Genomic DNA, 72089 nt, shown 5'->3' with positions numbered 1-72089 from the left:
AATCTACCAGAAACAAATTATTACTTGAATAGTAAGTTTGAAATTTTTCATAAATTTTGTAAAAATAATTAAGAAGTGATATATACGTCGTTGTAACCGTGAGTCAGTCTAGTTTCGTTTAGAACAAACGGAGATCGATTTCGATTTGTATTTTAAAAGATATGTATTTTTGAGTGTTGAAAGGTCATAAAAATCTGGCAGCAGAATTCTTATAAAACAGATTTAGCAGTGACTTTCAAAAATCACAAGAAAATTCACAGGATAAAATAGGAAGTGGGCCTTATATCTTATAACTGTACAAAAGTCTAGTTTCGTTTAAAATAGGAAGTGAGCCTTAGAGTTATATATTAAGAGTTATTAATTTTTGAATGAGAAAAGGTCAAAATGTTAAGGTAGCAGACTATCACATCTCATTAGTTAATATTTTAGCTGAAATGATAAGCAAGTTGAAATGAGTATGAGAACCAGATGTCATGGTTGTATTTTGTGATTATTTGTTTGATGCTTTGTTTGCGCTCAGACTTTGGGTTCTAACCTAACTAGCGGCCATGAGTGGCACTCAGGATAACCCAACGGACACTCAAGATTATTTGAATAGTGTCCATGAGTGGCGCGGGACTATCTGGATACCCGATTTTTTGAGCAGTATGTGCAATCTAACAAGTTTGACAAGTTTGATATGCAAGTGATTTGGTTATGTAGATTTAATGACTCATGATTTAATTATTCGATACTCATGTCATGTTTCTATGTATACATTTGATTTGCATGCTTATATTTATGAATTGCTTGAAGTATGGTAGATTTTTCATGTACCACTAGACCTGTTCATGGGTCAGGCCACCCGGCTTGGCCCGAAGTCCTGCCCGAAATGTGGGAGAGTTTGGGCAAAAATATAGGCCCGAAAAATAGGTTTGGACAAAAAATAAAACTCGTTTAAAAAATAGGTCCGGTCTCGAGTAAGGCATTTTTGTTTTTTAATATTATTTTCTTATTTTTTCTCCCTATTTTGCTATCATTTTACTATTATGTTGCTACTATTTTGTTGTTATTGTTTGGATATTGTATAAAACTTATTTTATTGTCAATTTTGTTATTTTTTAAAAACATTTGTTAATTTTGTTATTATTTTAGAAGCATTTGCTTGTTAAGTTGCATCTATCTTAGTGTTATTTAAGTATACATATTTTTAAAATTTATTTTCAATTTGTTTGGAAATATTTATTTTGATGTTTTAGTATTTTTGATGTATTATATATTTTTAAAATTATATAAAAATAATATAAAAATTAATATGGGCGGGCCAGGTTGGGCCCGGGTTTTAACATTTTTATCCGAGTCAGACTTGGGCAAAATTTTAGGCCAATTTTTAGGCTAGTCCCAGCCTTAGCAAACGAGCCTAAATTTTTAGTTGAGCCCGACCCGAACCTGGCCCGGCCCATGCACCCCTCTATGTACCACTGAGACTGTAAAGCTTAGCCTTTGAATTGTCTTCATGTTCAGATTTGTAGACTTTTGTTTGTATCCGAGGAACATCATCGACGAGAGACTTCTAGCATCACGTATTCAGAGTACAATACCTTATCTATTAGTGGGCATTGTATTCCTAAGGCCTTAATTGTATTTTTTTTTTGCATTTATCATTTTTGTTATTTTGACTATTTTGACATACGATGAAATTGGAGCTCCACATATTTTGTATAACTACTTTTATTACTATTTTCAGTATAACTATGTATGGCATTTTTTCTTATATAAAATGTATTTCAATGTTTTAAATTATTTAAAAATTTTATTGGGTTGCTCCGATGATTTAATGTAGCACCTTAATATTTGAGTACTCCGTACTCAGGATTACGGTGTTACAGTCCTCCCTATAAAAAGAAATAAATTGTTTTACCCATGTGTATATGATGTCTTAACAATCTCACTTATATTTTAGGAGTCTTATTTTTTCAAATTCGTCAAGTTAATAAACTAAATAAACATAAACAATTTACCTAACCGATAATTGATTTAACACGACTCTCCAAATTAGACTTTAACGTTACCCTGCAAAGAAGCGCGCCCACTGATGATGCATGAACATACGGCTAATTGGAGATACAATAATTATAACATTAAGAAGATGACGTATAATAAATTACTGTTTTAATATGAAAATTCACGTGTTTGGAGACCGATTAAAGGAAAGGTTTATTCAACATTCAAAATGCTTATTTTTATGTCAACCCCGCACGTGTACTTAGTTTAAGTGTTTACCACTTTTGATTTTATACTTAATTCAATCACAATCATGTTCAATTAAGGAAAATAATATTGTTTTTACATGCTATCTGTATAGAGATTAGAGCATAACATAAAATATATTACATGATAATATTTGTAATATATTTAAGCATAACATTAAATTATAATATGTAAGAGCTTTGGTGGATTATTGAATTGATTTTCATTATGAATCTCATGTGATAATCGGTGGTTAATATCAGTATTCATCATATTAGGTGTGACTTGAATTTGAATTGTGTTAATCCCATTTATTGTTCAAGTTCTATTTTATTATTGCAATTCAAAAAAAATCAATTTAATTTTACATTTTCATGATTGCCTTAACCCATCACTGGTCTATACCTAGACACTCAAAATATGATTTATTTTTACATCGTATATACCTAGACACTCAAAAGGAAAAAAATAAAATAAAAGATTAATTCAATATGTCTTCAGAAATCTCTTCCTCCCAACAATCATCACAATCATTAACAGCATGATCGTGTATTTGATCATCACCTTGATTGACTTGGACGAGTGTCTCATTTTCTTCGCCAAAGATGACTTCCTTCGGAGTAACCTCCGATGCTTGCATTCTCCACCAGCATCATCTTCCGAACGACGGGTTGGGGAGCTGGTGCCGATGATTCGGGTGCCTTGTTCCACAACCCTAGCCGGTTCCTCTTCATTCTCTTCGGCAAGTAAATGCGGAGGAGGGCATTGCGAATCATCATCGTCTTCCCACTTTTCGATATCCAAACCCCATTCATTACAATCAACACCTGCCATTGCTAAAGCTTCAATTGACACCGACATGATTAATTCATCAACTTCTGCTATGTCTATGAGTTTTTTTCCCTCTAATTTCACAACCGAAACTGCTATTTATATCCCAACAAAATTGAGTTCGACAAATAATTTTCTTGCTTGAATTTGAGTTCACGGATGCAGCATACAAATCAATGGAAGTGTTCTCTTCTGATGAACTTTGAAGGTTGAAAAATGAATAACTGAGAACATATAAGAAATGACATTACATTCCCGTGAATCATTTGATTGACCAAACTATGTGTTTCAATTCACAACTATCTTTGCTGACTGCAGATATGATTTAAGCTATGATGCAACCTTACATCTTTACTTCGCTGACTTGTATGACCCTGAAATCCAAAGTCAAGCAAACCAAATATTTTGGGCTCAACACTTTCCGTCCGGTGTACAGTAGCATCTACTTATTCAAATATTAGAGTCAAACTTTATCTATAATAATTTAATTTTCTCTTGAAATTTTAGATATTATGAAGATGCAGTGGATATACATCTATAATAACATCTAAATTACCTATAACAACATTATATTTGAATTTTGAATGCTTAAAATTTTTAATTAAAAACTATAATATATTAATAATATTATTAATTAATGAGATTTAAATAGAATGTTGAATAAAATTTATTAATATCTTAATTAAAATTTATTATTTTATTTAGGATAAATCTCAAATTTATACATGAATTTTGATTTAATGTGCAATTGTATACATGAACTTTAATTTGATGCAATTATACACGGAAACTCTAATTATGGTTCAAATTTATACTTAAACTTTAATTTTAATTTAATCATGCACATTTCAAAAATAAATACATCAATTTATTTTTATAATAGATAAATATAATTAATTATATGTGGAATGTATGAACATAAAATGATATTATATCAATAATTTTATTAATAATTTACAAAAAAAAATTAAATAAATCAAAAATTTATCCATAATCGTATTACAAAGAATTACTAAAGTTATGATGCTTCCAACAGATCTCGCATGAAAACAGTCATCTTCTTCCTCCTCCACTGCCACTGCCGGCATATGCCCTTCGAACAAAGACAAGTGTCTAAAGAGCTTGTCTTTCCTGCAAAAACTATTCCCACTACTACACTTCCATTTCTTACTCTCTTCCCCGCCGCTGCTGCCGGCACAGTGCTTCAAATGGCTCTTCAAATCAGCCAAGACCGAAATTTTCTTCTTATGGCACTTATTGCAGCCGTACCTTTTCGGACAATGGCTTCTCTTGAAATGGTTCCTCACACAAATAACCGATTTAAACGGCCTAAACTTGTCGTGTTTCTTGCTCCTATTACAGCCACCGTACGGGCACGAAAACCGAGTTTTTCGACCCGATTTCTTGACTTCCGATCCGTTTTCTGGTTTCTTTGCTAATGCCTCTGGAGTTTTGTATTGATTCCCGAGAGCCCTCATATGCATCCGTAAATTGGCGTCACGTTTGAACCCTTTCCCGCAAATTTCGCAGAAATGTAAATGTTCCGACTGCAACTCCACCGCGTTTAACTCGATTGTCTCCGACTATCCTTCATCGTCATCCTCGAGATCGGGTTTCCTTTTTGGAGTCGGGTCCAGTATCGGATTCGGGTATTGGGATTTTGGGGCGGAAGAGAGGAGGGCGGCGCCGTTGATGATAACTTGATGGACGGCGAAGGCGATTTCGGAGGACACAAGATCCATATGATCTTCGGAGATCCAAGTGTTGGCGTCGAGCGATTGAGATAAGAACTGATGCTAGGTATCCATTCTTTATTTCACCGTTGAGAGGTTTGAAAGTAGAAAACTTGGACCGGCATAACCAATCGGATATTGTCGCCGATTGCATATTTCAGCGGTATACGAAACGGTTCTCCGAAACTCGACATTTCTTTTACGGAAAAGTGAAGCTTGAAAAGAGATTTTAAGAAAAGGATTAAAGAGCAATTAATTGAATTGCTTTTTGTCCTTTTTGAAATATTTTCGACTCTTAGAAAAGATCAAATTGAAAACACTTGAATACGTGCTATGTTGACATGTGAGATGATGTTATGATATGGAAGAGATGATGTTATGATGTGGAGAAATTTTTACAAAAATATTAAAAAAAACCAAAATATTATATATTTTTTAATTACGAAAATAATATTAAAAAAATAAAAATCAGAAAAAAATACTACAGGTGATGTGACAATACCCTGGTGGAGGGTAGCCCATGGGCGGCACCAAATGTGCCTTTCCCATAGGCGGCACCGGTTGTGCCATTCCCATGGGCGGCACTGCCCATATAATGGGTCAGCCGGCTGGTGGGTGGGGGGAAGAGAAGGAGAGGGAAAGAAAGAAAAAGAAAGAAAAGGAAAGGAGAGGAAAGAAAAGGAAAGGAGAAGAAGAAAAAAAAAGAAGGAAAGGAAAGAAAAGAAAAGGAGAAGAGAAGAAGAAGAAGAGGGGAGGGAGGAAAAAGAAAGAAAAAAGGTAATTTTTTATTATTAATTTTAATTTTTTGTAATATTTGTGTGTAAAAAAGTTATGTTATGTACATTATACGTGTTTTCTTATTTTATTTAGCATATAAATTTTATGAAATTTATTTAGCATAAAAAATTCATGTTATGTACATTGTATATTAATTAGAATTTTTTATGAAATTTATTTAGAATGTTATAATTAGTTTTTTAGAAAAATAGCATTAAAAATAAAATGATAAAAAATATGTTTAAGAAAACATAAAATACGAAAAGAAAAAAAAGAAATTGTATATTCACCGAAAGTAATAAAATCCAAAAATGGTATATTTAATAAATTTCAAACATAAAGCACTGAAATAAAGTAAAATTATAAAATTAGAAATTATGATATTTTTAAAGTAATAAAATGAAGAGAAAAAATACGAAGAAATGGCGAAATAAGAGTGTTTTACTAAATTTTTAAAATTCAGAAATAATTAATACAAATATTTCAAACAAAATGTACTAAAATAATATAAAATAATAAAATACGAAAATAATATTTTTATTGAAAGTAATAAAATTCGGAAAATAATACGAGCAAAAGGCAGGAATAAGGGTTTTTTACACTAAAATAATTTAAAAACGGACCAAATTAATAAATTTATAAAATTAGAAATTATGATATTTTTAAAGTAATAAAATGCAGAGAAAAAATACGAAGAAATAGTCAAGTAAGAGTGTTTTACTAAATTTTTAAAATTCAGAAATAATTAATACAAATATTTCAAACAAAATGTACTGAAATAATATAAAACAATAAAATACGAAAATAATATTTTTATTGAAAATAATAAAATTCGGGAAAATAATACGAGCAAAGGACAGAAATAAGGGTTTTTTTCCACTAAATTAATTTAAAAAACACACTAAATTAATAAATTTCAAACATAATGCACTTAAATAATGTAAAATTATAAAATTAGAAATTATGATATTTTTTAAAATAATAAAATGCGAAGAAAAAAATACAAAGAAATGGCCGAAGTAAGAGTGTTTTACTAACTTTTTTTTCAACATGCAGGCATCGCAATGGCTCCATTGATTCGACCCGATAGACACATATCAGATGCGGCTAATCAGGCAGTATGATTTATTATTTGTTAATCACAGGTTCTATTTATTTAAAAAGGATATAAGTAATATATAGAAATAAATCATGTTATTGTAATTTTTTTTCTGTAATTTAGCACTATCAGGACTCATACCGAGTAATAAGGGGCCGTGTGAATGGTTTAAAAAAAGGTCCGGATGCACGATTGATGCCGTACTTGGAGCAAGCCGGATTTGGGTCAGCAGCATTGATTCGGACCTCCGACTTGCGCTATAATTTATTATCTGCGCTAGTGGAGCGGTGGCGCCCAGAGACCCACACTTTTCATTTTCCGTGTGGGGAGTGCACGGTGACTTTGGAGAATGTTGCAATGCAGCTTGGACTCCCAATTGACGGGAGTCCCGTAACAGGAGTATCTTCATTTACCGATCCGGCTGCACTTTGTTATCAGCTCTTAGGAGACTCGCCAGAGGACGATGAGTCAAATTTTACGGGCTTAAAATTTACATGGCTGAAAGCCAAATTTGGACAATTATCAGTGACTGCCACTGAAGGTAAGTTGATATGCGCTGCTCGAGTGTACATCATGCAAATCCTAGGGGGAGTACTCATGCCCGATGCAAACAACAACAATGTGCATTTGATGTACTTACCCCTGTTAGCTGATTTGTCCAGTGTTAGCTCGTATAGCTGGGGCTCTGCTGTTCTAGTAGTGTTGTGTCGGGAGCTTTGTCGGGTGACAAACCCGGATGTTGTAGACATGGGCGGATGCCTCACATTACTGCAGTCCTGGGCGCTCTATTGGATGTCATTTTTGGCATCGGTTAATCACTAACCGTATGTTTATCCACTGGTGAACAGGTGATAAAATATAAATTGTCATTATTTGTAGTCATAATATATTGACTAATGTTACCAACCCTAAACCCTATATTTGTTTTTTATAGGTAGAGTGTTCGTCCGGGTATCGAGAGGTCGCACACTGTCCCGATATACCGCCTCATGATCGAACAGTACACCCGGGAAGAGGTTAGCTGCTATTCTAATATTCATGACATCTTATTTTCTAGATCTTACTCACACGTTATGGCTAATTATAACCATGTTATTAATTATGCAGTTTATATGGATGCCATACCGTAGGCCGAAAATTACAGATGTGGTACCCTCGTCTGCATACGTTCATTCCCACATATGGTGCACTAACGCACCAATTATAAATTTCAATATGGTCGAGTGGTATCACGGAGATTGGGTGCTAAGACAGTTTGGTTGCATCCAACATATCCCGGATCCGCCGTGCGAGGTGGGGGAAGTTCACGGCATGAATAAGAGAGGAAAACCGACGTTGGATTGGGGCATTAAGCACCGAATATTTGTGGCGCTGTGGCACGATCGATTGCGTCGAAGACCTCAGATGGTTATGGCTTCCGAATTGCAACCATCATTGGAGTACATACCATGGTACTATAGTTGCGGGAAGCCATATATACTTGGAGGCCAGTCGGCTGTAATCTCCCTGCACATGCAGCAACCTGGGGGATCGTACCCAGCGGCCCCGATGGGGCCTCGATGGATCCGGATCCTGTGACATATTATTCTCTGGAACTAGAGCCCGAGCAGGAGCCCCAGCCAGATCCCGAACAATCACAGTCACATGTGGATTCACCTAGCTATCATCCGGATTTGGCGGGCGGTGACTATTTTTCGAGCTTCTCAGGTGGTGAATATGCATACGATTTTGAACTCTTTGGATCCTACCCGCCGCAGTACGGCATGTCCAGCCCGTCCGACTCGTATCTGCAACATCATAGAACTCTTTCCAGTTCAAGTTCGTCAATGCCAAACGAGCCACGGGATTTTTCCTCTATGTTTGCCAACCCTCACCTGCGTCGAATGATGATGTTGGTCGTCATGAACACCCACAATGTGACCGTCGATCTCCGAATAGGTATACCCCTAGGACCACACCATCGAACCATCAATTTTAGGGGTTTAATGCACTTTTTGTACATTACAAAGTTTGTACTTTTTGTATAAATTTAATTATTCTAATAGGATGTATGCTTACTACGAAACTTATTTGCATAAATTTAATTATTCTAATTTTTTATTATATTAAAGCTAATTTAAGGTTAAATGCCTCCATTTTCGATATAATTTTAATAATTCCAATTTCCAAATACTATTTAATAACTTAATTTGGATACAATTTAAGCATAAGCATAAGTTGAATAATTTTTATTATTTCTAATGAATTATACTTTTTATATTATTACACATATAAATTTTACAGTATTAGGTCAATTCCGACCCGATCCTGACGACTGTCCGACATGAAAGTTTTGCTGAGGGCATTTATTCCGACTATGACCACTTAACCTGTATAATCCATAACGCTTATCGTCAGATTTCTCCCTAATGTCCATTTCATTACTGATTCTGCTTGATTGCGGACGACCTCTTGGATTCCTCTTTAGCCCTCTGTCTGGGAGAAGCTCGAAAATCGTCGGAGGTACCTCCCACGTAGATAGGTCAGGCAGGACGGGAAACTCATTTTCCCAGACACGCAATGTGCGCTCGAGCGTGTACACATCATCGATATATTGTTCGACATTAACGTTCACTTTAGCACACGCGGCTACGACATGCGCACATGGATAATAAAGCGTTTCAAACCTCCTGCACTCGCACCGTCTGTTCCGAAGATCAACTCCATACGACCTAGCTGGTATACCAGGTCGACGACTGATCGTCTTAGTAACTCAAAACGTTTCTAGTCGTCGTGAATATATTTCTACATTCATTAACCTCGCCAACCGACAGTTTGCAACCATTGCATCCCTGAAATGTTCGACAAACACGTGTCCCGCCTCCATCTGGTCGACTTGTTGCTGACCCATTCTTGGTATCAAGGTAGCCAGCCTGTAGAATGTAGCAGAAAAGACAGATGCAATTGGAAGATGACGTATTTTCAACAAGACAACATTGATCCCCTCGACTAAGTTTGTGGTCATTTGGCCATAACGAAAGCCCTCGTTGAAACTTTGAGCCTATTGCCACTGCTCCATTGTGCCCAACCATTGTCGGAAAGATGTGTTTGTATGCCCCTCCATGTCACTCTCAAGTCGGATCATTCTTTGGCGGAAAATATGTGGCTCTAACTTCTACGTTGCATACGTATTAAGAAAAAATAAGTTCTACTAACTCGATAACATAAAACATTACAACTTATATTGAAAATATAAGGTTATCATTTACCCATTGCCACGACTTGTCTCTTCCAGTCTGCATTCTTATAATCTTTGTGGAAGTTAGCCGCAATGTACCGGATGTAGTAAACGGGCCTTCATGGCACACCGGAACGCCTAATTGCTGCAATTAAACATTTCCCTCTATCAGAGATGATGCAAATGTTATCGTTGCTAATAATATACCTCCGCAGGTTAGCGAGGAAGAATTCCCAAGACTCCAAGTTCTTTTTATCTACGATGGCAAATGCTATCAGGAGCACGTTTCTATTGCCGTCTTGAGCAACCGCAAGAAGTAGGATCTGTGTATATTTTCCATATGGCCGTGTCCCATCCACCTGCACAAATGGCTTGCAGTGGGGAAATGCCCGCACACATGGATGAAACATCCAAAACATCTGATGGAAAATCCTTTTTGTCGGCTGTAACTGGTCGTCTTGGCCGTAATAAGGGCATTGTCTGCAACTCAATCACAGTCCTCGGTACGTACTCTCGCATAGCAGCTATCCATCCTTGTGGCTCATTATACGATGAATCGTAATCCCCATACAGTTGCTCCATTGCCATCTGTTTAGCTATCCATGCCTTTCGATATGATACTCGATACTGGAATCGTGTTTCCATCTCGGCAATCAGTACAAAAACTTTAATGGTCGGCATGTCCTTCACCATTGGCATTGTACGACCCATTTTGACCCGGGCCCGATGCCTGCCACCGCCAGTCGGCCTTACACCAAAATGGCAAGTCACGCCTCTGCCTTCGCCAAGTACCTGCAAGCAACATGAAAGAAGAAACAAGCAGCACAAATGAGTAGAGACAGTAAAAATAAATGTTTTTTTCGGTTATATAAGGCGAAAATCAAACAATGTGAAGGGGAAATCACTGTAATCGGGGGAATTTCTTTTTTTCTCTCTTTTATTTTTCTTTTCTTTCAGTTAAAACTGAATCTACTGTAAGGAATAACTTCTTCTTCCTTTGCTTTTACGATTATTGAAATAAAAAAATAAAAAACAAAACAGATTTTTGAAGGTGACTTTCTTTTTTCAGATTTGCGTTTCTGCTTGTTTTCTTTTCTTTTCTTTTTTTATTTTATCTTTTGCATAAGAAATAAGAAATAAAAAAGGAGAAAAATTTACCTTTTTTGATTTTTTGGCCACGTGTGTACGGTGGTGGGCATGCATGTCGACGACGGCTCTCCTCGCCGGATTTTGGGGAGAAGAAAGGAGGGGAAGAGAGAGCATATCAATTTTTTTTTTGTGAGAGGAGGAATGAATGATTTTTTGAAAAAAATTGAGCTTTTATAGCCAAACAAAACGACGTCATTTTGGTCAGCGTCCTTAAGCCCCAAAACGACATCGTTTTGACTCGGCCCGGATCGACCGACCCGAACCGCCTAGGATCCGCGTGTTTTTGGACAAAGGGGTTATTTGCGCCCTCAGTCTTTCCGCTTTTGAGGCTGTTTGCAATTGGGTTTCTATCCTCTTTTATTATTTGTATTAATTTTGCCCCATATTTCTATTTTTCTTTCGATTTGGTCCGTGAACCCTGTGCTTGGACTTCGCTACAACGTCGTCGTTTAATCGACAGGGGATAATTTCCAGTTTAGCCCCTCTCTTTTCACGCACGTTTTGATTTACCCCTTTGCCTGTATTTCTTTTATTTTCTTTATTTTGGTTTTGGCCTTAGCATTTTGTTTAAGTTTTAATTTAATCCTCTATGTGGGATTTTAGTCATTTATTATTAAATTGGCTATTTTAATATTTATTATTATCATTATGATATATCATTACTGTTTTAAATGTTGTTATTATCATTATTAGTTTTATTTTCCTTTTATTTATTCGTTAATATATTGAATAGTTTTGCTTTTTTTAGGTTTATTTTTATTCTATATATATATATGTATATCTATATATATGCATTATGCTTGTACATATATTTTTATAATTTATTTATGCATACATACAAACACATTTTATTTTTAATACATGTCTATATATATCTATATACCTTTTATTATTTTCTTATATACATATACATACATACAAGTATCGTTTATATTTATAATTTCCAAAATATGTATATGTACACATATTTTTAAAATGCATACATGCTCGTACATACACACTTTTTATAATGAACATACTTATATTATATATATTTTGTATTTTATAACTTATTTATATATATATGTAAATACTTATATTTTTATATTTTATAATTCATATGTGTATCTTTTATTTATTTTCTTCATTAATTTATTTATTTACATGTCCATTATTATTATTTGTTATGCTTTATATTTGTTTATTATTGTACATACGTGATTGATTTTATTTATATGTGACTTCTTATTTACTTATATTTTACTTTGCTCGTGTTGTTTTTACTTATATCACCATCATTGTTATTCCATTACACCCATTTTATTTAGATTTCAAAAAGGATTTTTATAATATAAGTAATACTCGGTATTTTAGATTTTCGAGAGAATCGAGCCCTAACGTATTGGGTTCTGACTTTCTTCGTTGAATTTAAATAATCGAGATTACTCTTTTAAAAATGATAAAAAGCTTGTTATCGGGAATCCAATATGTTGTGTCCTAACGCATTGGATATGACACGTTGTTTTCTCGAGACGAGGATTTTTCGAAATAAATGCAATATTCAATGTTTAATATCTTGAGAAATTGTGCTCTAACGTATTGGATTGCGATTTCTTCATTTGATTTAAACAATTGAATATTCTTTATTACACGAATCTTTTCAAACTCAAGTTTAAACGATATCGGGAATTAAAAAAGGATCGTGTCCTAACTTACTGGTCGTGATCCTTTTTTTTATCCAAAATAGTTAAATATCTTTTAAATAAGCATTTTTCATTCGCGTATCGGGAATTCGAGACATTGTGTCCTAACTTACTGGATATGATTCTCTTTCTCGAATAACGTGAAATATGCCATTTTCTTGAAAATTCTCAACGTTTAATACAAGGATCGTATTTTTTTAAAATTCTTCAAAGTTCTCAATTTTCGACATTAAGACATTAACTAATCAACTAGGTACCAATTTTGGGCGTTACGAGGGTGCTAATCCTTCCTCGTACGTAACCGACTCCCGAACCCATTTTTTTAATTTCGTGGACCAAAATCGTTGTTTTAATAAAATTAAATCGTTTATTAAAAAAACCACTTCTCAGGGTGATCCGATCACACCTTATCAAAAAAGATTGGTGGCGACTCCCGTTTTTTGTTTTTATTTTCAAAATCCAAGTCGACCCCGTTTTTCATCCAAAAAATGGTGTCAACGGGCATGATACACGTACAGATAGTTTTCGAATCAAGTTTTCCATGATCTTTTGTCATACGTGTTGATGTACATGTATGAAGACCAACAAATTTTTGTATCTCCCACATCTGAGAATTTTTAATGAATGCAGCTCGTACCAGCCAATTATAGCCTTCCGCTGCCTTCCAACACTCTCCAATATATATTGTCGGAGTAGACACTGCAACTTTATAATCCACTGATATGTTCATGCTGTATCGTTTAATAGTAAATACGCACTCTTCTTTACAGCTGAATCTCTAGCCTATGAATAACTCCTCATGATCAGAATTTACTGTTAGAGTATGCCCAAAGATCAATCATGAGATGGTTGTAATAACATACTTGATTTATCATGTTTATTAATATAAGGCGTTACCATTATTATTTCAATTTCTTTTCTGTGTGTATAAATAAACTGTTTTATAATAATGTCCTGAGTATAATATGATTATTCTTAAAAGATGCTTAGTCAAGTATTATTGTTGGATAGGACAACGATAATGCATTAAGACTAACATACAGTTAATTGATGATAAAGAGTTGTCATTGATATGGAATGTCAGAATCGATGCATGAATATGTGTGTTAGAGAACAACATATTGGACTGACCCATTATGAGTATGTTTCTTGGATTATTATGTAATTGTCACGACATTACTCATAGTGATTAATATGTATATGATTTTCAGACTTGAGATCATCATAATCCCAACATCGTGAGTAGTATATCTTGGTACAGTCAAACGTATAATCAGAATCGTTGTTCTATAAAGGCTGATGTTGGATATACCACAATCGATGTAGAGGGATATGGTTGGTCGATATAGAATAAGTCCCTCCTACATAATGGGAGTAATATCTTAGGCCACTTGATTAAGTGAGACTAGAAATGCATGGACATGCTCAAATAAGTTGATATGAGATGTCATACTTATTTGAATATCGTAGTCTGCTTAAGATATCAAGGAACATGGAATGGACTATGCAAGTTTGACTATTCCATGACTTGTGTCCAATCCAAAGATAAAGGACTTTAGGATAATTGCATAAAAGGTTAATCATAAAAAGGTTATGTCGAATCATGATCTCTTGTGACTTAGGTAGCAATGATGCATTGCTAGATGCCACTCATTGTTTGTAACATTGGAATCGTTCTAGTATTACTGCTAACGTTACAGGAACCTACAGGGTCACACCCTATAGTTGAAATGAACGGAATAAGCCATAGTTGGTATTGTTTTTGTACAAGGTTGTTGTACGCATAATGAGGACATGAATTTGGTTAGCATATGAATTCAAATAAATATATGGTTTACCGAAATTATATTATAATTAATGTAATTATAATTTTCAGTTTAAAATATTATTATATTTATTTAATTCCTAAAAACCCTAAAAATAAAAGATTTATAAGGATCTCGTTTTTCCTTTGCTTGGGTCTAACAGCCGTCAAAGAAAAATCACTTTCAAAACTGTTTTCGGGATTTCTTCCATTCGTAGTCAACTGGGTGGATTACGTAGAGGCCGGGATCACGATAGATTGCGGCTTGGTTCGACAACAGATCAAACTACTCGTTGTTGAAGCGTTGCTGTCTACTCTGAATAAATATTAGGTAATTTCGCAACCTTTTTCATCCCAATTCGTTCCTCACACATGGAACCTTTTTCACCCCAATTCGTTCCTCACACATGGATTCCTTGTTGGGATCGCGGAATTATTATTTTTCCGCAGCGCCTTAGGGGTGTCGGTGATCCAACATTTACGGCCAGCCCGTGAAGATGAACTATTTTAGGGTACTTCGAGAACTCAGCTACATACGTTGCGTCAAGGTCTATAAGCGACATGTGTGGCCTAGGATTATTGTGTATCAAAATACGTCGCATCTGGTCCCCTACCGAAGAAGCGTCAATGTTTCCATCGTTGTTGACATCTTCAGCGTCAATATCATCAGGTACATCATCCACATCGGGATCACCGTCACTATCGACCTCTTCATCCCAATGATCGCTACCACCTTCTTTTTCACCACTAACCACATCAATATCGGGTGTAATATTCAGATCGATACCGATCCCACCCATAGTCGATTCACTATCAACGTATGATATTGGAGCCACCATCCACGGTTCTTGAGCTCCGTGTTCTTCATCAGATGCATTGGCATCTTCATTTTGCTCCATACAGGCTAACTCAGCAAATAAGTGAATCGGTGCATTCTTGTCACTCCCATTCCCACAGTAAATAGCGATCATTGTCTCCACGTCTTCGTCGTCAACAAGTTCCATTTCGGTGAATTTGATCGGATTTGTCGAAACTGGAAACTTTTAGAAAATTTTTGATATCCTTCTCCCACAACGTCTAAGAATTTTTTCATTAATCCTTGCCTTCATTTCATCCAACGAGACATTTCTATTAAATCTCATTGCTATTTGTTGCCGACATTCAAATACACATCCAACACTTGTTGTCGAGATGACTCCATCGAAATAAACGCATACAAAAAAGTTATTATCCATCTTCAATATTAAATCAGTCAAAAAATAAACAAAATCTCAAAAAAAATCTCCAACGATAAATAAATTACTTAAATAAAAAAATTAATGTTTCAATATGCAATTTTTCATCCTTAAGGTCATACTTTTTCAGTTATCATTTTGTACATGAACAACGTTTAACCACTAACCCTAATAACTAACACAATAGCAATAATAATAGTTTTATACTCAAAATAATACTAACAAACAATAATAATTAGGGTTTTACTAAAATAATAACTAACCATAATAATAATACTAGTTTTTTACTAACAATAATACTAAGTAACATCTAAACCTTAAAACTAATAATAATAATACTAACTAAAACTATCAATTTGAGTTTTTTATTAATCTTAATAATTAAACTAACAACAAAAAATAATAAAAATTATACAAAAAATAACAAGATAATCAATTATTTTAAAAAAAAATACCTTTTTTTCCTCTTCTCCTTCTCTCTTTTTCTCTCTTTTTCCGGCACCACCTCCTCTTTCTCTCCTTCTTCTTCTTATTTTTCTCTAAAGTAGCTGGACGTCTCGAGTATATGACACAAGTGGTGCCGCCTATGGGAAAGGCACCTTCGGTGTCGCCTATGGGAATGGCACCATCGGTGCCGCCTATGGGAAAGGCACCTTTGGTGCCGCCCATGGGATACCCTCCACCAGGGTATTGTCACATCACCTGCAGCCTTTTCTTTTTTTTCTGATTTTTATTTTTTTGTATTGTTTTCGTAATTAAAAAATATATAATATTTTGGTTATTTTTTTATTTTTTTTTGTAATATTTTTGTAAAAATCCCTAATGTGGATCTTAAATTTTCAAAATTTTATAATTTCATCTTATTTTGTATTTGGGATGAACAAGAGAATTTCATAAACTTAAATAAAACCTGAAAATGATGTATTAATGTAGTTTAATTATGATTGATTTTAAATACATACGAAAATAATTATTTTATTATGAATATGATTATAATTATTTTGGGAATAAATATAACAACTTGGGCAAAAAATGTAACATACATCAACAACCCAAAACCTGATGAACAGCCATGCATTTGAATATCTTCTTTCTCCCCTTTTTGTCAAAAAGTCAGATCTTCTCCCCCTACCACCAAGAAGAGTCTAACACTTGAGCTTTTTGCACAGCAACAACACTTTGCGAAACACCTGATCCTTCACATGTTGGGACAACAGGTGGAAGAAGAGCAACAAGAATAAGGTCGTTGACCCGACTAGCCTTAAAGGGGTTGCTTGAAATCTTTAAATGCTATTCAATTTATATGTGGTATTAATCTCATCATGTCTATATATCATATGTGGATTTCTTCCTATTTTTTTTAACTTCTTTTGCTTTGTTTTAACTTAATTTTACATTATAATTGTGATCTAACACATATTTGTACTTATAATTATATTGTATTTGTATTAATAAACTTAACGAAGTTTTCAATAAATTATATTCACATGTAAATAAAAATTTATAAAAGTCACAAATTACTCTAAACATCATTAAAAATAACTTTTTATAATTATAATAGTTACTTTTTACAATAAAGTGTGCGATTTTTAAAAAAATTCACGACTACCCTCATAATAATTTCTGTCATACCCATAATTGCGATAAATACAATGTGACCGAAAACGTTATCCAATAGAAGGCTGCTGGAACTCGAGGAAGGACTAACTCCTTGTAATAGTTTACCTAGAAAGCTTGCTCAAAGTATGAATATGGAAGAAGGGATGTGGCAGGTAGATGATATAGAAGGAGAGATTACAGATGAAGATGCTAAGGCAATAAATGTTTTCCAATTTAAGTTAAAACATTTCTCATAAATGTCATAACTTCTAGTGCTTATAAATTAATTTGACATTAATTGTCTTTCGTAACTGGTTTATGTTCAAACTTCATGAAATACTTAACCTTTGTCATAAAAATATTTACACAGTTTCTTTCCTTAAACCCCATAAAAGGGACAGAAATTAGACTCTTTATAAAACTCAACTCAAATTACAATGAAGTCCATGGCAGTAATTTTGATAATCCTCTCCATTGTTCTCGTCTCTTTCCATGGAGGTTTTCTTTTTGTTTCTCAAACATCATCTTTGTTTTATTATATCTCAAAACATTTGGTTGAATTAACCCTAATTGTTTTTATAGGTGAAAGTATAACAAAGGTATGCGAGGAAGACAATCCTTCACCACCATTGTCACGTTCTCTTTGCAATCAACCAGAATGTGAGCATCATTGTGCCTTAAGACATCCAAAAACAAAGGCTTGGGGCAAGTGCAAATTCAACGATGATCGCTTTGTTTGCGATTGTTGTTATCTTTGTGATCATCACAGTCTTGAGGCTCCATCTTATAATGCTCGCAAACTCTCCTATGCTCCTTCATATTAGGTTCTTTTGGATTTCCATTATCTCATGCTTTCTGGGTTTTGGGGTTAATTTTATCAGATGTCTTCAAATTATTTCCCAGTATTAATTAATATCCTATAAATAAAGCATCAAATACCAGTTCGAATATAACACTAAAAATCACTTGAATCATATTATTAACACGTGCACTAATTACATGAATAGATTATATATAAACCGTTAACAAAATCTGTAAACCGTAAATTAAAGATTTACAAAGCCAAATATACCATAATATTCTGGCTTTAAGCTAACTTCAGGTACTTAAAAAGAAATAAAGAAATAAAACCTCACTGATGATATTGGGCCCAATATATAACCCACTTTTCTTTTAACAACAAGATCTATTGGATAGTAAAAAATATTATATTGAAAATAATTTTTTAATAAACTATAAGAGGAAGACAAAGCCCAAACAAAAGCTAACGCGACTCAAATTCAAATCACATCTGAGATGATAAATACTCTAACTATCAATTGTTAGTTGATATTCTTACCATTAAATTAAAAAATTGACAGAATCTTTTTTTATTATTATAATTAATTGTTGAATAATTAAGAGATTATGACAACATATGTATCAATTCATAAACGTAGCTAGCCATGCAGATGGCAAGCACTAGTTGTTATATTTTTAAAGTAAATTACGTAACTGCTCAATAGCTATTATTAAATTATTCCTATATGACTCTTCATCCAAATATATTATATTATGACACGTTTACGATGCGGACAAAAATAATTATATAGAAAATATCAAATCGTAAGTGAAATGGTAAAAATTTGTGTTGAATTCGCGTTTTAAACATTTCGTAATTTCAATAATTAAGTCATTTTAAACACTTTTATATTTTTCTATAATAAAGATATTGGATAAATTTGAAAATTTATATGTAAGACACATACAACTATGTTAATAAATTCAATGTTTAAATTACTAAAATATTAATCATAAAAATATTATGAATATTATGAGAGTGTATAAAACTACTCGACTTTTAACCAATTGATGGCGTTGTTATAACCATACAATCTCAAATTGATTTTGAAAAGGTAATGCCGAGATTGATTGAAAATTATTTAATCAATGAAAATGATATCAACAAGAGTGGAGTGAAGTGCACCTAGCTGAAAATGTTGGTTGAGGTGCTGCCACCAAATAATATTAATGTCAAATAAATCTAGCAATTTTTGCTCAAAGACCTTAGTCTTGTCCCCACATACAACTAGTGACTTGTGTTATTGGCATTCATGTACTACGGATTTAGTATGGCAACTGATCGAGATGTCCTCAAGTTAAACTATTGTTAGATAATTCGTCCAGCCTAATCATTATTGTAAATAAGTCTTAGTTTATTCTTAGTGTTTTGAAGCTATTTTTAGTACTTTTATATGGTTTTTTTTATTTAATAAGCCGTAATAAGCCGTGTTTTATAGGCTATTGGACCGAGTTTGAGGGGAGAAAAGCAAAGCCGAAAGAAGTGGAGCGGAGAAAAGAGTAGAAAAATGGAGAGAAGCAAACTACTTGTAAAGGTCGCGGCCCGGTCAATCTGTGCTGTGGCCTTGGCCTGAGATTTGCACTTCAAATTTTGACTTATGACAACTTATGATGAGTTTCATAGCACTAATACATTATTTATGAAAAAAAAGAGACATTTACATGATAAAATTACTAGTAATAAATTTCGAAAGTAATTAGAGTGGTTCAAGATTTGTAGATGTTTGAGAGAATTTTGAACATGAATTTTGGTTTTTGATTTTGCAAAATATATAGTGAAGAGGAAGGGGATCGTGCATCTTAAAATAGCATCACGTATAAAAAAAAAGGTTCAATCTCGATATCTATGGGAATCTTAAATAGTATGAATTCACATGAACCTTGACATTTATGGGTGAACAACAAATTTTGCAATAACTATTCTAAACTATGTGTGTCCATTGGATTAATTTTAATAGTCCTAATCTCTTACTTTCCATTCTAATTTTTTAAAATAAAAAAAAGGTTAAATCTGAAAGTGAAGATTATTCAAATTTTTTTCACACCAAAACCTCAATTGTAAGGTGAAAAGAAAAAAAAAAGATCGGATGTTGCTTATTTTATTTTAATCGCTATAGTTAACAAAATTCAAGCATATAAATAAGAACATATTACTTAAAGTTACTGCAACGCAATTGGTGAATTATAATCGTACTTAATTTTACATGAAATGCGTGAATTTAAGTGATAAAATCATTAGTTTCAACCTTGTGGGTTGACGTGATGGCCAAGGTATTCACCGCTCTAGGTGTGGCCTAAGTTCGAGTCGTACTAATCTCGTTGTTGTTAGAAGTTTTACCTTCATTTTGTAATTCACCAATTCTATATTGTAGTTGAATAGTTGTAAAATTATAATAAAAAAGAATTACAGCTGTAATGCTGTACGGTATATATATATATTCTAAATGTAAGACCAGAAAAAAAAATTAATTAGTAGAATTGGACTAAGGTTAGAAGCAAGAAATTATTGAACATCCCTTTCTGATTAATTTATTGATCTACAACCATCAATTTTCAGTATGAGGTAATAAGAAGGGGTGTTCATGGTTATAAGTCAGCTACCCGGTTTGATCCATATTTTAATTAATTAGTTTAATTTTTGTCTAATCCTATTTTTCTAATTTAATATTTTATCCAAACATTCTCAAATTTAGAATAAATCTTCGGACTTGAGTAAATAATCCAACTATAAACAATGTCTACTTATAAATAAAATTTTAAATGTACAATCATAATTACAACAATCTACATTACCAGCACAATCAAATTAATAATCAAAAACAAATTCGAATCTAATTTACATAAAATAAAACTTAAACAACTTTGAACTTTCTACTCGTTGAGGCAACTAATAATATGTGTGTGATGAAATTTAGTTAGAAAGCTAGTGTACAAATCAAGCTTAGAACAAAAAAGAGACTTGTTTATAAGCAAGTTGCATTAAATATTTGATTCAGTGGATCCATTAGTCTTAAAGTAGAGCATGCCATGCATCTTCTTAGAAGAAAAATATAGCTTATCTTGTTGTCAAAATCATGAAATCTGTGTTGTATTTTGGTCAAATCTCAGACATCAATTTCCTAGTCAAGGGGTAGTTGCTGTCGATTAATTAAGTCTACTGTCTCCTGAGGATGAGTGCGAGGAATGAAGGTGTTCATGCCTATTTGCTAAGTTTAGTTTTGGTTTAAAATTTTGTTCAAGTTTAGTTTTAATAAAAATGTTAAATTTTGGGTTTAATCGTATTAAATTTTTTATATTATTTTTAAAATATATATAACATATAAATAAATATTAAAATATTAAAATAAATATTTCTTAATAAATTAAAAATAAATTTTAAAAAATATGTTTACTTAAATAACATTAAAATAGGTGCAATTTAACAAGTAAATGTCTCTAAAATAGTAACAAAATGAACAATAAAACAAAAGTTATACAATAACAACAAAATAATAGCAACAAAATAGTGAAATGGTAGCAAAGTAGTGAAAAAATTAGCAAGAAAAGAAACAGTAAAAATGTAGCAGGTTTTTTTTGCATATTCAAGTAGGGCTAGACCGAGTTCAGAGCTAAAAAACTTTAACCGAGGCCCAGCCCGCTTTCTAAATGGACCTTGTTTTTCTGCCAAACCTATTTTTCAGGTCTATATTTTTACCCAAACCTTCCCACGAGATTAAGAAATATATATGTAGTAAGACATGTTGTGTTATATTTCTCCAAAATGAACGTCACGTTTTCTGACCTTCTATTTCTAGTATTAATATTAATGAAAAATAAAAAAAGCAAGATGAGAAAACATGGAAATTGAATTGAATTATTAACAACATTCTTCAATTAGATGAAATATTATAATTGTTAAATGTTTAGGAGGACGGCTAAGAACTATATTCCTAGCTATATCACCTAATTTTGAATGTAATTTTACCTAACCTCTATATTTTTAATTATAAAACTTAGCAGGTATTTTTGTTTGGGTAATTTATGATTTTATTTCTGACTATTTTCTAGTTTATGTATTGTTTTTAGTGAACTATCTTGTGACAATAATGAATGACAAACAAAGCATCCCCTTATCATGTCATTTGGAACTTTTTGTTGTTTGGAATCAATTTGATTAAGCAATGAACGAGTAAAAATAGCGGAAGAAACTTAGAAATTGAACACACAAATTTAATGTGGAAAAACCCTTCAAAGAGGATAAAAAATCATGGGCAAAGATAATTATACTATAATGATAAAAGAACAAAGAGTACAAGATGGAGAATAAAACTAAACCTTGAAACACGAAAACAAAGAACCCTCAAAACATAAACACAAAATTCTCCAAAAATGTTATGAGTTCTAATATTTTAATGGGTGTATTTCCTAATATTGTAAAAGAGTCTATTTATAGGGTAGGTAAGTTAAATAATAATAAAATAATCTATTTATAGGCTAAGTAGGTTCTAATCTTTTAAGAATATTGAGATTTGATTTTAAGTCTTATATTTTATATTATGTGTCGATTCTCTCTTTATATTTTATTTTTATTTAAATTTTATTATGTGTTATCTCTTTCTGAATATATTTTAATTATCAGTTCAATTGTTTTTGTAATGCCCGATTTTGATTATAATTATTTAGATGTATTATTTTATAATTACAATTGTAGTTGTAAATTTCTAAAAAATTATAAATTTTAATTTGATCATATATATTTTATTTATTATTAAAATTAGAGGTACTTGTGGGTCAGATTGAATCGAGTTTGAGCCAAGCCTCTGTATTGTATTATTGTATTAGTACACATCTTACTATGCATAAAGTCGTAGATTTAGTTCATGTTCTTTCATTTTTCATCTCTTTTAGCCTTTAAACTTGTGTTGTTTGTCAAATCATCCCAAAATGGATGAAAAAGTTGTTGACATGGCATACATATGGATTGCCACATGGATACCACATCAGCAATTAAGTATTTTTTAAAATTTAAAAATTCAAAAAAATTAAAAATATATTTTTTTTAAAAATTAAAATGATTAAAAAAGTATAAAAATATATTTTTTAATATTTTTAATTTTAAAAAATCAATTAATTGCTAACGAGCATACACATGGACTACCATGTGGATACGTTAGCAAAGTTAACAGACGTTAATTTTTCCATTCATTTTGGGATGATTTGACAAATAATACAAGTTCAAGGGCTAAAATAGACAAGGCTAAATGCTCAAACTAAAGCTCAACCTTTTAGGAGTTGATCACATAATGGCCAAACCTTTCAAAATGCTCATATAAAGGCCCAACATTTATAAAAATGTTCAAAGAAGGACTTTTCACGCACTTCAACTTAATTAGAGTAAAAACTAGATGAATTCTAACATATTTAGAATGAAATAAATGACAATTCAATTAGATATTGCTTGAAAGTAAAAGAAAATAATAAAACATAATTTGAGACCCGATATACAACATTTGAGAAGCTCTTATTTGAGCCCTTTCAAAAAAGATTTGATTCTTATTTGAGCACTTTGAAAAAGCTTCGGTCCTTATTTGAGAACTTTGAAATGTTTGTCTTTCATTTTAGCACTTTTGTCAATGTTAGGTCCTTATATGAGTATTTTGAAAGGTTTAGCTTTTATGTGAGCAATCCCTAAAATGTTAGACCAAAAATTAAATAAAGGACTAAAATAACTTCTTCTTCTTTTATAAAGTTAGAGGACCAAGTAAGTCTTTATACCCACTTTAAATTGATATACCCATTTTTTAACTCTAGTATTTCAACCAAATTCTTGCAAATTTCAAATCACTTTTAAACTGATGACTTGAAACACAAAATTAGAAGAGAGAACCTTGTTTCCAAACATCCTCTCTCTCTCTCTCTTTTTAATTTTAAAATAAATACACTCCTACAATTTCATAATTAAATGGTTGAAATTAAGAATGAGTTTGAATAGGTGGTGGGGTACAGTGCGGTATATTTAGCTTATTTTTTTGTGTTACGCTACAGTATTGTTACAATATCTAATTTCACCGTCACCGTTATTCTTATACTAACCGTAAATAAACGCATCGCGCAACCAAACTCACCCTAAATAACTAATTTTATAATTTACATTTTTTTTTTCCTTTCCTCCTACTCTTAAATCTGAATTATCCTTTTCGTCTTCAAAATTCAAAGTGTTGGTCTTCACTTGCACAATTTTTTCTAGCCTACTTATCATCTTTCTACATATTGATATATTAAACAATTAATTAAATATTTAAAAATGGCATAAATTATCGATCTTTTTTTAGTTTTACCATCCAAGCTTTTCAAATTCAGTGCTCGACGAATTCAAAAAAGAGAAGAAAAATAAGAGAGTATATATCATGATTTCTTTGGTTCTATTGCGTAAAAATATAAAATTATTTTAGACTAAAAATTATACTAAATATTCAGCAATATCTTCCTATTCTTACTTTTTACCAGGAAGGGTTTTGGGTATAATAGTGATTCGAACTCAGGTTATTGTTGAAGAAGGTGAACATCCGTTCAATAGATCACCCTAGGTTTTTAGTCTTTGTACTTTAATTGGGTCAAATCCGTTCGGTTCAACTATGTATAAAGTCGTAGATTTAGTTCATGTTCTTTAATTGAATCGTTTTTAGTCCCTATGCTTTTCAAAATTTAAAATTTTAGTCTTGACACAAATGACAACCATTAAATTAAGGGGCGAAGCAATATATATATATATATAGCCGAAATTGAATTGTAAAATTTTGGGAGTCAAAACAAACATTTCACCATTTATTACCGTAAAATTACAAAGGTTAAGGGCTTAAGAGGCAATTACACCAAATAAATTCTACCTTCATCGGGGTTTGTTAAGTGTTAACTACGTGTGTCCCTTTATCATTGAGTTGAGAATCCTTTTACGTCACTTTATATATTTCTTTTGACATTCATGTCTTAGTCAACCCTTCCCCCATCTCTAAACTTAACTAAGCTATTATTAACCCAAAGGGTCAAATCATCGCATTGATTCAAATTTTATTTGAATTTGGTATTTTCTCTATACTTACTTCAATTATTTAAATATTATATTTAAATAACTATCAATTAAAATTAAACATCATGTAAAATAAAAATAAACTAATAATTCGCATATATTCGAATAATATTTTTTTATTTTTCAAAGTATCTAACTGAGCAAGCCCAGTAACTAATCATCTACATTCTGTAGGTCCATTAAAGGGGTTGATGCTAGCCGCGAATTTTAAAGCTGCTCCATACCCATGACGTTGGTTAAGGTAGGAGAGACTTAAATATTTATACATAGTGAGAGTTAAATAAATGATATACATGTAATAAAATTAAATATAAAATCTCAACTATTCAATTACAATTACTTTGAAAATTGAAATATTTTCTTATTTCATACGGCAACTTTCTTCGGACCGAGAAAATAAAAAATGGAAGGAATATGTTCATATCAGTAATTCTTCTAGAGTGGTTAGATCATAAGGTTCGGTCAATGTCTTGGTTCTAACTTATAAATGAAAATGATATGTAAATGTCAATAAGTTTCTAAATTCTAAGAAAAAACACTTACCAAAACATTAAAAAAATTGTAATAAAAAATTAGTGTGAATTTGAAGCCAATCTGAACATAAAACTAGCTATTATTGTCCTTTTGGTGGTTGAACTAAGAAAACTCCAAGCTCGTTCGACGGAAAGTCGGTAAAGCTAATCTCCGGAACGTGGTATTATGCCGAGTCGACTCGGACAGTGTTACTGCAGCTTGAAACATGCATATCTATAGGGATGTGTATATATGTAAAAAACATGCAAGGCGAACATATTCTATATATATGTAAAACAATGAAGTGTTTGATGTTTTAGAAAAAGGATTATACGTAGAACCAACTTATATAATAAACAGTGTATGTGCAGAAACAGATGCACTGAAAAAGATGAGAAACTGCAAACCTTTTTTCTCAAGATTTTCCGTATCAACTTATTTAAAAAAAAAAAAGTCTATAGCTAGGAAAGTTCATGAAACAAAGGATCTTCAAAGATAAGGTGATGATCATCATGATGAGGCCAAACTGAAAGATGATCAGCTTCTTTATAGCTGCAAGCAATATCCCCTAAATTATGGGTCAACGTCTCTGCAACATTTGGAACCATAGATGAATTATCGAGCTTTTCGACATTGGTTTTCGTCGATGGGACTTGTTGTAGGTCTGGTAAACGAGGGAAAGGGATTGAATCATTGAAACCTTGAAGAGAAGCTGCTGCGGCTGTTGCTATGTTGTTCGATGAATCCTTGTTGATAGAAACCGGGTTTAAGAGATTATTAATGGCGTCCATATCAGTGAAAGTGTTGATGATGGTAGAGGTGGATGAAGTGGGAACCGAGGTTAATTGAAGAAGATACTGTAAGCTTTGAAGATTAGCCATTTGAACGGCTTCTGCTTTAAGTCTTAAAGCTTGTTCCTCCCATGGTTGATCCATAAGGTCTTTTAAGTTAGCCAAAGCTATTAAATAAGGCAAGCTCGAAAACATATCAGTTCGAGGCCTATGAGTCATGGGATCAATCCCCATTTGAATGAGTTTTTTCTTCAAATGAGTGTTCCAAAAGTTCTTTATCTCATTATCTGTTCGCCCAGGTAAGTGGCTTGCAATCGCTGACCATCTTTATGAACAAGAACCAAAAAACCCATCATTCAAAATACAAAATCTTAATCACAAATGAAATTAAAAGAAAAGGGTAATGAAAATCATTACTTGTTCCCAAGGATGGAATGGAGATTGAGAATGGTTTGTTCTTCTTCATGAGAAAACTTGCCTCTTTTAATATCTGGCCTTAAGTAATTAGTCCATCTTAGCCTGCAACTTTTCCCGCATCGATTAAGACCTGGAAAAAAATCAATGATTTTAGATAGAGAAAGAAAAAAAATCGATGATTTTAGATAGATTCATGATCATTAGATATACCAGCAAGCTTGGGGAGGGCTCTCCAGCTACCATGGCCGTTTTCATTGATGAATTTGACAAGCTTTTGATCTTCTTCAGGGGTCCAAGGACCTTTCTTAAGACCAGTATTTTCATCACAACAAGGAGACCTTCCCATTTTCAATAATCTTTTGGCTTGGCTCCCTCCAATCCAACAAGGAAATGAAGTTTACTCATATTTATAGAGTTTTAATTGTGCTGGTTTCCTATTTGCCTGGGGGAAAATAACACTGCCCTTTGTTGTCATTTGCACATGAGGCATCACTTTCCCTTGCATTTCCAAATAAAATGGGTTTTATTTCAATTTAACCCCTGTATATTTCTTAAATCTTGATAATTTTTTTCTAATTTAATCTCTAGACTTAACTGGGATATGATACCTTGTTAATGAGGCAAGTTAGATAAATAAAACTTTTAAAATATTAAAATAAATATGAATCATTTTATTAATAAAAATAAAATTATTAACCACTTGTTAATGAAGTGTAAAAAATATTTAAACTTTAATTGAGTTGGTGTCACGAGTTAACTAGATACCAACTCAGTTGGGAAATTACTAAACTTCCTTTACATATTTGAAATAAATTATATTTTGACAAAGGTACTTTTATCTTTTTACATTTTAATAAAAACAGTATAAAATTTACATATATTGAGATTTGAACCCAAGCCACCCGCATATATAAAATATTATTATGATAATACTTTTGTCTTTTAATATGGTCAATAAAACCAATAAAAATCTTACACGTGAGAAGATTTGAACTCTATTGCAATGCAACTAGCATTTACAAAACTTAATTTACCTAGCCACTTTTAACAAAAAAATTTATTTTATATTTTAATATTATTTCACAAAATTTTTCACCCGCATCGTGTGTATCTATACTTGCTATTAGTTAAATCCCTGATTGAGTTGGAGTCACAAGTCAACCAGATCGGTCGGAAAAACTACTACAATGCCTTTCTATATTTAAAATAAGTTATATGATTATGATAATACTTTTGCCTTTTTATATCTATACTATGATTTAAACTAGAGCTGTCTATGGGCCACGTGAAAGCTCAGTTCCAAAAATTTTTCATGCCCAAGCTTGTTTCGAGTTGGCCCGACCCTCCCAAAAGCTCATTTTATTGTTCAAAAATTAATAAAATATTACAACTATATATTTTAATTGATATTTTATATTTTTGTAATTAAATATAAATATAAATTTTATTATTTAAATTGAATTCAAGTTGGGCCGAGGTACCCGAACCTTGAATGCGTCTAATTTAAAACATTGATTGAGTTGGTGTCACGTGTCATTTGGACACCAACTTGGTCAGAAAAATTACTACAATGTCTTTTCATATTGCATACATGTTATTACTATTTTCAAACTATATGTTTCATTTTTTTATATTTGATGTTATTTGTAAATGTACCTCAGTATTTTAAATACGTAGTATCTACATACATACATGTGTGATAAAATTAGTATAAAATAACTATTTCATACTTGTTGATACATTGTACAACAAGGGAAGAGGTAGGAAGGAGATATGGAAGAGGTAAGGAGGAGTATGAGGTGGCATTAAGGAGGTCGGTTCACCTAGAGAGGTGGAAATTCAAAATGGACAAGAGGACAGATTGATTCCTAGAAAAGAGGTAGATTGCTCAAGGTAAGTTCAAGGCTCAAAATGTCAACCCTTTCTTCATCGTTGAGAGGGTATTTATAAGAGAAATCCTCTTATCTCATAGTGCAACGTGGTAGGTCGTTACAAATAGACAATGATCGTACTAACATAATGTATGTGAAGTGTGGACATAATGGTCCCAAACAGTACAAGATTATTGTTATTTTCTATTAAATTCTACTCGTGGTTAGAAACATGCTCACACTTAAGGAGGTACTTGTACTTAAAAAGGAAGTGCTTCGTATGATAACTTGCTAAACGGGTGACCTTGTCATGAGGACCGGTGAGCAAGGCCTCGAAAAACATCTGGATAAAGGGGACTTACTGAGTGTCCAAGGGGGATATAACAATACTAAATACTTTTTCGTGATCAAACATTCAATAATATTTACATATGTATGCAAAGTGGTACACTAATGGAGCAAATAAAAGGTATTAAAGCAATAATCTAACCACTCCTATATTTGATAAAACGAATATTTTTTTATCAAAATTGATAAAAATGAATATTAATTAATTAATAAATATAGTCAAAGACCAAATCAACAAGGAGCAGTCAGTGGTCAGCACATATAAAGATGAAAAAACAAGTGGGTGCGTCACCAATGATCTTTGAAACCCATCCCATGCACGCAACTCGGACTCATATTTCGTCATTGATTATTGCATGGATCATATATTATACTATTTCACGTATTAATATTAATGTTTCTATATTATGAATATGGAATTTTTTTTTTTGTCATTTTACTATACATTCGACATTCCACACTTTAAATGCTATACATAAATAATCATTTTACAGATTCGACACTCCCAATGTTCTACATATATAGATATTTCTGTCATTGTACAAATTTAAAACCATTAATAAATAATTTCGTAATATTATATAATAAGTTTAATATGATACTTTAATTTGTGAATTTAGTTGTTAATTTGAACATTTAATATTTATATAAAACATATTTAAAGTATTTGTATTAAATTTTAAATACATGTATCCATTAATTACACTTTTAAGATCTATACTAACATTAATTACAATATAGTACTTTAAAATTTTAATTAAAACAATAATTTATAATTTAAAGAAATGCATCACAATTAAGGTTAATTTACACACTAAACAATGCAATGATTTGCCGGTGGTCCAACTTCCAAAGTAACACAATTTCATATTTAATGTGGTAGGAAGGAATAGCTAGGTTAAGATTCAATTTGGTGATGTAATTACAAGGTTAGGGCTTTGAAGATCAATGTCTTGATTGCCTGTTTGTATTGCATAAAGAAGTTGGGAGTATCAACTATTTTTTAGAGTGGGTTTGGATGGGCAGTGGGGTGCGGTGCGGTGCGTTTAGTTTACTTTTTGTTTTATGTTACAGAATTGTTATAGTATCTAATCTTACTGTCACTGTTATTTTTACATTAACCGTAAGTAAACACACCATCCATCCAAACTCACTCTTAAACATTTTAAGATTATTTTCACGTTTACAGTACTCTTATGATTTTTCATGTCAATCTATAATCTCGGTACAAGTTTGTATTAATTACTAGATACAATATGTATATATTAGATTTGTATTTAATACACAATCAGTGTTGTAATAAGTCCTAATCAGCTTGGGTCCGAACAAAACAAAAACAGTTCAAACCCAACAAATAAGCAGCCCAAAACAAATTCTAGCCCAGAACAAAAAAAAAACAAAAAAGAAGCAGCCCTAGCCCTAAGCAGCAAGGAGCGCCGCAGCAGCCCCACGTCGCACCCAACGCCTCTAGCAGGAGTCCAGTCACCGCAGGACTCGGAGATCGACTCCTCTCCATGCACGTTGCTCCGCGACACCTGCAAAAACGTGGACTCAAAGAGTCCCGAAAGAAAAAAACAACAATTTGTATTCAGTTTATTTTCTTTCTTTCGGCCTATAAAAGGTCATTCTTTAATCTGTAAAAGGGAGAACGGGGAAAGAGAAAAAAGAAATCGAAAGAAAAACAGAGAAATACACAAGAAAATTGAAAGAAACACTGAGAGTACAAAGTTTCTAAGGTGAACCGGTTTTTTTAATATATGCTTTATTCTTTTTTCTTTTTTTTTTAAGAAATAATACAAAAAGGGTGAGGGGTTTACCTTCGAAGCTTCACCGATGAAGCCCACGTTCGCCGCGCTCAAATCGGAGGTCCGGCGGAGGGCTGAGGCTTGAAGCGATGGCGTGTTGCGGCGGCCTGGGTTTAAAACCCTCGTAGAAAACGATTTTGGGGAAAGGGGGTTCTTTTTATTTTTATTTTTCTTATCCTCTGTTTCAAATGATTTTAGAAAAATATTGTTTTAAATAGAAATACAAAACGGCGTCGTTTCAGCCCTGCGACCCGCGCGGTGACCCGGCCAGGGGAGGATCCGCGCGTTTTTCCTTTCAATGGTCAATTTGCGCAATTGGTCCCTCCCTTTTGCAGCGCACCCCAATTGGACCCAATTTACCCTTATTTTAAATTGGGTCACGTATTTGATTTTCGTTTCAATTTAGTCTTATGCTGCGCAGTGTTTTGGAAGGCAGGAATAATTTCCCTTTTGGTCCTCCACTATTGCACGCATATACAATGTGGTCCTATCTTTAAATTTGCTTCGAATTTTCCCATTTTTTTCTTTCAAGTTCAATTTAGTTTTTTTTAAAAGCTATTTTATTCATTTTTTTATTATAATTATGTTATACTTTATTTTTATTATTATTATTATTTTTTCATACTTACGTCGATCTTTCATTTAATACATATACGCATGTTTTTTATCAAATATACTTGCATGTTTTATAGTATTTATGAATATATATGCATGTTTTACATTGCACGCCTACCTATATATTTTATACACATATTTTTATTTTTTTATTTTTCAACTTCTATACATATATATATATATATATATATATATATATATATATATATACTCTTATATTCGATTTCGAATTCTTTTTACTTTTGTAAATATATGTTCATGCATCATTCAAAACTATTAAATGTATTTTTATGTACACTGTATATCTATATTCTCATAATTTACTAATATATTATGTTTATACATTCTTATGTTTATTATTTCTAAAATGTATGTATATTGTATTATTGATTCATTCTCGTGATTTTTGTATAGATATATATATGCATTAACATTTTATCATGTTTTCAAAGGAAATATATATTTGGTTTCACAAAGCATTAAAATCGTTCTTATTTTTAAATATTTGGCATTCATGATTCTCGAGAAAGATCGTGTCCTAACTTACTGGATTACGGTTATTTTTCGATGAATTTAGAATGCTAAGTATTCATTTTGCATTAAATTCGCAAATTTTAAATAAAAGCTTATTCTTGGGAGTTCAAGAATGTTGGGTCCTAACTTACTGGTCTTGATATTTTGACTCCTCGAGATAAGAATTTTCAAAAACAAAAGGCAATATTCGGGTATTTTGAAGATTTAAAAACATTGTGCCCTAACTCACTAGGTGTGGTGTTTTATTTCTTTGAAATAAGAATGTCTTATTATTTTGATGCATTCATGAGATAAAAAGTTTCCTTTTAAAATCTTTTCAAACTTTCGACACCAAGACATTAAAGAACCAATTTGGTACCGATTTTGGGCGTTACGAGGGTGCTAATCCTTCCTCGTGCGTAACTGACTCCCGGACTCATTTTCTTAAATTTCGTAGACCAAAATCATTTTTAAGGTGAGCCGATCACACTTTAATCAAGGATCGGTGGCGACTCCCATTTTCATTTTTTTAAGTCGACAACTAAAAATTTTTGTTTTCAAAAAACGGTTTCGACAGCTTGGCGACTCCACTGGGGACAAAGAGAGTCGAGCCAGAAATTGATTCATTTTTGTCTTTGTGTCGAACATCAAAAGTTTTTAAAAAATTCATGATTTCCCTTTATACTCATTTTTTTACCATGGAATGTTGGCTACTTTGCATTTGCATTTTTGCATTACACGATCAGTTTTACCCTTTAAGTGGGAGCGAGAAACTAGTCATTCGTGAGGTTTTCACCTCCGTGCAGGGTAGTGGACCGCTTCCGGGATACATCCGTACCTATGTCTTCGTGAGATTTTCATCTCCGTGCAGCCATAGGGAAATGTGTCCCCCTGAACTGAACTCAATCCACATGAGCCTATAATGGGTGAGGATCGAGGAATCTGCTAGTTCGGGTACCCTTACTCTAGAAACTAAGCCTCATATAGTGAGCTTTAGGAACTTGCCCTAGGTAGAGCTATACCGAACCCTAGTGGATTCCTGAATAAGTGTTCTTATTATTTCATATTGGAATATATCTTTATATGTGATACTAACTTGGGTTTATTTTGTTTTGATTACATGACATCATGATTGCATAGCATTTCATTATAAAGGCGTTGGTTCATATTCAGTTGCCAAATAGAAAGCTTATCATGAGAAATGAGTTTCTTGATAGAGTAGAGGACAATGCGGCTGTCCGAACTTGGGTTGAGATGGTACAACGCGAAAAAGGTGATAGTTTGGCCGAAGGATATGTATCAGAATTATGGAACTCCACTCGCATTAGCGTAGCTCAGAATAACCTACATGAATTGAAGGAGATTTGGGATTAGCAGAATAATGAGGTTAGGCAACTATTCTATTCAAATTATGGGGATTTACCTTATTTACTTGATATGAAGGTAGACAAACGTCTGTTTCGAGCTCTTGCCCAATTTTGGAATCCGGCCTACAGTTGTTTCACGTTCGGGAATGTTGATTTGGTGCCTACAATAGAGGAGTACACGGCTTTACTTCGGTGTTCGAAGGTTCAAGTAGATAGAATTTATTCGAAAGTGGTAAATGTACCGACCTTCTTGAGGAAGCTGATGAATATAACAGGGATGAGTGAGCAGTGGGTTACAGCTCGGATTAAGCAAAAAGGGGATAGCAGGTGTATTCCTTGGAAAAGTTTGGGGGACCTCATTTTAGCACACCTAGATGCGAGGAAGAAAGTAGACGTCTTTGCTTTAAGTATATATGGCTTAATTGTGTTTCCTAAGAGTTTGGGACATATCGACGAGGCGGTCACTGATTTATTTGATCGGTTTGATAAGAGAGTTACACCAGTCCCGGTAATTTTGGCAGAAACTTTTAGGTCATTAAATGCATGTCGAATAATGGGAGAGGGTAGATTTATTGGATGTGCGCAGCTACTACTTGCGTGGTTCCATAGCCACTTTTGGAAGGTTGATAAGGTTTCATATCAGGTCTTCTCTGAAGGTTATTCACCGTTGAAAGATATAGTGGCTACGTCAAGGAGAGATGACATCACAGAGGAGAAATGGATGGCAATCTTTCAGAATTTGCAATAGGAGAATATCGAGTGGAGAGCTCCGTGGTTGCTTCCAGATAAGATTCTATATCGGTGTGGGGATTTTGACTGGGTTCTATTGCTCGGGATTTGGAGAGCTGTTGGTTATGCCCCATTGCTAGTACTAAGACAATACAGGTCAAGACAGTTTGTGTCTGCCACTCAAGGACTAGCTGAGTGTGAATTCTCGTACAAGGATGATGGCTACAAGAGGAAAGCTCGTGAGATGGCTAATACATGGAATCAGACTCGCCGAATGAAGAGATTAGCTGTGGGTCTAGTGACAACTTCCGAGTACGGCGAATGGTGGGTTAGGAGGATTAATGACAACATTTTGGGGCCTAGTTCAGACAATAGTCAGTCGATAGAAGAGCATTTGCGCGTCGTTCCTTCTGAGCTGGAAATCATAAAGCAAGACTTCGAAAGAAGATGTGCAGAATTAGAGAAAAAAATAGAGCAAATGGAGGAAGAAAAGGTGAGTTTGAGACTGGATGTGGATATTCAGAAGCTCGAGGCTAATAGGATAAGAAAAGAAAAGCGTAAAGCTGAGGAAGATTTGGATAGCTTGAGGACTGATTATAAAAAGCTACATCTCTCAGCGAGAACTGCCGGGTTGGAGAAAACTTCGGAACAGTGGCGTCAAGAGATTTAAGAGGAAAAAAACAAGGCTGGTAAATGGGAAGGAAGATTCCAGGAAGCCCAGATGCAAAATAGATCACTTGAGAAGAGTTTGTTAGAAAATCAAGATGAAAGAGATAAACTAAAGGCTAAAGTGGACGAACTTGAGAAAACAGTTCATCAATATCGAAATTGTAATTCAGTGGTGGAACTGCAAGCAAGTTTAAGTAGGATCGAGCAAATGAAGAAAACTATAGAAGAATTAGAGGTGGCATTGCAGAACTGTGAAGCCAGGATCGAGTATTTTGAGGCAAACGAAGATAATCAGAGCGAACAGCTTCACTATTTCCAAAATCAGATCAGAAGCAGGGATCGTGTTATGGGGGAAGCTTTGGTTCAGATTCGAGAAGTAGCAAATCACTTGCAAACTTTGGCTGTACAAGCTGACACATTGAGCGTAAAGTATGAATTAGAGTCGGACCGGGGACAAGAGTTAGGTTGTTGTTTAAAAAGATCAAGGTCTTAAGTATTAGGGCAAAGTCGTATTTGTAGCCTATTCTATGTAAAGAGATTTATTTTCTAATAAAGTTTTCCAAGTGGAATTGAATCATAATTAACGCCTTTCTTGCATTCATCTCATGCATCACATCATATGCATTAAAAACCTTTAATTGGTCCTAATTAGCTAAAATCATTGCTCAGTTAACCTGGAAACCAACCAACCAACCCAACACTGATACGGCACTCAAGCAAAGACAAAAGATATGGATCAGAGATTGGAAAAGCTCGAACAGTATCAGAAGAAGATGCAAGATCAACTTCAGCTACAGATGCAGGAACGGTTAGACAAGATGAAACAAGAGATGTCTGAGAAGATGCGAGAATCCCAAGATGATATAGTGGCAAAGTTAACCCAACTGATGACTAAGGGAAGTGATAAAGGAAAGGGCCCCATGGCAAATGTCGAGGAGGGAAATGATGATGAACCTCTCTATCCTCCAGGTTTCACCCCTCCATATGTGCGAACTCAAGCTGAATACTCGTGCCAATCTACTGTCACCATCATGCCGCAGCAGTTTCGGGCTGGTGTTTCGAACTTCTAAGCTGGACCGGGATCCAATCTTGAAAATAACCCTGTTAACTCTGTCATTCCTGACTTTGATGAAGCAGCTGAGAAGGAAAGAATAAAGGATGAATTATAGAAACAGTTAGAGGAAAGGTGTAGGTGGCTTGAGGGGAAGTTCAAGGCGATGGAGGTCACTGAAAGTTACCATGTTCTGCAGGCGAATGGCGGGATATGTTAACAACGACCAACTCTTGATACATTGTTTCCAATACAGCCTTGTAGGGGCAGCATCCAAATGGTACAATCAGTTGAGTCGTGCCACGATTGGTTCATGGAGGGACTTGGCGCAATCATTCATGAAACAATATAGCCATGTGGCAGACATGGCTCTTGATAGAATCAGCCTTCAAAACATGGAGAAGAAGCCGAGTGAAAGCTTCAGGCAATACGCACAGAGATGGAGGGAAGTCGCAGTCCAAGTTCAGCCACCGCTCCTGGAAAAAGAAATGACTATGTTGTTCATTAACACATTGAAGGCACCTTTCATTACGCATATGTTGGGAAGTGCCACAAAAAGCTTTCCTGACATAGTCATGAATGGTGAGATGATCAAGAATGCCATTAGGAGTGGGAAAATTGACACTGGAGAGAGTAACAGAAGATCAGCTTCGAAAAAGAAGGAGAGCGAAGTGAACAACGCGATTGTATTCAACAAGGGTTACTCGAAGTCAATAACGGTGAATCAGCCAGGAAGGGTAGCTGCTAATCAACAAAGCTCGTCAAGACAGGAAATTGGTACAAGGCAGAACGCTGAGAGGCCCCAATTCACGGTAATTCTTATGTCGTATGGGGAACTATACCGAAACTTATTCGATGCACATGTGGTTTCCCCTTTCTATCTGAAGCCATTACAGCCTCCGTACCCTAAATGGTACGATGCAAATGCACAGTGCGATTATCATGCGGGAATCACGGGGCATTCCATAGAAAATTGTACTGCTTTTTAAAAAGTTGGTTGAAAGGCTCATTGGTATGGGTGTTGTTAAATTTGATGAAGCGACCAAGGTAGAAAATCCATTACCGAACCACACTGACAATGGGGTAAATATGATGGGCGAGGATAGAAGAATCAAGGCAGACATTACGGATGTAAAGATTCCTTTGAGATGGGTCTGGAAGGAGATGGTAAAAATGGGACTAATTACTGTAGAAAGAAACTGTGAAGGAGGGGGAACTACTGCGAGTTCCACCATGAAATGGGGCATGAAATCCAGGAGTGTACGGAGTTCAGAGCCATGGTACAAGGTATGATGGATAATAAGGAGATGGAATTCTGTGAAGGAGTTGAGAGGGAGAGTCATATATGCGCGTCATAGTCGGTATTGGGTGTTCTAAAGGCTAACCATCCTGTGGTTATCATCTTGCAGCCTAAGAATAATGAGGTTGGGGCACGAGTAACCAAAGGTTATCATTCAAAAGCCGACTGTGTTTGCATATAAGGACAACAAGCAGGTTCCCTGGAATTACGATTGTAATATGACAATCCCGAGGAAGGAGGATATAATCAGTAAAGAGGATCAGGATGAAGGAAGGCACTACGAACAGATGAAAGCTCGAGTAGAGCTAATAAGAGAAGAAGCTTCGGCTGGAAAGAAGAAGAATGCGGTTAAACCCAAACTATTGGTCAATGAACCAATAAAAGATGAGCAAGCTAGAGAGTTCTTGAAGTTCCTAAAGCATAGCGAGTACAGCGTTGTGGAACAACTGCACAAACAACCAGCTCGCATATATGTGCTAGCTTTACTCCTGAACTCGGAGGGACATCGAAATGCACTACTGAAGGTGCTAAATGAAACTTATGTGACCGACGATATCTCTGTTAACAAGTTGGATCAACTGGTCGGCAATATAAGCGCTGATAACTTCATCTTCTTCAGCGATGATAAAATACCACCTGGGGGTATGGGATCTACTAGAGCTTTGCACATCACTACAAGGTGCAAAGGTACACATTACCAGGAGTGCTGGTAGACAACGGATCAGCATTAAATGTATTGCCCCTATGGATAGTTCGCATATGAAGTCGTGCCAGAATGTGGTTCGAGCATTTGATGGTACCGAGAGGAGGGTCATGGGAAGAATTGACATTCCCTTGTTAATTGGCCCAACTATCTATGAGGTGGACTTCCTGGTTATGGACATCAAGCCTTCTTACAACTGTCTATTAGGAAGGCCATGGATTCATTCAGCAGGAGCGGTACCGTCATCGTTACATCAAAAACTGAAGCTGGTGACAGAGGGTCGGCTAGTGACGATAAATGCTGAGGAAGATATCATTACGTCTGTGACCAACGATGCGCCTTATTTGGAAGCAGGTGATGATGCAATTGAGTGCTCTTTTTGATCCTTAGAGTTCATAAATGCAACATTCATCTCTGAGGGAAACAAGATCCCAACGCCGAGAATATCAAAGACCACGAAGATGGGACTTCAGTTAACAGTTGGAAAAGGAGTCTTGCCAGAGAAAGGGTTGGGGAAGTATCTTCAGGGCCGAGTTAAGGCTCCAGTGTTGAAGGACAAGCAGGACCGTTTTGGCTTAGGATACAAGCCAGATGCTATGCAGAAAAGGATAGAGCAAGAAAAGAAGCAAGAGAGAAGAAGGGCTCGTTTGACAGGTGATGAAGTCAAATGGGAGCCCATGACCTTTCCCCACATATCCAAGACTTTTGTATCGGGAGGATTCATCTATCAAGGAATGTCAGGAGTTGGAAGTATTAACACGGAGTCAGAAAGTATTCATGATGTGTATGAAGAAGCAACGGAAGGAAGAACTTTGCTGGATATTCACCCTTACGAGCCGGGAAGTGTGCTAAACAATTGGACTGCAGAAGAAATACATGTAGTTTTTAGGACTTCCTCAGAGTAATGTCCAGAACACCCTTATTGCTTTTAGCCTAGAAGTGATAAGGATTTCTTTGTGAAATAAGGTCATGCCAAAAAAATCGTTATTTTAATAAAGTTCATCTTTGCAATCATTTTAGAGTAAATCTTTCTTTCCATAAGAGCAGTTATTTTGAATTCCCTCTCAAATTACACTTGCATTTCATTCATGACCATATTGCACCAGACAAATTCCTAAATCCATATTATTTTTCATACCTATAACAGGTCCCTCGATATCAATGATACGAATATCACTCTTACAAATTCAGAATCTCCTTTTGAACGAAACATGTGTTTAAAGGGGTCGCATGATTTTGAAGATGTCGAAGACTGTGGTTTATCTCCGAACTTGTTGAAGATGGTAGAACGGGTCGAGAAACAAATCCTACCCCACAAGGAGTCAATAGAAATTGTGAGCTTAGAGGAAGGAAAAGAGGTGAAGATCGGATCTAATATTTCTGAAAAGACAAGACAAGACCTCATCGAATTACTCCGAGAGTTTAAGGACATGTTTGCATGGTCGTAACAGGATATGCCGAGGTTGAGTACCGACATTGTAGTCCATTGCCTTCCTATAAGAGAAGATTGCAAGCCAGTGCAGCAAAAACTCAGAAGAATAAGGCCTGATATCGTATTGAAGATAAAAGAGGAGGTCCAGAAGTAGTTTGATGCCGGATTTCTGCAAGAAGTCAAGTATTCTGAGTGGGTGGGCAACATCATACTAGTTCCAAAGAAAGATGGAAAAGTACGAATGTGTGTGGATTATCGAGATTTGAACAAGGCTAGTCCAAAAGATAACTTCCCATTACCCCACATCGACACATTGGTAGATAATACAACAGGTTATTCATTGTTTTCCTTCATGGATGGTTTTTCGGGGTACAATCAGATAAAGATGCATCTTGAGGACATGAAAAAGACTACGTTCATTACGTTATGGGGGACGTTTTGTTATAAAGTGATGCTGTTTGGATTAAAGAATGCTGGAGCGACATACCAAAGAGCCATGGTAGCCTTGTTCCATGATATGATGCACAGGGAAATCGAGGTTTACGTTTATGATATGATCGCGAAATCTAGAACGGATGGCGTACATGTACAGGTCTTGAGAAAATTATTCTCAAAATTGAGGAAGTTCCAGCTCAAGCTTAATCCAGCGAAGTGCACTTTTGGGGCCAGGTCAGGAAAGTTACTAGGCTTCATAGTCAGTGAGAAGAGAATCAAGATTGACCCAGACAAAGTCAAGGCAATACGGGATTTACCTCCAACCCGTACTCAGAAAGAAGTTCGAGGATTCTTCGGAAGACTGAACTACATCGCTAGGTTCATTTCACAACTAACCGAGAAATGTGACCCTATATTTCGTCTTCTAAAGAAACATAATCCTGGTACTTGGGATGAAAAATGCGAAGAAGCCTTTAACAAGGTGAAACAATATTTGTCTAATACTCCAGTGCTGTCACCACCTAGCCCGGATAGGCCGCTGATATTGTATCTGACTGTGTTTGATAATTCCATGGGGTGTGTGCTAGGCCAGCATGATGAAACGAGGAGAAAAGAAAGGGCAATATATTATCTCAGCAAGAAATTCACTGACTGTGAAATGAGATATTCGCCTATTGAGAAGTTGTGTTGTGCCTTGATTTGGACAACCCGAAGATTAAGGCAGTACATGTTATACCATACGACTTGGCTAATTTCAAAGTTAGACCCATTAAAGTATATGATGGAGTTGACTGCTTTGAATGGGAGGATGGCCCGATGGCAGGTCTTACTGTCTGAATTCGATATAGTCTATGTGAGTCAAAAAGCTGTAAAAGGGAGCGCAATAGCTGACTTTCTGGCCAGCAGGGCTTTGGAAGATTACGAACCGATGAGTTTTGATTTTTCGAATGAAGACTTGTTGTATGTAGCCGCTACTGAAGGAAATCCCCGAGAAGGTCACAGTTGGAAGCTAAACTTTGATGGAGCCTCTAACGCTGTGGGCAATGGAATTGGGGCTGTCTTAGTATCCCCGAATGGTGATCATTATCCGTTCACTTGCAAATTGGATTTTGATTGTACAAACAACATGGCAGAATACGAAGCGTGCATCATGGGTATTCGTGCAACTATAGAGCGAAGAATTGAAGTGTTAGAGGTCTATAGAGATTCGGCATTGGTGATATATCAACTTAGAGGTGAATGGGAAACGAGAGATCCCAAATTAGTCAGTTATCGAAAGTTGGTCCTTAAATTGATTAAAGAGTTTGAGGACATTACTTTTAGCTATCTCCCGCGAGATGAAAACCAGATGGCTGACGCACTGGCTATTCTAGCCTCCATGATCAAGGTGAACAGACAAGAAGACATGAAGCCTATCCAAATGAGTATCTACGAAGACCCGGCTCATTGTTATAATATCGAAGAAGAAGAAATCGATGATATCCCCTGGTATTAAGATATACTACGATACGTAAAAAATCGTGAGTATCCTGGCCAGGCAACGGAGAATGAAAAGAGAACTCTGAGAAGGCTAGCCATTGATTACGTCTTAGATGGGGAGATCTTATACAAGAAGGGAAAAGATCAGGTACTGCTAAGATGTGTGGACGCCGTAGAAGCAAAGAAAATCCTAGAGGAAGTCCATGAGGGCATCTGTGGAACGCATGCCAGTGGTTTCACAATGGCTAGACAGATTATGAGATTCGGGTATTACTGGGCCACCATAGAAGGGGATTGCATCAGTTATTCCAAAAAGTGCCATAAATGTCAAATCTATGGTGATAAAATGCATGCACCTCCTTCGCCTTTTCATGTCATGACTTCTCCATGGCCTTTCTCCATGTGGGGTATAGATGTCATCGGGTCAATATTGCCGAAGGCTTCAAATTGACGTCGTTTCATATTTGTGGTTATTGACTACTTCACCAAATGGGTAGAAGCTGCTTCATATGCTAACGTTACAAAGTCATCAGTCAGTAAGTTCTTGAAAAGGGAGATCATATGTCGGTATGGAATGCCTGAAAGAATCATATCCGACAATACGTTGAACTTGAACAACAGCTCAATAGCAGAAGTCTACAGTTAATTCAAGATCAGACATCACAGTTCATCGCCGTATCGCCCAAAAATGAATGGTGCAGTGGAAGCGGCTAATAAAAATATAAAGAAGATTGTGGGGAAGATAACTGAGTCTTACAGGGATTGGCACGAGAAATTACCATTTGCCCTCCTTGCTTATCGAACGTCAATCAGGACCTCCACCGGGGCAACGCCTTTCTCCTTAGTTTATGGCATGGAGGCAATCTTGCCCATCGAAGTTGAAATCCCTTCTCTCCGGGTTTTGACTGAGCAACAATTGGATGAAGCAGAATGGGTTCAATCTCGATACGATCAGTCGAATTTGATAGAGGGAAAAAGGCTAAAGGCTATTCAGCATGGTCAGATGTACCAGAAAAGAATGATGCGAGCCTACAACAAAAAGGTCCGACCCAGAGAATTTCACGATGGGGACCTAGTGTTGAGAAAAATTCTTCCTCTACAAAAAGATTTTAGGGGGAAATGGATGCCAAATTGGGAAGGTCCTTATGTTGTAAAAAAAGCCTTTTCTGAAGGAGCCCTGATCCTGGCTGAAATGGATGGAAGAAACTTGCCTAATCCAGTAAATTCAGATTCAAGAGATACTTCACCTAAGAAGGAGAAAGAACCAAGGTGAAAACCCACAAAGGGCGCTTTGATTCCAAAAAAAAAAAGAAAATGGAGAGGCTAGGGTGAAAACCTGCAAAGGGCACCTTAAGACCAAAGGGAATTTGAGTTGAAAACCCGACAAGGGTGGCTCAAATTTCGAATAAAGCACATGGTGATCTTGTTGTACCTAATCGGTAAAAAAAGAATGTACGACCTCTTGGGGCATCAACAAAGTACTGTGAACCTCCTAGACACGTATTGAATTCAGAAGGGTTTTCAGAATGTTGTATAGGGAAATTCAAGCAAAGATATCTGGGGCACTTGTTCATAGCATTTGTATTGAATTTATTGTTTCTAAAACACTTCAATCTTTTTTGATATAAGTGTTCCTAGTCAATTCCTATTTCAAACCCGTTTCTTTATCCATCGTTATGATCTTTTCACAAGCATGTTGCATTAGAATAACGATTAATGGACTAATAAAACTTTCACAAGGAAAGTTCTTTTTTTTTCATATTACTCTAGAAAGTTCTAAATAATACAGGAACCTGAAGCAGGACTATTGTTTAGACTTCACCGAGTTAAAAGGTTGGAGATATCTAGGAGTAAAAAGCCAAGATTAAATTTTTTTGAGTTTTGTCGAAGCGTTGTTGTCACAAAGGAAGCCTTAATGAGCAATAACGATTTTAACATTCAATATTCATTTTTCATGACATAACATTCAAATGTCATTCATACACGCCTAGTTAGGAGCATTTGATTCATTCTGATCATGACATCCTAATCATTAGGCATAATTAGGTTCATAAATGAATCATACAGGTCATGTTCCCCGGAGAACAGATCGGTGAAAGTATAAAGCCTTATCTCCCTGAGCAACAGAGGAGTAGCAGTAGATCTTATATTCCCATATTGGTGGCGAAGTAGATCGAAGAAAGCAGATCTTGTCTTCATGTACTGGTGTGAAGTAGATCAAAGATAACAGATCTTGTCTTCCCATACTGGTGGTGAAGCAGATCGAAGAAAGCAGATCTTGTCTTCATGTATTGGTGTGAATTAGATCAAAGATAGCAGATCTTGTCTTCCCATACTGGTGGGGAAGTAGATCTTGTCTTCATGTATTGGCGTGAAGTAGATTGAAGATAGCAGATCTTGTCTTCATGTATTAGCGTGAAGTAGATCGAAGATATAAATCTTATCTCCCTGAAGTTGTAGGGGGCAAATTGAAGATTATAGATCTTATCTCCCTAGGCAGTAGTGGAGTAGATCGAAGATGACAGATTTTACCTCCCTGAGGTTACAGTGGAGTACATTGAAGCCAGTATTCCTATCTCCTTTAAGTTGCAATGGAGTGGATTAAAACCACAGATCTCATCTCTCTGAAGTTGCAGCAGAACAGATCGCATCAAATTTATTTTTAAGTTGTGGCAGAACAAGTTGAAGCTATAAGTCCTATTTCTCTGAAGTTACAGTGGAGCAGATTAAAGATAGCAAATTTTGTTCTTTTTGAGAAGCTACAACGTACGAAGCCTATCTCCCTGACATTGCAGTGGAGGGGATTGAAGCACTAGTTCCTATACCTATGAAGATGCAGTAGGAAGGAATAAAGCTATTTGAAGCCATTTTTGCGCTGAAGAAATCAAAGACTCAGGCACAATTGGGCCTTAGGTATTTGCTCTATTCCCGTCACACGATAATGAGCAAAGAGGGGCAGCTATAATAAGGCCCAATCGGCTTGGGTCCGAACAAAACAAAAATAGTTCAAACCCAACAAATAAGATGCCCAAAACAAATCCTAGCCCAGAAAAAAAAAACAAAAAAGAATCAACCCTAGCCCTAAGCAGCAAAGAGCGCCGCAACAACCCCACGTCACACCCAACGCCTCTAGCAGGAGTCCAGTCACCGCAGGACTCGAAGATCGACTCCTCTCCACACACGTTGCTCCGCGACACCTGCAAAAACATGGACTCAAAGAGTCCCGAAAGAAAAAACAACAATTTGTATTCAGTTTATTTTCTTTCTTTCGACCTATAAAAGGTCATTCTTTAATCTGTAAAAGGGAGAACGGGGAAAGAGAAAAAAAATCAAAAGAAAAACAGAGAAATACACAAGAAAATTGAAAGAAACACTGAGAGTACAAAGTTTCTAAGCAAAGTTTCTAAGGTGAACCGGTTTTTTTAATATATACTTTATTCTTTATTCTTTTTTAAGAAATAATACAAAAAGGGTGAGGGGTTTACCTTCGAAGCTTCGCCGATGAAGCCCACATTCGCCGCGCTCAAATCGGAGGTCCGGCAGAGGGCTGAGGCTTGAAGCGATGGCATGTTGCGGCGGCCTGGGTTTAACACCCTCGCAGAAAACGATTTTGGGGAAAGGGGGTTCTTTTTATTTTTATTTTTCTTATCCTCTGTTTCAAATGATTTTAGAAAAATATTGTTTTAAATAGAAATACAAAACAACACCGTTTCAGCCCTGCGACCCGTGCGGTGACCCGACCCGGGGAGGATCCGTGCATTTTTCCTTTCAATGGTCAATTTGCGCAATTGGTCCCTCCCTTTTGCAGCACACCCAAATTGGACCCATTTTACCCTTATTTTAAATTGGGTCGCGTATTTGATTTTCGTTTCAATTTAGTCCTATGCTGCGCAGTGTTTAGGAAGGCGGGAATAATTTCCCTTTTGGTCCTCCACTATTGCGCGCATATACAATGTGGTCCTATCTTTAAATTTGCTTCGAATTTTTCCATTTTTTTTAAGTTCAATTTAGTTTTTTTAAAAGCTATTTTATTCATTTTTTTATTATAATTATGTTATACTTTTTTATTATTATTATTATTATTATTATTATTATTATTATTTTATTCATACTTGCGTCATTCTTTCATTTAATACATATATGCATGTTTTTTTATCAAATATACTTGCATGTTTTTCTAGTATTTATGAATATATATGCATGTTTTACATTGCACGTCTACCTATATATTTTATACACATTTTTTATTTTTTTATTTTCAACTTCTATATATATATATATACTCTTATATTCTGATTTCAGAATTCTTTTTACTTTTGTAAATATATGTTCATGCATCATTCAAAACTATTAAAGGCATTTTTATGTACACTTGTATATCTATATTCTCATAATTTACTAATATATTATGTTTATACATTCTTATGTTTATTATTTCTAAAATGTATGTATATTGTATTATTGATTCATTCTCGTGATTTTTGTATACATATATATATGCATTAACATTTTATCATGTTTTCAAAGGAAATATATATTTGGTTTCGTCAAAGCATTAAAATCGTTCTTATTTTTAAATATTTGGCATTCATGATTCTCGAGAAAGATAGTGTCCTAACTTACTGGATTGCGGTTATTTTTCGATGAATTTAGAATGCTAAGTATTCATTTTGCATTAAATTCGCAAATTTTAAATAAAAGCTTATTCTTGGGAGTTCAAGAATGTTGGGTCCTAACTTACTGGTCTTGATATTTTGACTTCTCGAGATAAGAATTTTCAAAAACAAAAGGCAATATTCGGGTATTTTGAAGATTTAAAAACATTGTGCCCTAACTCATTGGGTGTGGTGTTTTATTTCTTTGAAATAAGAATGTCTTATTATTTTGATGCATTCATGAGATAAAAATTTTCCTTTTAAAATCTTTTCAAACTTTCGACACCAAGACATTAAAGAACCAATTTGGTACCGATTTTGGGTGTTACGAGGGTACTAATCCTTCCTCGTGCGTAACTGACTCCCGGACTCATTTTCTTAAATTTCGTAGACCAAAATCATTTTTAAGGTGAGCCGATCATACCTTAATCAAGGATCGGTGGCGACTCGCATTTTTATTTTTTTAAGTCGACAACTAAAAATTTTTGTTTTCAAAAAACGGTTTCGACAAGTGTATATACATATATATTAATAATTAAAGCATTCTTAAAAATATTTAAATAAATAAAATTATGATAATGAATTAAAATATTTAACATGTGTTGTCTCATCATTCATAATTAGTATATGAAAGTATATACCTTAACAATGCGTGACATATATAAAAGAAAAACATATATAACTATATATCCAAAATGAGAATGGCAATCACAATATAGAACTGCTTATGAAAAACTCAGTTTGATTAAGGAGGGAAAAAGGGGTTAAAAAGTTAGATATCAACTAAAGCGATGGTGACACGTTTGACCCAATAGGCAGATAGTTAGAGGAGGGGCGTTGCACCGTCGCAGCAAACTCTTTCAAGTTTTCCACCATGTTTTTTGAAACCTTCCAAAATCATTCTTCTAAATTAACGACCCCCCAAAGTAAACAACACGTCATTGCTATTGGTACACCCTGTCCTTTCTCTTCTTTGTCTTAGCATGTATTATTTTAATTCGAAATTCAATGCTAAATGCGAGTATGTTCGATTTAGGTATATTAAACTTAAAGGCGGAGAAAAAAGGTGAAGTAGAAATAATTTAATAAAAAGAAAGCGTAGGTCAGCCAGCTCTTGTAGCTCAGTTGGTTAGAGCACCCGTTTAGTAAGCGGGAGGTCTTGAGTTCGACTCTCAACAAGAGCAAAACAAAATGCAATGATTTTGCAAGTAGAACAATTTTTCCAACTTTGACCTTATTGTTTGGTCAAATTCTGCTATTAGTCCCTATACTTTGCATAAGTTATGGATTTAGTACCTATACTTTAATTTAGTCATTTTTAGTCCTTGTACTTTTAGAATTTCAAAATTTTAACCCTAACCAAATGATAACAACTAAATTTATTAAGTTAAATTTTGTTATTTTAAAATTTGATGTGTCAAACTTATTATCACATGTGTAATGTTGTGTCTGCATTTGTTCATATATTATTATTCACGAAAATCGTTAATAGATTTAGCACTCAAATTTTGAAATTTAAAAATATAGATTTAATAACTATCATTTGAATTCAAACTAAAATTGATAATTTTATTATTTATAATAAATCATTAAACCCATATCTTATTATTATGATTAATATAATAAATTAAAACAATTAATAAATAATAAAATATTATTATAATATATTATATTTTATTTTATTAATTTATAAGTTAATGTCAACATGATTTTAATAATTTAGATTATTAAAATTGGTAATGAAATTATAAATAAGTACAAGATAGTAATTATATTGTTTAATAAAATTAATCTTGTTTTTCTAAAATTATTTATCTCTTAAATTAAATATTATTAATATATTATTTTATTTTGTATAATTTTTCTTAAAATTAAATATAATAATTTGGATAATTTTAATTAAAAAAGAGAGAATTTATTTTTAAAATAAAATCTAACTTAATATTTTCAACATTTTATGATACCCACTTATCTTATTAACATTTTTAAAAAAAAATATATATATATATATATATATTAATTAAACCAGATTATCAAACACATTCAAAAATTAAATATAAAAATTTCCTATTTTCAATAAAATAAAAATTTCAGTGGTCATGAAAATGATAGTGCATAAAATTCTGGAAGACAAGAAAAAAAAAGTAGCTTTAAAAAGCTTCTAATATCTAACCTTATTTGGATTATAATATACATGTACACACCCAACCTAAACTATTGAATTATAGATACACCCTTCATCCCAGATATTGTTAACATTAATGGCTGCTCATGGTATACAGACAAGAACTCAGGGTGTTTGGTTTGTCCAAAGCCACTACTTTCTTACTTTATAAGTTAACTATTTTTCTAACCTAAGCTCGTTATAAAGCATTACATCAATGGCTGCCAAGAGTCAAACCCTAAAAACGAGATTTAAGAACCTTATGTCTTCTATCTCTCAACCCCTTTTTTTTCTTTTCTCCTTCACTTACCTCATTTTTTTGTCTGCAAAATTTTTAGCCATAAAAGAAACAAAGATTTTTTTTCGGAGAAAGGCGCAAAGCAGATTAGTTAACAGCTTCATCAAGAAGATTTTTTATAGATTGCTTCTTCAACTAGGGTTCCTTGTCGGGTGGACCATCTCCTCACATAGGGTTTTAAATTTAAAAAAAAAAAAATTAAAGAGTTAACTGATATCACCTAAACAGCTTATTAATTCTTTTATCCTTAAAAAAAAAAAAGAAACATACTTGAAGTGTCAGTTAAACAACTGATTTGCTAACTCAGTTAAGTTTCTACCGAATACCATCTAAACTCAAAGACTTTCTTCACTTCCTTTGCCACATTTATGGGTTTGGGGTCTTTATTTTCCATCTCTCATAAATTGAACACGAGTTGGAATCTCTTGTTGGGAGGGTTTTACCTTAATTGCTTTCTTTCCTACTTTAATTTAATCTTAATGTACATCCAAATATAATGATGTTATTGAGTATGAACCTATGAAGGTTGACTTAGAAAAAACGTACCACCAAGATTTGAAATAAGCTTCAGTGGACCTAATTCTTGCAATCTGCCATGGAGGTCCGTCCAGCCTCTTCCATCAGCACAGCGCATTTTCTCTGAAACTTTCCAGGACATGAACTGATAATAATCAATGATCTCTCTCAATCATGATTTATTGGTCAAAGCCTTTCATCACTGCAGTAAAAGCCTTACTCCACATTGTTAATTCAGTGCTGTTGTATTAAACAATTAAAAGAATAGGAATGGAGTGGTCACCACAAAGAGTTAATTTGAATACAGTACACGTGAATTGTATCTACGAGTGTTCATGGCTCACCAACTTCACCCTTTTCAACCATTCATAACCCAACAAATCTAATATAAACCACAAAAAAAAAGTTAAATGTGGGGTCTGAAAATCTATGCTAATTTCATCATATCTTACACCATTTCAATGATAATTACGTGTAGAGGGGTTTACTTTCCCTAACACATTCATGCATTGCATCCTATTGGCCTTGTACACAAGTGCACTCACAGTTATTGCTCATATATAAGGATTTTGTATAATGCTTTATAACAATGACTGAATGACACTAGAAATTAGGGTTATTGATTACTTACTCCTTGTTGTCATTGTTGCCATTTGGTATAGTTTTTCTCAACTGTTATGCTCAATGATAGGAGAAATAAAGTAATTGTGAATTGATGAAGTGACCTATATCATAGTTAGCTCAAATATTTATGATAAAGTATGATTTGTAACACTAGGGATATTTATATAACATTGTTAGCTAGCATCTACCATGTTTTGTTTGTTGGCTCAACTCTCATCTGCAATGACATCAGATTAACAGCTAAGGACAGTGAAAGAAAGTGATACTGAATTTTACATATTATAATATAACACATAAAACATACCAACTTTGTAAGAATAATCTAAATTTGTTGATGATTCAAATGATTCCACTGCTTAATCAAGTTCTACTTGGCGTTTAGGGTTTAGGGTATGTGCTAGCTATAGTATGGGATGCAGCAAAAGTGAGAAAAGCAAGTTCAGTTAATAACCTTACAGTGCTAGGGTTACCCAATCCATATGTAGAAAGACAAACATCAAAGTTTCATGTCATGTATATGGTATGCAGTGAAATTAACAGCAAAACAAGTTTAGCATAATATAGTAACATTAACACTCGATCAACTAATTTGTACAGAAGTAGCACATATAATATGTACACACATATGTTCTTAAAGTTTTTCTGAGCGAAGCAATAGTACATACTTTGGCTGCCATCATAATTAACATAGATAGTTTTAATATAACAAGTTACTCTGAATTGTATACTACATATAAACCTGTATCCAGCATTATAAGTAAAAGATTCATAATCTCAAGTTACAAACTAGCTAGTTTTTTAATTAAAGTCTCTTTTCATCAATTGGCTGTGTGTGTAACTGTAGAGATAGGGTTTGAGTTTTAACAAGTTGGTAGAAAATATAGGTTTTAGCTTGTTGATGAAAAATTTGAAAGAATGTATCAGTATCTTTTACCAGTTCTTTTTCTAAAGGAAAATATTTCATTGAAATAGCAGATTTACTGGTTGCCAAAAATCTTATGGAGAAACCCTAGAAGCAAAGGTTCATAGGCAATCAGAAGACAAAACACCATGCTGTATATAGCCAACAATCTTATTTTTTCAAGTTTTAACAATTTAGTGGAAAACATAAGATTTTGGGATTAGGGTAACATTACATTAGTCCAGATTCAAAGGTTTTGGTGGAAATTGGTTAAAGTTTGCACACAGTAAAGTTTATCTTAATCTTTGGAAAATCTATTAATAACCTAGACTTACATAACTGTAGATATATTCATCCAAAGAATAACTGTAACCACCTTCCTTGACTGAGCTGCACTTATAAACAAGAACCAATCCCAGAACGGCTGTTTAGAAACCATTATGTGGGGAATCAGTTGATTATCAAAAACTAGTATTTCATACTCCACAAGATCCCCATGGCCAGTCATAAAATTTCTGTATGAGGTATATAGGAATATCTATTTCCAATCAAATACAAAATATGCAAGAGCATGGAGAATAAGGCTTCTTTAAACAAGCTTATGGTGCAATATCCACTCCCGTAGCAATTTTGTTATGGTGTTTTGTGTTACAAGACTTTGTAATGCTGTGAGAGTTCTCCTCTCCTGCATTGTTAGTAATCCTCCATGATTTGGCCAAAAACAAAAACAAAGATAGGGTAGTGCCCACTACACGTTATCTTACAATGAACACATAGGGAGTGTCTTATTTTAGTGCTCTTTCAACAAATTCTGAAGAAGGCCAAGCAAAATGGGCGAAACAAGCTAATTTTTGAAAGACTTCTAGCATATATAAAGGGGCAGTTGCAACTTGCATTACTAGTAGTCTGACCAAAAAATAGTTTTCTTTCTTTCTTTCTGTTTACTTTTTCATTGTTCTAGGAATTATAAGTTGCATGGCATTCTCCCTTTCCAAAGCTTTACCTCTTTTTTGCTGGGAAATATAAGTTTTAGAATATCTTGGAGAATGATATTTGTTTTCCTTGAAAAATGAAAAAGACTGAGTACACAAAGTGATCCCTTCCTGCTTTTTAAAAAGAAATAATAAAAAAATCTTCCACTAAAAGAAATGATCTTGGATGTAATTTCAAAGCTTTACTTAGAACAGATGTGGGTTTAAATCATTTCATCCTGGGCCCAAGGTTAATAATATAAATAGAAGAAGCTAGGTATAATCATACCTTTTAAACTTAATTATCCCCACTTCACTCCTTCCAAGGAACTAACAACAGAGGCTCATGACCCACACCCAAATTTAATTTATATTGGATTAACACTAGCCCAGGTCCTAAATGCATACCATATACAAAAGTTTTTAGATGAGACTGAGATATATAAAGCAATTATTGCAATACAAAAATACATGTAAAGTCAAAGGTCGGTGAAAACATGATCTGTTAATTTCATTAATAAAGGAAAAGGTATATACCTTTTGATGCTAGTGATCTTAGAAGCAGAAAGTGTGGACATTATATAGAATATGATCAAAAGATGAATACCAAGCACCAAAATAATCAAGAAGTGCCCCCATAGAGAATTTGTACTTTGATATTGTCGACATTAAATCATAAGTATTGCTTGCCTCATGCTAAAACAATATACTTTAGTGCATTCAGTTGATTCTTCACAAATAGTCTTTGAACTTGGAAAACATAACAAAATGAAAGAAAAGTGGGAACATACCTCAGAAAAATTGTAGTTGCAAAACCCTCCACAGTACCACCATGAAACTGGGAAAGCATTAGACCAGTTGTGAGCTGGAAGAAAATGATACTAATTGCATGAGAAACCTGCAAATGTGGCATATAAATAACTAGTTATGGAATCTGCAAGAGTCAGAGAAGTTAGTTCATGAAATCTGAATCGCTAAGATAAAGTAAAAAAGAATCTAGTCAAAAGTTGAGATAAACGTTGCATGCAAAAGCAGGTCACATGGTTGGAACAGGAGATCTAAAGAACAGCTTTATCAAATGTATTGTAAATCATGTCAAAGCTGGGGGAAACAAAAAAGGTGCATGGAGATCACATGGTGGGAGTTGGTAAGGAAGCATATGATTTTTCTATGAGTCAATAATCAAGAGAAATGTTGCTCTGACTTTTCATTTTTATTTAAGTATTTGTATTCAACACTAGAAATATTTTTCAAACATATAAAAAAAATTAAAAAAACTTAATGCTACCCTTGTCCAACACTCATACCCGAGTTCGAGTAACTTAGTTCACTGGCCTTGCTCAGTTCACCTTCTGTTGGAACGTGAGCTAAGCATCAAGGAACCAGCTCAGCCTGTAAAGACCCACAACATGACCCATATATACAGATAAAAGCTCGAACTTCATAGTTAAAAGCAAAAACATTGGGTCGAATCATGTTTCAGAAAGCTAGCCAAAAGAGCTTTATTCCTATTAAAATAAGAGCTGATCACTAACTGGTAAGTGCTAGCTAGTGCCCTGCTGACATTCATATTTTATGAAAGACTTTGAAATAGGTGTCAGATCAAAAAGGAGACTTTTTAGAGTTTGGAACTCTAATTGCATATAATAAGTGTCAGTTGCCAACCCATCTTGGCAATGATCAAAGAAAACATCACCGTAACATTTGACAAATACTGGGTTTTCTCACACCTAAATCTGCATATATTAGGTATCAATGACTTGATCATACCTTTAAAAAATATTTCTTTTATTTAGTCTTTCAGAAATCCATATTCAGACTGTATCATTTAAGAAGAGGGAATTCAATTACCTGGATTTCCAAACATCATATTACTTACTTTCAACTGACTGCAATTAAAATGGTGAGGCGCCCTTCATCTATGGTAAAGTGAACCAACCAAAAAGTCAAGTGTGATTAATCTTTGGCTTAATTCATAATTTAGCCCTTAAAGTATACCTGTTTCCCACATTGAAACTTAAAATTTTTTTTATCCCAATTTAGTATCAGAAGAAAAAAAATATTTAGGTTGTTTTGACTAATGAAAAAGTGTCATGTATGCGTTTTTTATAAAAATATAATTTTCCATTTAACAAAAATATAAATCTTAAAAATTATTAAAAATAAAAATATATATAAAAATTCAGAAAATGCAATTTTATATAAAAAAATCTAGAATACCTTTAGAAAACTCTAAAATAAATATGAAATACATAAATATATATTAAAATAAAAATTGATTTTTTCCTTTTTGAATTAAAATATATTTACTAAATTAAATTAATAAAATAAAAATTCAATCCAATGCAATTCTTTTTCCCCACATTAATTATTTTTCTCTCACTCCACTTCCATCTTTTCCCCACTCTTCCTTCTTCTTTATCATCTTTTACCAAAAAAAAAACCATTGTTAAAATCTTCTCCATCACCACATAACCATATTCATATCACAACTATCATCATAATACACCCAAAATAATAATAATAAAAAGTAAAGACATGAAAGGTCACAAATCTAGGAGTTTTATATTTGAATTTTTTTTATAAAAGAAGTTTTATATATTTTTATTTAAAATGCTAGGAGTTTTTTTTAAACTGTATCAAATTAGATAAAAAAAAGTTTTAAGTACTAAAATAGAAATAAGTATACTTCAAGAGTCAAATCATAAATTAAGCCTTAATCGGATGAAATCACATGGTGCCTGTAGAAGAGAATAGTGATCCAGGGGACGGCAAAAAAAAGTGCCCAAATCTTTAGAATGGATCTCAAATAGAACAAGAGACAAATAGTTGGTAGGCAAAATGCCAATGTCCCAGTTTATAAATTTAAGTTCCATTTCCATAGAGCGACCTTAAACCAAACACATGCGACAAAAAGGTTCATTACCTGCATCTATCTATGGACAATGGCGGCACTGGAAGCAAAGATAGGATCCAACATTTCAAACTCAATTTCTTAATAGACATCTTTTCCTGTTAAAAAGAACTTCCTCTATGAAACATATAAAGATGAAAAGGAGTCAATTTTTAGCAACTGGCATGAACGTTTCTATAATAAAAAGTAATTAAGAAACAAGAAGTTGTGCACAATTTAATACTGGGAATAAGCTAATCGCACCGTTTTTAATGTTCAAACCCCAAGACTTGGACTTTCGTGAGAGCTACGATCCTTAAATGATGGGGAAATGCTGAAGCTCCGAAAAGTTAAAAACACTAGTCTTTCTGGAAGGCACTGTATACATAGACCTGGACAATGACTCAACAACAAAATCATGCACAAAGATGGTGTAAAATAGAAACTGCAACATTTTAAAGAGCAGATGCATCTTGAGTGGCTCAAGCAGCAGATTTCTCAGCTTCTTCAGCTGCCTCTTGATCTTGCAACTTGCTCAAAGAAAGGGGTGGTTTTACAACAATGCTTTTCAAGCTTTCTAGACAGTCACTTGTTGATGCCCTCCTCAATCTCCCTTTCCCGTTTAAGAGCAAGTATGCAAGAGATCTTTCAAGAACACTTTCTTCTTTGCGGGAAAAAAGAACGCGAATGATCCCAATAACATGTGAAAGGAGCTGAGACATTAGCTAGAGATTAGACAAAACAATCATAGGGTAAAAAAGTTAAGACATGAAATTTTTGGACCAAAAGCAGAACAAAAATAAGAAAGTTTCCAGGTGTGGCTTTTGCATCATCAATCACCACTTCTTGTCTCTTTCTTTTGCAACGTAACCATAGAACTTGTATCACAGTATGTAAAATACCTTAATTGAATTCAGCACATTTGTTGTAACCATGAAGAATTATACAGACCAGTAATCGAATAATACATACAAATTGATCAGAATCAACCCCTTTTAAATACCTTTTGAACAGGCATGCTACAAGAACTTTTAACAGTTGAAGGAATCCTATAACAGCCCCACTGTCCCCTGCAACCAAAATAAAAGAGAAAAGAAGAAGAAAATAAAGAAATAAACATGCAAACATGATAAACTACATTTAACGCAACCCCTCTGTCCACCCTCTAGCAACTGTCAATAAGTGAAACTAGAACAAACCTAAACGGCTAATGATGCTTGTTTATCATCATAATTTTATTTTAGGTGACATGAAGGCAAGGCAAACATTTCAGGTAATTGTCATATGTTAGGAACACAAATTTTCAGGAGTTTAATTGTTACCAGCTTTCTAGTTTACAGCTCAGTAATTCCTAGAGTGAATTGTTTAGCCGTGGTATGGGCCACGAGTTGAACTGCAGAACATTGTAGAACACACAGGATTCAGCATAAGCACTTTACCGCTTAGGTACCTAGGAGTACCATTGGTGACTAGAATACTTTGTGAGAGAGATTGTTCTCCCATCATTGAGAAAATCACTCAATGAATCAGGAGTTGGGCAGAAAAACATTTATCATTTGCTGGTTGTTTGCAGCCTATTCAGTCAGTCAGATTCAGCTTTCGGATTTTTTGGTGCAGAAATTTGCTGCTTTCATCTAAGGTGATGTAAAAGGTCACACAGCTTTGCAACTCCTTCCTATGGAAAGAAGGGGATGGCAATGCTAAAGGGGCTTGAGTTGCTGGTAACCTATTTGTCATCCTAAGGCTGAGGGAGGTCTGGGTATGAAGGACTAGGTGATCTGGAACAAGTCCTGCATTTTAAGGAACCTCTGGATGATTTGCACAGGTTGGTTCGTTGTGGGTAGCCTGGATTACCACTTACATCTTGAAGGAGAGGAATGTAATGCAATTACCTCTTCTTCAAAGATACAGCTGATGCTGGAAGAAGTTGCTGAAGCCTGAAATGAGGGATATTTTGGCTCAATTTATGCAAATACAAGATAACAGAATCACATGGAAATAGCCAAGTTCTGATTATAAGGCCAACTTTGTCTGGAATCAGTTGAGGCTCAAGGAGGAATGGTCCTGTGTCACAGATTGGTGTGGTTCACTCGGTCTATACCCAGGCACTCATTCATTGCTTGGCTTACAGTTCCTTACAGATTACCCACCAAGGGAAGGTTGCATTCTTGAGGCTACCAAGTTATTTTGAATGCTTATTGTGTGGGGATAAAAAGGAGACAAGGGATCACATTTTCTTCAGCTGCCTGTACACTCTCAGAAGTTATGGAAAAGAGTTGTACAAGTTTGTGATCACTGATCATGGCAAAAGGTTTCTACATTGGTAGTCACAAAACTTAGAGGTAAGGCATTAATCTCAATCATCTCAAGGATTGCTTGGAATGCTAATAATACTCTGGAATGACATATTTTTATGTATTAATTACATATTTATTTTGAGTATGATCCTACTCATTTGAGCTATTTGTGATTTTTTTATCTTGTAGGGACTAAATTGAAGGCAAAAAGAAATTTGGGGGCAAAAAAGCGTGAATTTAAAGATAAAATAGCCTAGCATGCGAAATAGGAAAGAAGTGGTGCCGAAAATGCAAAGTGTGGAAGACTTGGGGGCAAAAGTTCAAAGAAGAGATTTTATAAACACAAGACTCTATTTAAATTTTAATTATATTAGGATTATTGTTAAGATTATTATTTAGATTTAATTTTAGCTTTTATATTTATTTATATTTATTTATCTTTTAAGAATTTAGATAGGAATAGAATAGATTTTCCAAGTACTATAAATAGGGGATGGAGTGACACAAATTTCACTCATCTTTTCTATAAACTCCCTCTCCCAAAAAGTTCTAGCTTTTGTTCCTTTCATTTATAAAATTCCATTTTTATTAAGTTTATTCCTCTTTTCCCAAAAAGCATGAGCCACTAAATTCATCTAGTCAAAGGTTGTCGAGATTCCCCAAAGAGGGCTCATGAGGCTTAGAATCCGGGCTTAGCCTTCTCAACGAATATTCATCGTTTCTCCGTATTACGAGGCTAATGCTTCCGTCCATGTCCCTTCAAAAGTGATCTTTTCATCTTGTGCAAAGACGGCTGCTTTGTGTGTTTTGGGAATGTTGCACAGTCAGTTCGTTAGCTTACTGCGTCAGTGGTTGTCGAGCTCAAGAGACAAAATAGCGTGGCATTCGCCATTGAGAAGTGATGATCTAGTGTAAGACGGTTCCACAAAAGCGGCAGTTGGCTAGAGTCAGGTTCCTCTAAATCGTAAGTCTAAAATCTAAGTAAAGCTGATGGTCGTAAGCGTCCTCTTCCACTATAACTGGCTTATTTTGTTCGAGAAGGATCACCTAAAAGCCTAAGATTGAACCCAAGGAGGATCGAGATAACCAGAGGCTAGAATCTCTCTATCAAAGACTCTCTTTTCTCAACTCTATTTATTTTTACAATTTTAATTTTAATTTACGCAATCTCAATTCAACCAAACTTTTAATTATGTTTTTTTTCCAAGTACGCCGTTTTTCTTAGGCACGACTCTACCTGGGATCTCGAGGAACAGGAACTTATGCAAATCCAGTCCCTGAGGATTTGACCCTACTTCTCTTATACAATTCTTTTCATTATTTTATAGGGATAGGATATTTTTTGTGCTCTTAACGACGCATCAAATTTTGGCGTCATTGCTAGGGACTGGTAATGTACTAACCTTGTTTTTTTTTTATGACCAGATCAGCTCCATGAATTATTACGTTTGATTCAGAGATAGAAAAGACTACGAGAGATAATTGCAAGGAAACTTACCAAAAAAGCAATCAGATGTGGTAGGGACTCAGAGTAACCCACCATCAAAAATAGAAGCGACGACGAAGTTGAGTCTAGGGTTAATGAAACCCTACTTAAACACTAAAAAACAAAAGAATAGGAGTCGATCCACTAGAAGAACTGCTTAACACTAGGGTTAACGAAAACCAGAATCTAGCACATCATCCTATGGCTCAAACAATCTGGCAAATGGTCGAAGCTTTTGCAGAACAACCACCGTTATACATTGCGTATCCTACTATGAATACTGATTTTGAACTAAAGTCGGGATTAATCCAGTTACTGTCGACTTTTCGTGGGCTGCAAAATGAAAATTCCCACAAACATCTAAAAGAGTTTCATATGGTTTGTCTTAGTATGAAACCTTAGGGCGTAACTGATGATCAAATAAAATTGTGTGCTTTCCCTTTTTCCTTAGCAGATTCTGCTAGGAAATGGTTGTTTTATCTACTTCCTGGATCTATTACAACTTGGACTGATCTTTCCTGTTTGTTTCTTAACAGTTTTTTCTAGCATCGCATTCGGCTAAATTAAGAAGGGAGATCGTTGGGATAAGGTAAAAAGATGTGGAGTCTCTTTACGACTATTGGGAGCGATTCAAGAAATTGTGTGCAAGTTGCCCACAACATGGGATAACAGAAAAGTCTCTGCTTTAATACTTCTATAAGGGCTTAAAACCCATAGAGATGAATATGGTGGATACCGCCAGTGGAGGAGCGTTGGTCAACATGACTCCCCAACAGGAAAGGGACTTGATATGCACAATGGCTGCAAATACTCAATAGCCAATCCTGAATCCACCAGAGGGGTTCACTGGCTAAGTATTTGAGCTTTAGAAGATTAAGTTGATCGACTTACTAATATCATGAATTCTCTTTTTGCAGTAAAAACAGGACCAACCTGACTGTGCGGAATTTGTGCAACACATGAACATACAACTGATGCATGCCCTAGTTTGTATGATGATACTAAAACCCATTTAGATGCTGTGGGGAATTTTCCTGGACCACCCCAAAGGCGATATGACCATTATGCTAATACTTATAACCCAAGGAGGAAAAATCATCCCAACTTGAGTTACAGAGCTAACCCACAATACAATCAGTCATACCAAAACCTGATTCCACAACAGTCGCGAGATTCAGGTACTTCTCTAGAAACCATGGTCAATAAATTAGTAGCTAATATGCTTGATTTTTAACAAAAAATCGAGGCGTCTATAAGAGAATTGACCACATTAATTTAGAAAATGAACTCACAAGGAAAGCTACCGTCACAAATGGAACCTAACCCAAGATAACACGCAAATGCAGTGATGTTACGAAGTGGGAAAGTACTAGAACCAAATCTTGGCAAGAATCTTGATCAAGATTCTGCCTAGAAAAAGCAAGAGAACGATGAACAGGTCCGAATGAAACCTCCACTGGCCATAATTCAACCTCCATTTCCAAGACTATTGAACCAACATCGGAAAGGTAAGGATGAAAAAGAGATCCTCGAAACATTCAGAAATGTCGAGATCAACATACCATTGTTAGATGCATCAAACAAATTCCGCAATATGCCAAGTTTCTTAAGGAGCTTTGCACCAACAAGCGAAAATTGACTGGAAATGAAAAAGTAAGTGTTGGTGAAAATGTATCTGTGGTGTTGCAATGGAAGATGCTAGCAAAATGTAAAGACAGGGGCATGTTTGCAATACCATACAAAATAGGTCACTTAGGAATTAAAAAAGCTATGTGTGATTTAGGAGCTTCTATAAATGTAATGTCTTTTTCTATTTATGAATCATTTAACGCGGGTTTTTTGACGAAAATAAGTATTATCATTCAATTAGCAGACAGGTCTATTGTGCATCCCGAAAGAGTCCTTGAGGACATATTAATGAAAGTCAACAGATTTATCTTTCCTGCAGACTTTTATGTGATAAAAATGGAAATTGATAAAGCTCCTAGGTCTTCAGATATCTTGTTGGGCCAACCTTTTATTAATACTGCAAATACTAAGATTGACATACGTAGCGTAACCCTCACGATGGAGTTTGACGGGGAGATCGTGAAGTTTAATGTTTATGATGCTATTAGTCACCCAAGTGAAATATTGAACGTAAATCGTATCGACATAATTGACTCATTAGTAGAAGAAACTTTTGAGTCACCTTATGAAGATAAACTTGAAACACTGTTTGATGAGAAATCTCGATTCAAGATTTATTTGTGAATTTGTTAATGAATTATTGGCTCCTATGAATACTAAACTTCCACCTTCTTTTGTGCAGGCACCAGATCTAAAATTAAAACCACTCCTAAGCATCTCAAACCCGCATTTTTAAAGAATGATGAGACTATTTCCGACTTAGAAAGGATTAACCCCTTGAAAAGCACACATAAGATTTTCTTAGAGGAAAATACGAAACCAAATAAAAAGGCACAAGGACGATTGAACCAAAATATAGTGGATGTGGTAAAAAAAAGGAGAATTTCCAAGCCCATACGAACGAAAGAATTCAGCTGGAACATCCCCAATACTAGTTGAAGCGTCAAGCTAACGACGTTAAACAAGCGCTTGTTGGGAGGTAACCCAATTTTTATTTTTCTTTATTTATTATTTATTATTTATTATTTTATTTTATTATTTATTACTTTATTTTGTTTGGATATTAATAAATTTCTCTTCTTCTGTCTAGGTAAATCGACGAGAAAAAAACTCAAGAATTGACATGCTTTCACAAACATCCGTTATTCTATACCTATTCCAAGTAGGAATAGCGCATCCCTACTTTATACTTACCTAAAACCTATATCCAAACACCATCCCTACAGCCAAACACCCACCTTATAGCTAAACATCATTTCTTTTACTCCTTCAAACCCTAAACTTTTCCCCATTTTCACCCAAATAACCCTCTAGCCACCGTCCCCCTTCTCCCTCACCCCACCACCGATTTTTCCCACCACCATGGTTAGGACTAAAATTCGTGCCGTCACCGAACCCTCCTTTACCGTCAACAACCGCAGGCATCGATTTTCTGTGCCCCAACATGTCAACCTAGCCGACAAACGCCTTCCCCTCCTTCCTCTCCTCCATGCGACGCCGAACCTTCTCCTCATTGTTCCATGCATGAACAATAGTGACTACATAGGGAGTTTTTCTAAAACCTTTTTCTTTCACATATTTGTTTTCCTTTTTCTTTCACATCGAGGACAATGTGTTTTAAGTAGGGGGAGGCATTCCTCATTATTTCTGTCATTTTATCTGTTGCTTTTACTATTGTGTTATTGTTGTTGCTGCCTTGTGTTCGTTTCTGCCCATATTTATTTTTTAAGAATCTTCTGCGTCTTTTCATGCCCAAGATTTTAACTAGGAATTGCCCACTGTTTGACTTGCGAGCATGATTCTTGTCTACTGAGATAATTATGATTTTGCTATATTTATTTCATCTCCACTATTTTATTTCTATTAGGCTAAAGTAATCATGATTAATAGAGTTAACCCTATCTTGCTTTTAGTAAAATCGATTAAGTCTAAATGCAAAGAGGACACCTAATACAATTGCATGCTAAAATTATGTTCATGACTGTTAGGTGGTTGCTGAAACTTATTTTTGACACTTGATTATTTTTCCTAATCCTCCAAAATTAAAATTATGTTTTATGATAATAATAAATTTTGATGTCTCCGTGGTTATGAGTGCAGCTTAAAAATGTGACTAGCTGAGTAACCAGTGTAGGGTGCTTGGGTTGTCATCCTACTTCGCGTCAAAAGGTTGTGTTACGTGTTAGGTAAAACTCCGCTAACCGGAATTAAAAAAAATTTTAAGAATGTGTTGGGCTGAGTAACCGAGGTAAGGTGCTTGGCTGTCATCTCTCTTCGCGTCAAAAGGTTCAATATATTCTTAAGAAAAAAAATATATAAATATAATAAATTAGGAGTATGTTGGGCTGAGTAACCGGGGTGGGGTGTTTGGTTGTCATCTTTCTTCGTGTCAAAAGGTTCAATATATTCTTAAGCTAAAAAAAAAAGAGAAAACAAAACATGTATTAATAATAAAATTGCATTTGGGGACTAAAGGTGGAAACAAATAGGGTGTTTTGGTAAATTTAGTAAATTGCCTAATTTTCATGAAATTATCCAAGTCGATTTTTATTTTTGTGTGTATTAATTGGAATACTTTTTCAGTTTTACTTAACACAAGCTAAAGGTTCTCTTTATTTTTCATATGCATTATGCCTACTTTTATAAAACCTTGGAGTGATATTTCTTTCATGGAAAAAATCTAAATTTCACAATGGATAGGAACCATACTTCAGGGCAAGCATGGGATAGTAGGGGAATTTGATAATACTCTGGAATGTCATATTTTTATGTATTAATTACATATTTATTTTGAGTATGATCCTACTAATTTGAGCTATTTATGGTTTTTTATATTGTAGGGACTAAATTGAAGGCAAAAGGAAATTTGGGGGAAAAAATATGAATTTAAAGATGAAATGGGCCAGCATGTGAAATAGAAAAAAAGTGGTACCGAAAATGCAAAGTGTGGAAGACTTGGGGGCAAAAGTTTAAAGAAGAGATTTTATAAACACAAGACTCTATTTAAATTTTAATTATATTAGGATTGTTGTTAAGATTATTGTTTAGATTTAATTTTAGCTTTTATCTTTATTTATCTTTATTTATCTTTTAAGAATTTATATAGGAATAGACTAGGTTTTCTAAGTACTATAAATAGGGGATGGAGTGACACAAATTTCACTTATCTTTTTTGTAAACTCCCTCTCTCAAAAAGCTCTAGCCTTTGTTCCTTTCATTTATAAAATTTCATTTTTATTAAGTTTATTCCTTTTTTCCCAAAAAGCATGAGCCACTAAATTCATCTAGCCAAAGGTTGTCGAGATTCCCAAAAGGGGATTCATGAGGCTTAGAATCCGGACTTAGCCCTCTCAAAAGAGGGTTCGCGGCATTCGCCATTGAGAAGTGATGATCTAGTGTAAGACGGTCCCACAATAGTGACAGTTGGCTAGAGCCAGGTTCCTCTAAATCGCAAGTCTAAAATTTAAGTGGAGCTGGTGGTCGTAGGCGTCCTCTTCCATTATAACTAGCTTATTCTATTTGAGAATGATCACCTAAAAGCTTAAGATTGAACCCAAAGAGGATCGAGATAACTGGAGGCTGGAATCTCTCCATCAAAGGCTCTATTTTCTCAACTCTATTTATTTTTACAATTTCAATTTTAATTTACGCAATCTCAATTCAACCAAACTTTTAATTATATCTTTTTTTTCCAGGTACGTTGTTTTTCTTGTACACGACTCTACCCGAGATCTCGAGGAACAGGAACTTGTGCAAATCTAGTCCATAAGGATTTGACCTTACTTCCCTTATACTATTCTTTTCGTTATTTAATAGAGATAGGATATTTGACACTATATTTATGTTCTTTGTCAGAAAAGGAAAGAAGAATTCATGGTGATCTTGCAAGCCAAAAACAAATTCTATACAGAATAATTCATACTGCTGTGCGTGACAGATGATCTGATTTTAGGAATATCCCTAGTAATCCTATAATAACCAACTCTATGAAGCTTGGGATCTTGATGTTATACTACTGAGTTAGCTAGTAGTTTGTTTGTAGCTTATGCTACAGATTGTTCTTCCTTTGTAGCAAAATTTTGCTTTTGGATGAATAAAATTCTACCTACCGAAAAAAAATGTAAAGAAGAGTTTCCAGGTGTGGCTTTACAATGTCCCAAGACAAGCATCATCAATCACCTGACTAATTATCTCTTTCTTTCGCACTGTGACCATAGAACTGGTATCACATTATGTAACATATACCTTAATTAAATTTAGCACATATGTTGAAACCATGAAGATTTTTATAGACTAGTCATCAAATAATATGCGCGAAATGATCAGAACCAACCCCTTTAAAATACCTTTAAAAAGGACAGGCTCTAAGCACTTTTAAGAGTCCTTGTCCCCTATAATAGTTGAAGAAATCCTATAACTACATTCGGCAAATCTGACCACGCTAAAATGACTTACCTTGATAACATTCTCCTCATAAAATGCAAAACCATTACAATTTAGTAAATAAAAGGCAAAGAAAAAGGCATCTACAATTAAGTTTAAATGCTACTTCGAATATCTTGATAATTGATTGGAGAAGTGCCAACTATTAGCTAATCTCAACTTCAACTCGAATCTTTAGATATATTTTCACTGACTAGGAAAAGCCTGAATGAATACATAGTAATACAATGGCATAACCAAAATATCGAGCAAAGATAACAGTCTATGGACAATATCTACCCAATACACTGTTAAGGATATAAGTATTAGTGATTCAAGTAGTTAGGGTTAGTTGAGACTGTTAGCAAGTTTGTTATAGAGTAGTTAATTCTAAGCTTCTATAAATACGTTAGTCTAAGTGTACAGAAGCAGCTTTAAGTCTAAATACATAGTTGATTAGTTCTTCTGAAGGATTGAAAATTTTTCCTATCTCAAGTCAGTTTTACATTTTGTAAATCTCAAGATTACCTATTTTCTTTCATGGTATCAGTCGTTCGGTGATCCTCGGGCATGGCTACCACGCAATCCACTGACTCTAATTCTATTGAGCTAAGTGGCTCCGTGTTCACTGGCGATCGGATCATCACTTCCTTTCCTAGACATGAGCTGGTGAAGCTTGACGAGGGCACCTTCGTTAAATGGCAACAGCAGGTGTGCTTTATTCTTGTTGGTTATGATTTGGCCGAGTTTCTTGATAGGAGTTCAAGCGTCTGACGGTACACTTGTTGCGAATCTATCTGCATCAGTTTTTCATCAACAAGAAACATTCTCACATCGTGGCTGCTTTCCACGATTAGTCTGTCTTTTCTATCCTCCTTCACGGACATCCAAACTGTGTACAATGTGTGGCTAACAGTGAGTAGTTTGTTTGCGACTGACACTAGTGCAAAACAGTCTCAACTTCGCCACGATCTCCATTCTCTCAAGAAAGGTAGTCTTTTTATTAGAGGTTATGTTGATAAAATAAAAGAGTTGTGTGCTCTTCTTGTAGTGTCTGGTTGTCAGATCTCGGAGGAAAAAAGGACGGCGATTTTGCTTGTCGGTTTGCCTTCTGAATTTGAGGCCATCGTGTCCTCTGCCTCGCTCTCCTCGGCTCTATTGCCGTTCCAACGTTTGGTTGATGCTCTTCTTAAGTGTGAAACTTAATAGGTGAAGGCGGTTCAAGAGGTCATGTTTGTTACGAACCTTGTGGAAGGCACTCAATAACCGGTGGTAGTCAAATCGTTTCGTGGTGGCCGTCCACCGTTTCGTGGTCGCGAAAGGGGTTTTTGCTCTCAGATTCAGTGTCAGACCAGTAGTCGATATGGTCATTTCGTACAGCGATGTTATTACCGGTATCACTATGATGAGTCGTCGCCGATCGTGGCTCCAGTGTCGCAACCAGAAGGGTCATCTCGTGGGTTGCCTATGGAGGCCGTGCATGGCAATGTTTTCTCATGAACCCCGACGCCCTCGGTTTACAACTGACTTTGGTCAAAATAAGGGTGCAAATGGTCAAAATTATTTTATAGCTCAAGGCGAATATGATCTAAATGCTTGTGCTATGCCGAATGTTGGGGTACAAAGTGGATTTGCACGTGGGGCACATGCAGGCAATGTGTCACCACTTGGGCCACATGTAATACCCCGAAAATTTTTACAGTAAGATATTATTTTTGATATAGTAAGGAAATAAAGTGACAAAAAGGAGAATTTGAGTTATGAAAACATTGGGAAGTATATTATGACATATTAATTCAAGAAAGGATTAAATTGCAAAAGTGAGAAAAGTTTTGTTACCAATAGTAAATACTCAAAATTTGAAGGGTTAAAATGTAAATATAAAAAGTTGAAATATCAATAGTGTAAATATTTTAAGGGTGTAATAATTTAGAAACTAAGGAAAATGGATGAATTGGGACCAAATTGAATAGATGAAGAATTATGAAGGACTAAATCATAATTTTACCAAATTAAGTGATGACTCACGGATGGAATATTAGAAGATCTAAAGGAAAATGGTCAATTATAAGAGAGAGAAATCTAGAAAATAATGATGATGTTTGAGATATTTTAGATTAAATAAATAAATATTAGTTTATTATATTTTGATTTGATTTTTTTAATGATATTTTATTATTTTATTTAGTGTATATATATATATATAAGTGGAAAGAAAGATGGAAGCCATCATCCCACCATTTTTCCACGCATCAACGTGAGAAGAAGAGAGAAAGAAAGAAAGTTTTGCTTTCTTTACAATTTGGTCCTTCACCAAAAATTTACCATTTTCACTTAGAATTCAAAGAAATTTCCATAGCCACCAAGAGATAAAATTGATAAGGAGACTATGGGGAGCTAGAATATCAAGTTAGATTCAAGAAATAGAGGCTGGAGAAAAGAGAAAATCAAGTTAAAGATTGAAATCAATAGAGCAAGGTAAGAACATCAAGATTTCAATATATTTTTGAGTTTGATATTATTGAAAAAGTATGAAATTGATGTTAATGTAGAGTTTTATTATATAAGGTTCTATGTTCTTGATATGTTAGTGAAGAAAAATAAGAGAAAGTGATGGGAAATACTATAGAGAAAGGGAATAAGGGTGTTATAAATTTAGTAATCAACATTTTGCACTAAAACAGCTTTTGGACAGCAACATAAGTTAAATTTGAAAAATCACCATAAATAATGGAAATTTAATTAGAGAATGAAAAATATGGAATTAAATCTTATTGAGTCTAGTTTCTCATAGAAGAAATGGTGTAATCAATGGAATTGTAAATTATGAGATATAATAAATTTTGTGAGACAATGTCAGAATGAATTCGGGTTCCCCTATTCTGAATTTGGAAAATCATTAAAAATTGTTAAAAAATTATTATGAGTTATAATTTATATTATTAGAATCCTTAATAAGTCTATTTTTAAAAGGAACAAACGAGAACATCATCTGAATCCTGTACAAGGAGATAATTAAGTTTTAGTGAAGAAGGGTCGAAGCTGTCAGACAGGAGTGCAGGGATGACTTTAAAGAATAAACTGTACTTATTGGATAAACCAAAAATTCTAGAAATTTTATGATAATAATATATATGAGTCTAGTTTTATATAAAATTTATGGATCTCAATTCTGAGTTATGTAGCTTAAGATATAATTAATTTAGTGACTATGACTCAAGTGAACAGCTTGTTATGAATAAACAAGTAAATAGTGGCAATATATATATCAAGGATGTGGAATGGAGTGAAGGAGGAAGAAAAATAATATATGTGAATATTCAGCTAATATGATTTTATTTTAAAATAGCTAATTTATAAGTTTTAGGTTCAGGACTAAATCGAATAAAAGTAAAATTTTAAAGGTAATTTTGTAAAATGTCAAAATGACCAAATTGCATCAAATTAATTTTTTATCATTTAAATTAATAAATTGAATGAAATATTAATTTAGATCAAGATTTGGGTAGAAATTAGAGAAAATAGAAAATTACCAAAATGTCCCTGAATTTTGATATTTCTGCAATTTAGCCCGGTAAGTTCGTGTAACTTGAATTATATTCTTAAATGCTTGAAATGTATGTTATTGATGTGAATATGATTTGAATGTTCATTGTATGAAAATTGATGAAACATTGATATATTTGATAAAAAGGAAAAAAAAATCTCGGTTGAAGGGAAGGAAAATTCGATGGATCTCCAAAAAGGAATTGACGGTAAAAAGGATCTAGCACGGACGGGTGATCCTATCCTGATATAGCCCTCCCGAAGAATATGTGGAAAATAGATTTAGCCCGGACGGGTAATCCGAATTAGGGTCTGAATTTAGCTCGATCGGTAATTGGATCCAAGCTCATTAGAGTAATTGTCGTTGCAGGGGATTTAGCCTGGACTAATAATCCCGACAATACACTATGAGTTTATATTACAGGGGATTTATCCTGGACTGGTAATCCCGCTGTAAGAAATGAGGTTCGCGGGAGTGTGCTCTCTGAATTGGAAAATGTGCGCACATGAATATGAATTGACGGACCCAAATTTGTACACTAAAGTGTACCCCTGAAAATCCATCGAAATTTTGAGAAATTCAACGGGATAAAAATAGAAAATGATAAGTACCTAAAATCATGAAATTAAACTTGAATACATAGAAATGATAATTATTTGATATACTAAAATATGACATGGAAAATACATGTATGTGAAACTTGCTCGATAATTATGCATATTCAAGATTATGAACTCATGGAATAAATATACATTGAACTTATAAAAAATTATGGTACATGAAATATTGTCATAATGAATTGAATAATTTATATTTAAGAAGAAACAACAAGAAAATGATATGTATCATGACATGTAAATATGAGACTATCTTTGATACGTTGATACAAGGAAAATTATGTGTATTAAGACAAGTAATAAATTTAAGTGAGACATGGCGAGAAAATAAGTTTGTCAATATTAAAGTACGCTAACCAATGTTGTTGCTTGAAGTTTAGGCAAGTGCCAAATTACTGTTGAATGGTAATATGTTTAATTATAAGGTGCATTGGAATGTTAAGTGCTTAGATGAAAATATAATTGAGCTTATGAAAGAGTGGAAAGGTTTCAGTTATGCAATTTCTTATGAAAAGATTTGTTATGTGATACGCCCGTATGAACCCTGCACCTAATTCAGAAAAAAAAATCTAAAATATATATATTTAGGATTCTGCGAAAAATTTCCTATGATTCCGATTTAATCCCAATAGGTTCCTAATAAATGTTTTGGGCTTCGAGAGCCCAATAGAGAAACGTTATGATTATTTTCAGAATATGAATAATAAATGATTCAGAATTATTGAAAATGTTCAGTAAACTCTGGTAATACCTCATGCCCTATTCCGACAACGGATACGGGTAGGGGGTGTTACACCACAAGCAACTGGGCCTAATAATAGCATGATGCATGCAAGTCGGCCTACCAATGTTGAGCCACATGGTTTTGGGTCTTATGGGGTTACAAAGCCAAATGTTCCACCTATGCCTACTGGGCATGTTTCTAATCATGTTCAGTTTGATTCGTTACTTAGCTTAGAACCGAATATTGGTCGGTCGGGTGGTGCTACGGTTCATCGGAAAACTAAGCCTCGAGTGCGTGTCTACTCCGGGTCAGATCCCTACATTAGGCTTCCTTGCGTAGGTGACATTCACGCGTCTGACTACTTTGATTCTTTTGGTTCTTATGTTAATTTCGCACAGCTCGAGTTTCATGGCGATGGCACAGATTCGTATATTCCCGTCTCATTTGACACCACGTCATGATATCCTGATTCTGGAGCGAGATCATATTTGTCGGGATCCATCGGCTTTGTATGAAGCTACCCCGTATTTAGGTACATCTTCTCTCTTAATGGGTGATGGAACCCCTGCTACGATCTGGTTGGTCATAGTTTTTTACCCGCTTCATCTAAATTGTTACGCTTATCTAATATTTTATGTGTTCCGAGTATAAGGAAGAATCTCTTATTGGTATCACAATTTGCTAATGACAATGGTGTCTTCTTTGAATTTCATCCGACAGATTGTGTGATTAAGGACATTGTAACCCGGGAGACTTTGCTGAAGGGATACATTCGTGATGGATTATATCATTTTCCGCTACCAATCATATATGCTCAGTCAGTCGAAGCTTCAGTTGCTTATTCCTCTGTGCTCCATACTACATCTAAGGATTGTAATATTTTTTCTTTATGGTATAATCGTCTTAGTCACCAATCTACTAGTGTTGTTAAATTTGTTTTAGACAAATGTGGTATTTCCTCAAATAAATACTGTCTTGATGCTATATGTACTGCATGTCAAAAAGGAAGTCACATAAATTACCATTTCCTGTTTCTACTACTGAATATAGTGATCCCTTCACTTTGGTTGTCTCGGATTGATGGGGTTCTGCATCTGTTGCATGTGGAAATAATTGGTATTATGTGTCTTTTATTGATGTGTGTACTCGGTTTACGTGGATTTATCTGCTTCACCAAAAATCTCAAGCTGTGCAATGTTTTGTTCAGTTTTAGCAACTTGTTAAGAATCAGTTTGGAAAGACTATTAAACAGTTTCAAAGTGATTGGGGCGGAGAGTATCGAGCTTTTAAGTCTGTCTTAGCTTCGCAAGGGATCGTTCATCGATTGTGTGTCCATATACTTTCGAACAAAATGGAGTGGTTAAGCGCAAACATCATCACGTTGTTGACATGGGTATCACTCTTTTGGCTCAAGCAAAATTATCTATGGAATACTGAGGATATGCGTTTTGTTGTGCGGTTCACCTCGTCAATCGACTCCCTACTCTAGTTCTAAACGGACTCACTCTATTTAAGGCTCTTTATGGACGCGAACCCACTTATGATCATCTGTGGGTATTCGGGTGTTGTTGCTTTCCTGATTTACGTCCGTTTATGGCACATAAATTGGAGTTTTGTTCTCAACTGTCTACTTTCTTGGGTTATAGTGCTCAACACAAGGGGTATCAGTGTCTTCTTCCGACTGGTAAGATTGTTATTTCACGGCATGTAGTGTTTGATGAGAATATGTTTCTGTCGTCTGAGTCTACTCCTGCGGGGTATCTGTCGGTGCATAGTCAGACTGTTTCGACGTTTGTTCCACTTGTGCGGCCTGTTGAGCTCCCATCAATCGCTCAACCCTCTACACCAGTGTCTCTACCAGTTTCTTGTCCACTAGTTTCTCCTCTTGTTGCAAATCAGCCTGGATTCAGGTTTGATCATGAGCCACATAGTTCGCCTAGGCTTAGTGATGTCAGTTTTAGGTCTACTGGAGGTGTTGCATCTTCTTCCGATAGTCCGATGCCTTCTCTGCCTGTGACTAATACTCACCCAATAGTGACTCGATCGAAGGCTGGCGTTTTTAAACCCAAAGCAATGTCTATTGAAGTTGTGGAACCTTCTATAATTGAGGAAGCGTTTTCTTCTTCAGAGTGGCGGGCTGCAGCCTAGGCTGAATATGATGCACTTATTCGCAATGCTACCTGGGAGTTGGTTCTACTACCACCAAATCGTAAGGTTATCGGGTGTAAATGGCTTTTCAAGGTCAAGAAGAATCCTGATGGCACAATTGCTAGACATAAGGCTCGGTTAGTTGCCAAAGGCTGTTTTCAAGTTCCTAGGTGTGGCTTCAAGGAAACTTTTAGTCCGGTGGTAAAATCCTCCACTATTCGGGTTATTTTGTCTGTTGCGGTCTCTAGGGTATGGCCACTTCGTCAGGTTGATGTGAATAATGCTTTCTTAAATTGTGATATTGACAGTGAAGTGTTCATGCAACAACCTCCAGGGTATGTTCAGTATGATTCTAATGGCAAACCTCCTGTGTGTCGTCTGAAGAAAGCTCTTTATGGTCTTCGTCAGGCTCCTCGCACCTAGTTTGAAAAGCTGAAGTAGTTTCTTGTCTCAATTAATTTTGTCGTTTCGAAGTCTGATGCCTCTTTGTTTGTTCGGGTTAGGTCTAATTTCACTCTTTATGTTCTTGTGTACGTTGATGATATTATTATAACCGGGAGCCTATCTTCCTCCATCGACTGGTTTGTTCGGCTATTGAATAATGAGTTCTCGCTAAAGGATATGGGTGATCTCTACTATTTTCTTAGCGTTGAAGTTACTCGCTCTTCCTCCGGGTGTCTTCATCTTTGTCAGAAAAAGTATATACGCGATCTTTTTGGCCAAAGCTTGATGTCTAATGCGAAGAGTGTCCATACTCCAATGGTTAGCTTGTCTACTTTGTCTAAAGATGATGGCAATCGTCTGGCGGATCCAATTGAGTATAGAAGTCTTGCTGGTGCCCTACAATATGTTGTTCTTACTCGACCTGACATTGCGTATGCGGTAAATCGAATTTTTC

At 34.6% G+C, this 72089-nt stretch overlaps 2 protein-coding genes, 1 non-coding gene and 1 pseudogene across 3 annotated transcripts; 2 read left to right on the top strand and 2 right to left on the bottom strand.

Annotated features, from left to right (window-relative positions):
- Positions 1 to 3943: 3943 nt before the first annotated feature.
- Positions 3944 to 5027, bottom strand: LOC105789463 (zinc finger protein STOP1 homolog; annotated as a pseudogene).
- Positions 5028 to 26081: 21054 nt separating this feature from the next.
- On the bottom strand, positions 26082 to 27346 carry LOC105789781 (transcription factor MYB93). The gene is made up of 3 exons (XM_012617139.2): positions 27193 to 27346; positions 26983 to 27112; positions 26082 to 26890 (listed from the first exon to the last, which is right to left on the bottom strand). The coding sequence occupies exons 1-3, from the start codon at positions 27326 to 27328 to the stop codon at positions 26236 to 26238; spliced, it is 921 nt and encodes a 306-aa protein (XP_012472593.1). The 5' UTR covers positions 27329 to 27346; the 3' UTR covers positions 26082 to 26235.
- Positions 27347 to 33362: 6016 nt separating this feature from the next.
- Positions 33363 to 34900, top strand: LOC105785024 (uncharacterized). Its single transcript, XM_052627771.1, has 3 exons — positions 33363 to 33407; positions 33578 to 34144; positions 34250 to 34900. Exons 1-3 carry the CDS (start codon positions 33363 to 33365, stop codon positions 34898 to 34900), a joined length of 1263 nt encoding a protein of 420 aa, XP_052483731.1.
- A 12164-nt stretch (positions 34901 to 47064) lies between these two features.
- TRNAT-AGU (transfer RNA threonine (anticodon AGU)) lies at positions 47065 to 47138 on the top strand. Its single transcript has one exon. It is a non-coding gene; the product is annotated as a tRNA-Thr (tRNA).
- Positions 47139 to 72089: the final 24951 nt, after the last annotated feature.

Source organism: Gossypium raimondii, chromosome 2 (genome assembly GCF_025698545.1).
Source record: "Gossypium raimondii isolate GPD5lz chromosome 2, ASM2569854v1, whole genome shotgun sequence".
NCBI lineage: Eukaryota > Viridiplantae > Streptophyta > Magnoliopsida > Malvales > Malvaceae > Gossypium > Gossypium raimondii.
Note: the sequence above shows the minus strand (reverse complement) of the source record. Positions and strands in the feature narration are given on the sequence as shown.

Excerpts from the sequence above, each read along its gene's own strand:
- LOC105785024 (XM_052627771.1), top strand. The coding sequence starts at position 33,363 with ATGCGGCTGTCCGAACTTGGGTTGAGATGGTACAACGCGAAAAAG. Across the intron at positions 33,408-33,577 it reads GATGGTACAACGCGAAAAAG|GTAGACAAACGTCTGTTTCG; the intron begins GTGATAGTTTGG and ends CTTGATATGAAG. Across the intron at positions 34,145-34,249 it reads TTGATAAGGTTTCATATCAG|GAGAATATCGAGTGGAGAGC; the intron begins GTCTTCTCTGAA and ends AATTTGCAATAG.
- LOC105789781 (XM_012617139.2), bottom strand. The coding sequence starts at position 27,328 with ATGGGAAGGTCTCCTTGTTGTGATGAAAATACTGGTCTTAAGAAAGGT. Across the intron at positions 27,113-27,192 it reads AGCCCTCCCCAAGCTTGCTG|GTCTTAATCGATGCGGGAAA; the intron begins GTATATCTAATG and ends ATTTTTTTCCAG. Across the intron at positions 26,891-26,982 it reads CATTCCATCCTTGGGAACAA|ATGGTCAGCGATTGCAAGCC; the intron begins GTAATGATTTTC and ends TTGTTCATAAAG.